The sequence below is a fragment of the Lissotriton helveticus genome, chromosome 12 (assembly GCF_964261635.1).
Source record: "Lissotriton helveticus chromosome 12, aLisHel1.1, whole genome shotgun sequence".
Lineage (NCBI taxonomy): Eukaryota > Metazoa > Chordata > Amphibia > Caudata > Salamandridae > Lissotriton > Lissotriton helveticus.
In genome coordinates, this window is record NC_136073.1 from 65,170,648 (window position 1) to 65,242,736 (window position 72,089).

Here is a 72,089-nt window from a genome sequence, read left to right on the forward strand (position 1 = left end):
GATCATCTGCGGCTTACCCAAGGGATCATCCCTCAGCCCGACACTGTTCAACATCTACACGGCCCCGCTCGCACAAGTCGCCCGACAGCACGACCTCAACATAATCTCCTACGCCGACGACACTCAACTGATCCTCTCCCTTACCAAGGACCCCCTCACCACCAAAGCCAACCTCCACAAAGGCATGAAGGCCATCGCCAACTGGATGAAGATTAGCCGACTGAAGATGAACACGGACAAGACAAAGGGCCTCATCCTCGGCTCCAACCCTTCAGCCTGGGACGACTCCTGGTGGCCCACGGCACTGGGGGCAGTCCCGACACCCACCGACCACGCACGCCACCTGGGAGTCACCCTCGACTCATAACTCTCCATGACCAAGCAAGTCAACGCAGTCTCCTCCCCCTGCTTCAACACCCTCCGCATGCTCCGCAAAATCTACAGGTGGATCCCGACAGATACAAGAAGAACAGTCACCCAGGCACTCGTCAGTAGCAGACTAGACTATGGAAACGCCCTCTACGCCGGAGCCCCGGCCAAGTTCATCAAACGACTGCAACGCATTCAAAACGCTTCGGTACGCCTGATCCTCGACATACCACGCCACAGCCGCATCACTCCCCACCTGAGAAACCTGCACTGGCTCCCCGTCAACAAGAGGATTTCCTTCAAGCTCCTCATCCACGCACACAAGGCACTCCACAAGACCGGCCCAGCCTACCCCAACATACGCCTCCTTTTCTTCTACATCCCAACCGCCAGCTCCGCTCCGCCGACCTCACCCTCGCCACAGTCCCTCGCATCCAATGAACAACGACCGATGGCAGAGCCTTCTCCCATCTCGCCGCCAAGATCTGGAACACCCTCTCACTGAGCCTACGACAGCCCCAAGACCTGCTGACCTTCAGGAGGCTACTCAAGACCTGGCTGTTCGACCAGTAGTGCCCCCCCCCCCGTATCCCCCCAGCTCCTTGAGACCCTCACGGGTAAGTAGAGCGCTCTAAAGTTCTTGATTGGTCATCATCCAGCTTCCCATCTGTCATGAGCAAAGATCGATTTTTGATTCTGCATTATAGTGATAACTCTGCAGCACTACCATAATGCTATCAAGACCATAACAGTTTGTTCCTTAATTTGGCCTTTTGTGGAGTATTGGTCTGCCAAGGCTACTGAGATTTATGCTCCAGGGAACGATATAGCAGTCGACGAGCCTTTGATCCTGTACAATGGGTCGCTGGTGTTTAGACTGTTCATGTTGTGCAAGAGCTGTAGTGGTTCGGTATTCTGCCAAAAAGTATATACTGGAAAGGACTCCAGCATAAATCTTGAAGGCTGATCACATTAGGAATTAGTGAAAAGATTGTGTGGGATTGAGTCAATTGATTCTTATATTAAGGTTACAACCTTTATGTGGCTAATTTTGACAGAGGAGTAAGGCTGTTCAGCGAGCTGTACAAAAGTGATACTGTGGCTTGCGGTACAAATCAAAGGCACCGCTAAGGTTTCCAGGGGTTGCATGTTTGTAAGGTGCGCCAAGGTCAGAGCAGCGTGTTGAGTTGCAATGTACTTATGACTGTGAAATTCTCTGATATTTGGGAAGTGCATGTGCTCATTATAATTTATGATGATAGTGCTTCTACGGTCATGGTTTGAGGTCAATCGGCAAAAGTCCAAAAGCCCTACTGGATACCTGATTATAACAAATACATGAGTGGAGTCTATAAAATCGACCAGCAACTTAAACCTTATGATGTGACTCGCACATGGTACAATTAGCTGGCTGTCCACCTGATCTATTTGGCAATGTAGAAGGCATATACTGTATTTCGTCAGCCTACCACGGGAAGACTAATGTCCTTCCTTGACTTTGAGTTGGCCCACGAGTTTCAGAGGATAAGCTGTCAGATCGCCACTTTGCAGACCTCCTTCCTGCAACAGAGAAGTTGAGTAAACCTTACTGCAGATGTTGTTTCTATTCAGCAAAGAAAGAGGCAGGAGACTTTGTATTATTACTGTTCCCAATGCCCACCTCAGCCAGGCGTATACATTCCAAATTCCTCGACTTTAGACTACACAAAAGCGAAGTTCTGATAAACTGACTGAAGTGGAACAGTCAGTTTAAGTGTTAGTATTTGACTTTAAAAAGGTGAGGTATAGATACATACCTTCAGTGGCCCATAGCCTGTCTTGCCTATGAAGCTTTTCAAATTATGTAATCGAATTTGGAAAATCTTTCTAACAGTTATCACCCAAAGATGTACCATAATACATAAAGGTTTTCTTCCTAAATTAGATTTAAGCCACTATATTTTTAACAACTCTAGTAAATATATATACATTATTTATACTTGTGGCCTGCTTACCACGTTCAGCATCTATCAAAATAAAGCGGACGTTCCCCCTACAGTATTAAAATTGAACGATTGGTCAATGTATTGCACATTACAGTGGATGGAACGTCCACCATATGTGGAGAGAGTGCCCTTTCGGCCAAACCGTAAGGTCTTTATTCTTTCTGGAAATGCCTTTTAGGGAACTTAGGATAGTCCGCCTCAGGACTTTTAGCCCACTTATCAAAAGTAAAAATGCTCACACTGTCTGATGAATGCGTCCACAAAAACCCTTGCACCCCCCAACTTACTACCAGACACTGGAAAGAGTGAGATTTAACACAGTGAATGTGATAAAGGCACATGAAAGACAAGTCCTCCAAGCGTAAGCAAGTGGTCATGGGAAGTTGTTAATAAAAGTTTACCTAGAATTCGCACAGTAATAATCAGGACACCAAGTGGGACAAAGACGTAAAGGATAGCCAAAGCTTAGTTTACATACAGGTGCTACTCACAAGCGTACATTCCATTCTCGATCACTAAGAATTCCCATTAAGCAACAGATGATGAACCACTATGGATCAGCATTTCCCCCCTTGTTACAGAGGGGACCACCCCACTATCCTGTACAGTAGATGTTTACCACATAGAGGCAGTAACTTCTCTCGAAGAGACAGACTACACTTTCCTTTGTTCCAGGGAGGAGGCAGAGAGGAAACTACAGCAGCTCTTTGAAAAGTTGGTCAGAAGCATGTATCTGTTACAGAAGTCTCAAACTGAGGAAAATGTTTAGTAAAAACGGACAGGGACCAGTGGCCTCAAAGAAAACAGCCTCCAATGAAAGACAGGGGCGGGCGCTGGAAACAGGGGTGCCGAAAGGCTGCAGCCCCTCCAAAATAATCATTCTGGAGTCCAGAAGGTGAACATGCAATATGTTTTTATCTTGTCATATTTGGTGTATATTCACAGAACTAGCAAATTACTGCTTCTTCTTTTAAAAGGGTGCTTGGCGTCTACATTCCTTTCTCTGTGAATACATTTCTAATGTGGACCAACAATCTTGCAGGAGTACAGACAGTGCGGAACGAAAGGCTTTCATATGTCAAGTCAATGAAAGGCTGTCAGATGCTAAGGGAAGGTTGTCAAACGTTTCCTAACATTCGACAAACGTTAAATACTTGTAAATGAACTGTACAAATATTAGTTATATTTCAAAATACGTCTTCATCAGGACAAGGACAAATGAAGCTCATTCATTTTTTTGTAATTCTGAAATGTGATGACAAGATTTTAATAGGATCAAAATAATTTGCCACTTTACTTGTGAGATGAGCACATGATAAAGATTTGTTCAAAAGTAATTTCCGCACATTATTATTTGTGCCCCATATACTCTTATCAGTAAAACTGCATTACTAATGCAAACAGAGTGGCCATGTCAGTGGAAAATGATCAGAGTGTGCAACCACACCATGCTTTAGTCACAGGTTTGTGACTGTGTACCCGATAAGGCACCACGGGACACATTCAACACCCTTGCCACTTGTTGAACGGGAGCAGCTCATTTGCTACCCTAGGACTTCAGTGATGTAACGCTGATGGAAGCAACCCCACTCTGAAAATTGTTTCAGCACCAGTAATGAAATGTTTCTACCAATTTTACACCAGAGCCCCAGTTAGCAGCATAATGCACTTTATTTCATAAACATCAGTAACATTGCCCCTCTAATAATGGATCATTTGAGACAGAGGGCTTCCAGTAACGTTTTGAGATGAAGACCCACCTCCACTTTGAGGACGCCTTGCCTATTTCCAACATTCAAATCCATCTGTGCTTAAGACATTATGAAATAATCATTTCTGCTTTGTGCGCAGTTGGTCGAATACAGCCAGAAAGCTTTCTAGTTCAACCTGCCAAATAGGAGTAAAAGAACAATGTGAAGAAGCAGGAGGCTACAGATAGACAAAAAGGTACAACTACGTCCGCAATGTTGCTCCTGCAGCTACCGCCGCATGATGACCAGAGAAGAACACAATCCCATTGCCGAGAGGTAAACACAGCCTGTATTCCTCTTATTTACACGAGTTGGTACAGCAAGACAAGAATAAGTGTCGATTTTTCATTACACTCTCTTTACCTTAACTCCTGCTGCGCATGTGCATTAGCCCAGTACCCACAATAGACATATAAGTTAGAGTGGAATTAAAACTTACCTAATTTGAATTGATTGAGAAAAGAAATATGTAAAAGGATGTAGTTATTGTTAAAATACTATAAGACAGACCTGATCAACCATCCTCAATTCTTAAGTAAGTTTCTTCTCAAAATGCTTTAGACATCAACACGCGCAAGCAGGTAAAAAGTGAGAGCTCAAACAGGCGTAAGTTATGGCGGACTACAATGCAGCCAGGTACTCGCCACCATGTGCAGTGAAGTCTACTGCTAGAGGTAATGGGATTGTTCTAGAGTGCATAATACTGGACTTGAAGTTGCTCTCTTTCATTCCTAACAACTTTTTGGCAAAACTTATAAGATTAAATCTAGTTTTGAAACTTTTTTCTTCTTTTTCAAGGTTTATAACAGCAACACTGTGGAGACCTTGAAGCTAGTAAGAATGTAACATGTACCTAACGGATCTAGTGAGAAATGGAACTGGTCATTTGTTTTTGTGAAAAGTAAAACCAATTTCATCACCGCAGGATCCTTTTGCGTACTTGATATTAGCACCACTATTTAGTAGCAACATGTGATGCATGTCTAATTAAATCTAGGCTACCAGTGATTATTTATTCCCTGTGTGTGCACCCAGGATATACTTGTTCACTGAAGCCCGATCAGAAGAAGAAAACCCTTTTCAAAATGTCCAAGCAAAAGAGCTGGTCACAGATTGTCCCAGGCAACAGCAAGGCATCCTAAACGCCCTTTCAACACAGCTCGGTACACAAATCGCCGATTCCGCAGTGGCCCGCTTGCGTACCAAACTTTTTTTCCATAGATGTAGATTTCCATAAAATAACAGAGGTAAACGCAATTAACTGCAGAATCCTTCGCGGCTGACAAATGCGTGAGGGTGGGAAGTTCCTCTATTTTGGTTTCTTCACCAATTGTACTGTGTAATGAAGCAAAGCCCCAAGTCCAACAATTTCCATCATACTGCGAGGCTATATCCCAAACTAGGCAGTAACAACCAACACCGAGCATACCAAAGGGCTATCTCAAAAGTGGAGTGCGGAATTGTCACAGCTATACAGTCCACTTTAGACATCTGTGAAAGCAAGAGGACAAAAAGAGATCAGTGATTGAATAACAGTGACAGACGGTAAAAATCCATGGTACCACTATCTATCTATCTAAGCTCCATTTCCCAGCACCCTGTAATAGGAGAGTAAACCAAAGAAAGGAACTCAGCTCAAGAACATTTATCTTGTAAATTGAAAGTTTAAGAATAAATTTGACATTTGAGCGGTAGCACAGCAAGGAATTTGAGATCTAAAAGGGATTGGCCAATGCCTACGGATGAGAGTAAAAAACAAACAATCTGGAGAGGACAATGTATATTGGCAGAAAGATGTTTTTTACTATACCTAAGAAGATACAACTATGTCATTTACCGTGCTCATCATTAGAAGTGGCTAACATTTCCCAGCATAAAAACAAGAATAGCATACTTGGACCATTCCCAGACACAATATATTCCATAGCAAACTTGCTTCCACAAGGGGTTTTGGTCTCATAAATCAACAATATTTACAACATTTAAAAAAAAAAACGATTAAAACATTGCAACAGCATACTATTAAATTTCTTTTTTAAGCTTTGCACATTTGTTAAAGATGTTATTTAGCAGTTTTAAAAGGATTGGCGTAGTAAGTGAAAAAGGATAAAAAGTAACTACTTTAAGAACTGCCAAAAGGTGGTGGTATTTGAAAAAGGATATTTATTTCAATATGGTGTAAACGAATGTTACACTTACCTATAGGTATATGTGCTCCTGTAAATGGTGTCCACATATTTCTACCAGTATTTATGTAAAAATGTGTGCACACAGTACGAGATGATACAAAACACAATCAGCTTGTTTTTGATACCCATAATTAACCTTTATTAAAAACATCTCAATTTAAGAGTGTTGGGGATAGACTGTAGGATATCCGATTGTGTTGATTATATTGGTAGGAGAGACAGTATCCTATACCCCGGAACCTCTCTCTCCCCTTCCTGGTCATAGAATTGTATTCTACGATTAGATGTAGGTATCTAGCGGTCTCCTTCCTACATAGGTTGGACACTGAATTTGACCAGTTCAGTCAGTCAATAGTCTTTGTTCGGTCATAACAATGGCCATAAAAAACAGATTTAAAATACATTATACATCATATGATATTTTAGGATACAAAAAATTAAGAAAACAAAACAAACCAATTAGCACAAATTTAAAAACATCATTAAATAGAATTTGCGTATACATTTAGCAAGTGATATATAAGTGCTTTATGAGCACCCGGGGAGACTAACATTTGTTTAAACACTACTGATAATCTCATCAGGGCTAAAAAGAATTAAATATTCTTATGAAGCATACCTGTGCCTCAGTTTTATTGCAGACAAGATATAGTTGAGGACGGAGAAGCAGACTGTAGTAGTTTTTAAGCATTTTAATAAGATCAGCCCTACTTGGTGCGATGTAAAGTGCTTGTTCTTTAAAAGTGGTAGTAAGAAACATCTTCTCAAGCTGCTACATAGTGTGCAAAAAAGCATAAAGTGCACTGTTGTTTGGGGCAAAGAGTTATTGCAAGGGCAGCCTGGAAGGGATTCAAACCAGAAGCCAGAGCGCGGGAAAGCAGCCAGATAATGAACTGAATCTAACCTGGGCCTTGTGAGGAAGATCTTGCAATTCCAATCTCTTCATTCATCCTGAGAAATTTTTCCTCAACTATGGCCTTAGCCTGGGGATCAATACTATCTGGAAAAATCAAAAAGATAGACCAGGCCAATATAATTAAAGCTCTTCCTAACGAATGATAACCAGGGGAAAAAGGATCTATTGTCCAACTTCAGGCAATCGCTCAGAATATCTCTCACATTGCTTGCTTGTGGGGTACTCCAAATTTTAACCCAGAGTGAAAGTGGGGCCATTTTAACTTTGCCTTCTGAATAGCCCATATATAATTCACTGAGGGAGATAAAGCTTTGGGTTGATTTAGGGATGGCCAGTATCCAGCAGAGTAACTTCTTTTTGAAGGCCTGCATTCTAGCTGGTGCTTCATGACCCCATACCCTAGCTCCATGTCTTTCCACTCTCAGACATTTAGATTTATATAGCTGGGTCATTTCTTTGATCTGCCCAATTTGTCTGCGGATCTAAAAATAAATCAGTTATAGGAGGCAGTAAAACCAGTGCATCATTTGCCAAAAATATAAGTGGGGTGGCCCAATTATTTTATAGTAGCTCACATCTGGCACTGTTGTATGCTGGAGTTGCTGAATCCCAGGGGTGTATTGTCTTGGTTCTACTTCATGCCTCTTTCTTTCACCACCTTACACTTGTTGTTTCTTCATCTCACTCTAAGGGGTGCTTTTTATCCAACTCTTCTCCCTATGGCACGGTAGTCACTGTTTTCCTTTCTTACTTCTTTCTCCTTTTTGTGCCATTCCATTTGTTGCTCTGGGTCAAATGCAATGATAAAAAAAATTCCTGGTGCCCCAAAAAACAACTGCTAGTGCCTACCTCTATAAGCTATTGGAACATATTGCAATAAAACTTAGATTATTCAAGTACACACATTTAACTCCCTGGGTATCCTCCTTGAAAACAGGAACACTTGGGCACCTTATTACTTTCGAAAAGACAGGGTCAGCCATGGATTTCAGCACCAAGGTTGGCAGGAAACCAATAAAGGCCCTGCTTCACATCCATAAAGCCAAATGTGCAACTGCTACATGTTATGGTAGTGATATTTTGGGGTATCGGGATTGCAGTCATTCAGGTTGGAGAGAACACGTTTGCTAGGAGCCTGCAAAGTTCTTCAACTCAGGTTTAATTGAGAAGAGAGAATACGGTCCAGGAATCCCTAAGATTGGATATAAATCCCAAATTATGTATTTGTTTGGAGGAAAGTCGGCTCAAGGCTCTGGACCTTTCCAGCCTCTAACGAACAAAGTTAAGCAAGGGCTGTGAGCGTTTAATCCTCCATACCAATATTTGTATTCAATCCCATCAAAGGGCTGATTTTCCTCATTTATTAAAGATACTACAGTGCCAGTTGGTTTATATGAGCGGAGTTCTTTTTATTGATGTCAATACAAGGTTCCATCCACTTTTTGCTCATTTTTCATTTATCCACTATTGCAATTGGTTCGCACAACAAAGGACAGAACAGCCGACACGTGTTTCGCCCTGTTTGGCGAGTCGAGCCAGGGCTTTCTCAAGGCTGTTGATTAAAGAGAGCAAATGTAAATGTAGGATCGGCCATACAGGAAGACCGAAGGAATAAAAAGAGATAGTAGGTGAGCAGTGAAGCCTGATCCCAAATCCAGTGCTATATTGCAACGCATGCTTTCTCGTGTTCCGTGCCCGAATATAGAGAGTCATGAGGATTCGAAGCTTAAGTTCGATATTTGGACGTTGTGACCAAAAATAATTAAAGAAGTCTTATGTAGGAACTGCAGGATGGAATGTAATCAAAAATAGGTACATGTAGTGTATTCAAATGCAAAATCAAGACAGGAGAAAAGAAGAGGAGAAAAAGGGATAGAGTGCTGGCAAGCATCAATGCGCTTTTTGTTTGGAAGTGATTATGAAGAGAAAGTAGAGAGTACTGAGTGCACTCTTGGTTTGAGTACGAAGTATATGCATGCATGGTAAGAATCTCAACATGCAAAACCATGCTATCTTTATTCAAAGCTGTGCAGAGCAGGAGAAAAACAATTACATGTGGGCATAGTATTGCATCAGCCGCTTTTTCCACTTTTCTCCCTTCTATCATACTTCCCAGTCTCTACAGGATTATCTTTGAGTCATGTACACATTGCCGTGCAGTATATTGTCTTTGAATGTCCTTAGCATGACACAACTTCTCGGCATTTATTACAGATCGGCAGTACATCAGCCATCTGTGAGAAGTTGGCCTGATAGGTGATGTTTCCAATTCTGGAACCACCGGTTATCAGACCAAACAATCCCTTATGGTGTCTGGTTGTAAGTCAACCTTATTAGACAAGCTATCCTAGGGGTAGCATGGACTAAGCAGCCTAAAGGCTTAACTTAAGAGGTTGTGTTAAGCGAGATGTTTTACCACATACAATCCTGCAATATCAAATGAAAGGACACCACACAAGTATATATTATAAAAATATATGTATTTATTACTAAAAACAATCCCAAGTATTCTTTATGAATAAAGGGGCACAAGCGTTAAATCAAAAGCACAGTATAACATACAAAGTTGCACAAATATGGATGAGGGCGGGGGGCCACTCAAACCATATACTAAACAAGTGGTATAAGAGATACCAATCGAACAGTGGTTAGGCCTAGGGCCTAGGGAATCGCTGGGAGCAGTCGGGACAAGCAATGCTGAAGTCGGGAAAAGCCCGCGGGATTCGGGTGCAGTGCAGAAAGCGCACGCATGCACCAATGTTAACCAATGGTGCGTAAAAGTTGTAAAGTTAAAGTTTAAGGACACTTCCGCTGAACCTAGAGGAACAAAACTTAAGACACAGACCCTAGAGATGTGTACCAGTGTGGGAACACCGGCGGAGCAAAGTTACCTCACCCACAGGACGCGGGTGCACAGGGTCGAAGTTGAGTCGGGTTTCGTCACGCAGGCTCTTGGTGCTTGAAGCTGAAAGGGCTGCAGGCGGGGTGAAAGAGAAGTGTCCGGTGGAGTCCAAGGGTGGACTCAAGTCGAAAAGTACCTGAAAGCAGAGGGGACAGAGTCTGGGTCACTCAGCAGTGACCAGGGTGGAACCAGGACGGAACCAGGCAATGTCGGGCGCAATCAGGTGGTCGTCGAGGAGCTTCTCTCCGCTGTCACGTGGGCTCTGGGGCATCTACGACGTCCAGGAGCAGGTCACGATCTGTCCCACGCAGGCTCTCGCCGTCGGCGCTGTCGGCTTCAAGATTGGAGCAAACAACACTTGGCAAAAGCAATCCACGCGGAACCGGGAGATTGCTTCTCACTCGAACCAGGAGGGTCAGAGTGGGAGCTCCTTTTCAGGGGAGCTGGTGCAAATCTGGAGCAACCAGAATCGCAGGTCGAATTTCAAGTTTCGTCGGCACAGGGGCCACAAGCCGGCTGGCAAGTGACCGGGCCAACGCGTTGAGCCAAAAGAAGCAGAAGGGCCCCACGCAGCACTCGTCGAGTGTGGAGGGCTGAACTTCGGTGCAAGTGTGGCTCAGGGTTGGGGCTTCTCAAACCCCGGTGTACAGCTTCGAGGGTCACTCGTGGGCTGCTCGGTCAGCGTCTCGTGGTCTTTCCAAGATGGCGTGCCCCACGCTTCCGGTCGCCTCCACGGGTCTCAGCTCTGCAGGGACAGTGGATCGGGCTGTTGGAAGGCAGGCAAGCTTGATCTCGTCGATCTCTGTCGCTCGAGTTCCGGCGGGAACTGCGACAAAGCAGACGTCGATGGCTGGATGGTGCCTGTTTGCACAGGGTGGTCACTCCTTGACCACAAGGGAGATTCTTCGGGCTTCTACGTCGAGTAGGATGTCGAAGGGTCCAGAGTTTCGTTTCTTATGTTTCATCAGGATAATCTGAAGTGCATTGGCACTGCTCCCAGTCTTATACTAATTTTGGGGGCTGGATTACCTGCTAGGTCCCCTCCTATGGGTGGGATCCAGGAAGTGGGTGGATACACCCCCTTCCTTTGATCCAGGCCGCCCTGGCACGAGGGCTGGAGTGCCCCAGAACCGGTTTGGCCGGATTATGCAAGGGGCAGCCTTGTGCTCCCCATGCAGTGTCTGGTTTCTTTCAAACCTCCCTGCTACAATCCACTATCTCCTGTCTGGGGGTTTGTAACACCTCCCTGCGACAGGAAACCCTTTGTCCAGGCCCCATTTGGCTGAGTTTCGGTCAGCTTCAGGGGGTCAGACTCGTGTCTGTGGCAGAGGCATCCATTTTGTGGATCCAAGGTCCTTTTAGAAATTAACCGCATTTAAGTAAAGTAACATGTCTTACCCCTCTAGAGGGGTGGAATGCTATCCCCGTCGCCAGAACTGGCGAGGGGATAGTATTCCAAATCGTATGACACCTTACACGACATGTTTTGATAAAGCCAAACCAAAGTTGCTATATAACCGCGAGGATTATAATGCACTTAAGAGTATATGGTATGGCATTATCCTGAAACAGCTTAGGGAGTTGTTCCCGACGGCTGCAGACAGGCTCAGCTCATGCTAGAGCTCCATCTCACATTAAACCACGCACTCTGCCTCCAGGATTGATAAGGCCTTCCATAGGAGTGGCTCACAGGTTTATATGTGTCCAGATATAGGTTTAGATATAGGTATACTATATCTAAGCAAGGGGTGATTACACCACCTTACCCCAGCTGAGTGATCAGCCAGTTGTGTCAATTTAAGAACCAGCCAGGGGTGGCAAAAGATATGCTGCAGCCCCTGGTAGGCCTTGGTGGCACCTATGCCCTGGGCACCTATAGTGCATGGTACAGGGGCTGACAAGGAGTCCATTTCCAATTGTGGTATGTACCTAGGGTACATGGAATCCATTTTACAGAGAGAGCAGATGGCCTGGGGCCCTGATTAGCAGGGAACCAGGTCAACTAAGTCAAAAACCAGCTAAACACAAGGCAACAAATCTGGGGTAACCATAGTCAGGTAGCCACCTTCCTACACCATCTCTTTCAATAATTCTGTAGGAATAAACAAAATAACTCATCCAACTTCCCGCCCCCCTCCCTCCACCCCCCACCCACGTACTAACCCCTCCCGTCTCCTGGTGGGCACTGGATCCCTTTGATCTGACCCTGATCGTCTCTATCTCATGTGTACCTGATCGTGTGCTGAAACCTTTGTACGTCGTGCCGGCACTTGGGAGCTACCGATCCTCCCAGACTGACCCCCACACTGTTCACTGCCCCTGTGATCCATGCTCTGGTGCCGAGACTAGGTCTATTTCTTCCAGTGTCAATAGCATGACCTCCCAGTCCTGTGATATAGGATATTTCTGTTCGCCCCGCGCCTCCTCCCGTCGGAGAGCTAATCCCTCTGCTCGTCCCCATTTCACTACCTCCGCCTGCTATAAAGGTGTCCCCGGCGGCCTAGGGGATTTCCACCTCATCGTTAGCGCTCTGACCGCCAGTAGAAGTGCCAGATCAAGCAGTTTCAGCTGGACCTTCAGTGACTTAGATCGCCTACGGAACCCCAGTAGACAGGGCAATGCTTCGTCTGGCACTGGCAACTGCGTGACTATCCGTAGTGTCTGGCACACCTTTGACCAATACCCTCGTATTCGTGTACAGGACCAGACTATATGGAGGAACCCAGCCTCTTCTTCTCCACAATGTGGACAACAGTGAGGGGAGTTCGGAAACATTTTATGTAGTCGTTTGGGGGTCAGATATGCTCTGTGTAGGACCATCATCTGAATAAATATGAACTTAACATTCCGTGAAACCCTCTTGGGGTGTTCCAGGATCATCTGCCACTCTTTCTCTGTCAGTATCGTGTCTGTGTCTTGGACCCAGGTATTCTTAAGTGTCGTGAGTGAGACTGCAGCATGCGTTCTAACCCCCGTATATAACCAGCGGACCAGATGTCCTCCTGCTCCCATGTAGTATAATAAATGAACTAATTCATGTTGTGCAGGTTGGAGGCGTTGTGGCGCCCAGGTGGTTCTGATGTAATGCGTGACAGAGGCATGTAACAAGTAGAGTCGGGGGGGGCGCCTGTGACCTGCAAGAAGGTGTCATGATCAAGTAGGGTATTGTCACCAAAGAAGGCACCCACACCCGCTATTCCAGCTGTTTCCCAGGGGCGCAGTACTCTGTCCGTGATGCTACCCTGCGGTGTTGGGATTCCCAGCAGGGGGATATTAGCCGCGTATGCTGTAACCGACGAGGTGTATGTCAGGGCTTTCCGCGAACACGTCAAAGCCGTGCGCAGAAGCGGATGGCCGTCTGTGGGGATTCGGCTTCTCGGGATTAGGAGGGCGTGAAGTTCTCCCCGGCTTAGCTTCTCCGGTGTGTAGTCAATTTCGTAGAGATTCCGACCCGCCGTCCAGTAGGACAACCACTGGAGCTGGCTAGCATAATAATAAGCTCGGAAATCGGGGGCCCCCAATCCTCCTGTTCTAGTCCCCAGCTGTAATTTGCGGAGGCTAATCCGTCTCCTACCAGCACCCCAGATTAAGCCAACTATGAGTGTGTTAAGGGTATCAAATATTTGTTGAGGTAGGATTACAGGGAGGTTAACAAAGAAATACAGCATTCAGGGAAGCATTACCATCTTGGATATTGCAATTCTGCCCATTACAGATAAGGGCAGGGCAGTCCAGAAGCCCACAGAGCTACGAAGACGTGCAATGGCTAGTTTAATGTTCCCATCAATTTGATCATCATGTGACCTATACACCTGGATCCCCAAGTACTTAAATGTAGTCTGAGCCACCGGGATGAGGTAAGCTCCGAAGGGGATGGAGGCCGGGCTTGGTGTGTCCCTGAAGTAGAAGCCATTCGATTTGTCTGGGTTAATGGCCAAACCAGAGATCCTCTCAAAGCGGTCAAAAATCTCATATATAGCAGTGTGGTCCGCCTCCAGGTTTTTGAAGTATAATAAAATATCGTCCGCGTAGATCGATATCAGGTTATTCGTACCTCTAATCGGGATTCCCAACTGCTCTCCCCGGACCAGGACAGCGAGTCAAATGCCTGTCTGAGATCTAACGCTATACAACCTGCCCTGGGGAGATCCCGTGGCGTAGTCGTCATGAGTGCGAGCAACCGCCGTGTGTTCAGAGAGGTGCTCCGTCCTGAGAGGAACCCACACTGATCCCGATGGACTAAGGTAGGAAGATACGTTTGCAATCTCAAGGCGATTGCCTTGCTAAGTATTTTATACTCCGTGGAGAGCATCGACAGAGGCCTATAATTTGACATATCCAAGGTATCCCTACCAGGTTTCGGTATAGAGACGACCAGTGCCTGCATCGTCGATTCAGGCAGGTGTCCCTCCACGAGCGCCGTCTGGTATACTTTTTCCAAGACCGGCACCAGGGTGTCAGAGTAGGTCGCGTAGAACTCCACCGGGAGCCCATCCATACCCGGCGTTTTATTGCGATTGAGGGATTTAATGGCAATCCGTATTTCGTGCTGTGTGATAGGCCCTTCTAGTTCCTGCCGGGCGTCAGCCGACAAAGTCGGGAAGGGGAGGTCGTTGAGGAATTCGGACACTCGGTCTAGGTCTTCCCCATCAGAGTGGGCATACAGCGCGGTCAGATGGTCGTGGAACACTCTGTTGACCTCCATTTGCGTACGAACCAAGTCGCCTGCTAGCGTACGTATTTGGGTTATCACCGGGGGGTCAGGTTTGTCCCGCACAGGCGTGCCAGTAACGCCCCTGATCTGTCCGCCTCCGTATGTTGTCGGCGTAGGTATTCTCTATGGTCTATGACTCGCAATGTTTCCAACGTATCGGCATGTTCTACATTCTCTTTTTGTAGCTCCCGCCTCTTCTCAGGGTCTACGCTCACTTCCCTTTCAAGTATCTTTAACCGATCTTCTATCCTACAGAGTTTCTGGCGAATTTCCTGTTGGGCTCCCACCAGTTGGCCTATTGCCGCCCCTCGCACCACAACCTTCATGGCGTCCCACACCACTACATTAGAGGTGGCGGAGTCCCAGTTTTCTATAAAATACTTACTCAGGGTATCGGACAAGGACGCCCTGAAGGGGTCGTCTTCTAGGAGGAGCGGGTTTAAGCGCCAAGTAGGAACCGGGGTCGGAACTTGGCCCCATAGGAGGGTGAACGACAAAGGTCTGTGATCCGAAAAGGTTTTGGCTAAATACTCTGGATACCCCACCCTCAAGATCAGTGACGCGGAGCACAAGAACCTGTCAATCCTAGTGTGTAACATGTATATATGTGAGTAATAAGAATATTCCTTTGTCTCTGGGTGAAGTGCACGCCAGATGTCTGCCAGTCCCCACCCTGCCGTCCACAACAACTCCATCAGTCGGGATACCCCAGCTATTTGTAGGGGGGGTGCGATCTGTCCCGGTCTAAATCCAGGACCATGTTCCAGTCACCTCCTAAGACCCAGGGAATGCCCGCCCAGTCCACAAGCGCCAGATCAATTGTCGTCAAACATTTGTCCTGACCAAAGTTTGGGGCATAAATACAGCCAAGCCCTATCAGGGTACCATCTAAGGTGCCCTTCACCAACACGAAGCGGCCCTGCTCATCCACCTTTCGCTCCAGCTCTTCGAACGGTGTTCCGTGCCTGACCCAAATTGTCGCCCCTCTGGAAAAGGCAGAGTATGTCGTAGAGTAAATAGTGCCTCTCCATTTTTTTCGCAATTTTAGAGCTTCCGAAGCAGTAAGGTGGGATTCCTGAAGGAAAGCGATCTGCGTGTGTTGTCTTAGTAGGAAGGAATGTATTCTGCGTTGCTTCTGCACCGCCCCAAGTCCCCGCACATTCCAAGTAATCAGTTAATAGGATCCTACAGTGTCAGCCATACTCATTCGTGTTCCAACTCAGGAGCGTACTGAGGCCCCTAACATGATCCCTATGTACTAACCACCAGGAGACTACCCGCCCCGATTCCCACTTAAAGAAATGAACTGAAACGGCGCAGCATATTAACAGTGCTGGGCCCAACAACCAAACAGCACAACAAGCGACACCCCACACTGTGAAGCCTTCTCTGCCTTCTTTAAGCTAAAGACTGACAACATAAGAAATGACCTCATCATGGATGTGAGCCGACTCCCCAACCACACCAGAATATCTAACACTCAGCCTAAAAACAAGGCATCCTGGCAGTACTTCGATACCTACTCGGAAGAAGCAATACACAAACTGCTCTGCACCTTGAAGCCCTCTAATCACCTCACAGACCCTCTACCTGCTAATGCTGTAAAAGACTTCATCCCCTTGCTCCTCCCTCTCTGGACCAAAATCATCAACAGCTCCCTACAACAAGGCCTCATTCCAGACTCCCTCAAGGTAGGGCAAGTCACACCTATACTCCAGAAACCTACAGCAGATCCGTCTGACCTAAACAATTACCGGCCCATCACCAATATCCCCACCCTGGCCAAACTGCTGGAGAAATGTGTCCAACTCCAACTAACAAAACACATTGACCATTTTGACCTCCTCAACCCTCATCAATCAGGCTTCCGAGCGAAACATAGCACGGAAACAGCTATGACACACATAATTGATGACGCCCTCCAAATTCTTGATCACAATGAGTCCTGCCTCCTCATCCTTCTCGACCTCTCGTCAGCATTTGACACGGTCAAACATGAGAACTTACTGGAGCTGCTAAGCACTAGAATGGGTCTATCGGGAACTGTTCTCAAGTGGTTCTCGTCCTTCCTCCACAACCGGTCTCAGAAGTTCAAGATCGACAATGTGCTATCTACACCTGTGCCTGCAGACCTAGGTGTTCCACAAGGATCCTCCCTCTCCCCCACACTGTTCAACCTCGTCATGGAACCGCTCGCCACCTTGCTCCAAGCTTCCAATGTCCAATTCCATATGTACGCTGACGACACACAACTTTACCTAAAGCTACAATCCCCGGAAGATATCAAACATCTGAATTCCACGCTTATTAACACTCAATCTTGGTTGGCCGATAATCACCTCAAACTAAATGCTCTGAAAACTGAGTTCCTACTCATCTCACCCCCGGCGAAAATCTCCACCACCCAAACCTGGCTCAATAACCTAACAGCATTCAATGTCCAACCGACCATCGTGGACTCGGCGAAATCCCTAGGCATTACACTCGACGCCAAGCTCAACATGCAGCAGCACGTTAGCAAAGCCACAAAAGGAGCTAATTTCCAAATCAACACACTGAGGAAAATTAAACCCTTCCTCCCGGCCGAAGACTTCCAAACTGCCGTACAAGCCCTAGTCATCCCTAGAATAGACTACGGAATTGTGGCCCTCAGCGGACTCCCGCTATCCACAACAGCACCCTTAAGAGCCTCCCTGAACGCTGCCGCGAGACTCATTACTGGCTCAAGAAAACATTCGCATATAACCCCAGACTTAAAGTCTCTGAAATGGCTGCCTTTTGAAGCCAGAATACAACTAAAAATTGCAGTTATGACACACACGGCCGTGCACCACAATGCACCCAACTACCTCACTCAAAAGTTATCTATATCAAGAGGTTCTAGAGCCAACAGAAGTACAAAAAATCTACTCCTGAAACCTTCTAGATTTCGGAAAGAGAAAACATACAAGCGCTCCTTCTCAGGAATGGCTCCCAGGATCTGGAATGCGCTCCCTCCTGAAACTAGGCTTATCTCCTCCACTGCACTCTTCAAGAAAGAGGTGAAAACCATCCTTCTGGCCAAGATCTCCTGAACCTAATAGGTGCTGGATCAGAGACTCTGCACTGCTTTGTATCACTGTTCACCTGTCCTTTGGCACTATATTTCTACCTGATGGGTACACTCCCACCCTACTCTCTTACTACAGACCAATATATGATACACTCTGTTTTACTGATTCGCTCTCCTGATACTACTTGTTTACCTGATTGTATATTGATATATGTCCTATGTATGTTATTATTATTACTGTTGACCTGATTGTATATTGATATGTTCTATGTATGTTATTATTATCCTACCATGTTAGCGACTATTATACTGCTCCCATTCTCTCTGTTATTTCCTATTGCCCCTACCCTGTCCTTGTAAAGCGCTCTGATATCTGTAAGGATCTTGTTCGCGCTATATAAAACTTTGAATAAATAAATAAATTAAATAAACATTAAAACAAACATCAAAAGTTCTCGAACTCGGGGGAGGAGCCTAGCTCGCGGCCGTAATGGTCGCCCTTTAGCTCGGCTCCCGCAGCCCTCCGTCCTGATTGCCTATCCTATCTTCTATCCTGTTCGGGGACGACACATTTTTGGGGCATTGGAAACATAACGGCTTGTTTGTACTTACCATCCGACCCCGGGGTCTCGGGGTGCAGTGGCTCCGGAGTTGTGGCCTCCGAGGGATCGGGGCCTCGGCGAGACTTGGACCGGGACCTGGCCGGTGGGATCCGACGGCTCTCGGCCCCGGCCGAGAGCGAGAACTAGTGTTTGGAGCCGATGTGCGAAGATCCCGGCGATCCTGACCCGGGCCTGCCCTGGTGGCCGCGCGGCCGACGTGGGTGAGAGGCCTGGGGACCTGATTCTGTGAAGGGGTCTCTCCCCGCCGCTGCTTTGTCCGGCGGCCCTGGTCCTCGGGGCCCAGACTCCGCTTGTTTGGGGCACCGGTGCTGGTGCTGGCGGAGACCCGTTTGGGGCGGACATCCTTTTGGCATCGAGGCCGCCCTTGCTGGGACCCCCGGAACTTGTAAAGTCCTACATTTGCGAACTGTTCTTTCCGGGGGTCTTGGTGAGCGGCGATTGGGCTGATTCACGAAATGGCGGCCGACCCTCTGAAACGAGAATCACCCTGTGGCGGCGGGGGCCCGTGTTGCCTATTGGTGTGGGGAGCGGATCTGGTGGACGTGAGCCGACGGTCAGAGATATCCTGGAAGCCCTGAGATCCCTACACGCTTCCCTGGCCCTGGGCGTCTCGGTGGGTCCGCCACGATCTGCCGCCATTTTGGGCGGCCATTTCTTCTTGTCGCCCTCTTGTTTCGAAGACTTCATTGCCTCGCCCCCCACGATTGACTTGAGTGTCTCCGCCACTGATCGAAGATCGTGTAGTGTGTCGGTGACTTTGGGGCGCCCTGCTTTTCAAGGTTCAGACCCCGGGGACCCGGATGCTGTACTGCGACCCTGTTCGACATTGTTGCCTGAAACTATTGGTGGACTGCCTCCTGTGCCTGCTTCGATGACTTTGCCTGTGTCTATAATTGGGGCCACCTCGCCCGCTCCAGTGGCGCAACTGAACTCCTGTTTTTCATTGCTCGTGCTGCGATATTTGATGCATCTATATTTTCTGTTTGGACTATTGCTCCCTTGTGGATCTATCTACCCCCCACGTAACTATGCTAGTCACCATTCCACTCGATTATATGCTGATTTCGTATTTAGTATGTGGTTTTACATTGCCATGTGGTGGGTGGGGTTTATCGCTCGAAAAGGTTGGGGGTGAAATGTACGACTTCTGTTTGATTCCCGGTATACGATTTAGTAGCATAATTGTTTTTAATCGTAGAAAGGTGGGAGGTCCCCTTCTCCTCATGCTTTGTGGCGCGTGATGGGGTGTCGTCCTGGTCTGTTTTTGACTGTGCTTGTCTGGTTGGGCGGAGGGCTGCGGCCGCCCGTTCGGATTATAGTTATTCTGCTCCTCCCTCCTGTCTTCTTTTCTCCGCTTTGGTTGCCTTTTTGTCTCTTTCTTCTTTCTTACTTCTCGCTATATTTCGGGTTCCGGTTTAGGGCGACAGGCACGCTGTTTGAAGGGTGGGCCATAGCCTTCTACAGGGGTGCAGGGTGGGACGGGTGGGTTGGGCTCTATTTTTTGTTTGTCTTCTGGTTCTATGGCCCTTTTGTATCTCTTTTTCGTGAGGCCGCGTCTGTCCCGACCTCCTATGATGTGTTTCGGGTGGGGGGTGTGGCGTCGTTAATCCTCCTGTTATGTTTCGGCTGTCTTTCTCCCCGATCGCCATACCCCCACTTGGGCCGCTCCTCCTTTTGTCTCCTGTCTTCCCGCCACGGGGGGCCTGTGTCGGCGTGTCCTCTTCCTTTCGTTTTTCATATTTTCTTATTCTCCTTTTATTGTTTTATTTTGTCTTCCCTCCATTTTCCTTTCCCTTCCTCTTCCCCTTCCCCACTTCGTCCCCCCCCTTTTTTCCTTCCTGTGTCCCAGAGGTTACTATGACGGGCTGGTTTTGATGCATTGTCTTTCCGAACCCTCTGTTCTGGCTTGGTAGTGTCTTGGGTGGCGGGCATGTTACGAGGATAATGCTCAGGGGCTGATTGTGTCTCACATATCCTGATTTTCTTGAATGCATTGTATTGTCCCCCTGATATTTTGCCCCCATGCCCCCTTATTAATGTTGAGGTTGGTTTGGATATCGGATGCCTCCGTATTGAAAGTGAGCCTGTCATACGTCTTCTCCCCATTTTATCAAATTAAGCCTTATTTACTCCTGTGTTTTAGCCCTTTGGTTTCTGTATCTTTTCTCCCCTTCTACGATTGTACGGCCTCTGCTTTGTACTGATTGATTATGTGATATTTGCCTGGTGACTCCTGATTATTTTGCACATTGCGGCCGGCCGGCTTGGTTGTAGGCCTCGACTTGTCTCTCCTTTTGATGTCAATAAAGGTTTTTAAAAAAAAAAAAAAAAGTTCTCGAACTCCGGTGCATTTGCCTTTGGGGGGGTGGCCTAGCACCTTTCCAGCTTTCACGTCTTCTCCACTTGGCTCTGCTTGCTCAACGGCTCACTGTCCTTAGGGACAAAATTACATGAGAGAAAAATGTGGCTCTCCTTCGCCGCATACGGACCCCGCGGCATGTCTTTACCCCGTCCCCCATGCAGTTGTGCTCTCCCAGAAGGAAGAAAATAGGGGATGGGGGAAAAAGCATTGAGTGGGGGGAGCCCCCGTCATTCACACCAGAAGAAATGCTAAGTGAATCAAATAAAGAAATCCAGGCTATCCATTAATAAATAGCAATAAGTATACAATTCAAGGAACATCCACCCCCCTCAGCATGTCAAAGACCTTATGTCAGAGAAAAGGGGTCAAGGAAGCAAAGGATACAGTATGATTGACTTGCAGTTTGTCCGTTCCCAACGTGGCTCTTCTCTCACTCAATTGTCCATCAGGTCATCCGCCGCTCGCGGCGTAACAGTCGGGAATAGGATTACACTATGGTCCGAATCCGAATGGACAGTGCTGTCCTCCGAGTCTGTCGCAATCTTTCCAGAGTCTTCCCGAAAAGTGCCTACCATCGCCAGAGCGTCCATTTGGTCTTCCTTTTGTTGTTCCCGCGTAGGGCCTTGTCTCCTCGCCTCCCGTCTCGGTTTCGGGGACCCCGCTCCGTCCTGGGTCTGGCTACCCCTCGATTCGTCGTTGGTCGACTCCTGGGTGACTTCCTGGCTCCCGTCAACACCCATGACCTCTAGCCATTCCTCGACGTCCGAAGGGCCCTCGAAGAAGTGTGTCTTCCCGCCATGTATGATTTTCAGACGAGCAGGGAAGAGAAGTGCGTACTTAAGCTTGGCCTTTCGTAACTTCCTTTTCACTTCCATGTACGAGGAGCGTTGTTTCTGGACTGAGTTGGTGTAGTCCGAATAAAGGGAAATCCTCTTATTGTCATATTGGATGATGGATTTCTCCCGCGCTTTCTGCAGCAGGACATCTCTATCGCGGTAATTAAGTATCCGCACGATGAGGGGGCGCGGGGGAAGACCCGGTCTGGGCCGACCCGTCGGGATCCTGTGCGCCCTGTGAGAGGCCGTCCTCTGCGACGTGGTCTCGGAACCATTGTTTCATATAATCCGCGGCCTGGGCACCCTCACAACGTTCCGGAAGGCCTATAACGCTGATATTATTGCGGCGGTTACGGCCTTCCGCGTCCTCCACCCGTTCCATGAGGGAGGTGACTTGTTGTTGGAGCTGTTGGATGGAGTTAGTATGGTCTGCCACTGCTGGCGTAGGGTCCGTCAGAGCTAGGCCCTGGTCCCTGACTTTATCCGCCAACTTGTTGTGGTCTGCTTTCAACAGGGATACATTCGTAGTCAGGGTACCCATCTGCTGTTCCAGCACCGTCCTAGATTCCCTTATTTCTCGCAGGATAATGTCCAGTTTGTCCATAGGTTGCCCATCTCCCTGGTGCTGAACAGAGGACGCCGAAAGAGCCCCCTCCTCTCCAGCAGACTGCTCTGTGCGGGCTGTCGTGGGGCCCCCCCCGAGCCATCTGTCACCTTTACTCCCTTGCGAACCATGGTGAACACAATTCGTGGCTCCCTCGTGGCCAGCCCTGCAGGACACCCCGGGAATCAGGCGTGCGCCCGGAAATCACCCCAGGAAGTGCTCCACGGTAGTTCCTGGGCCTTCAGGGCCAGAGAGTTCAAACAGGATACACAGCCCCCACACAGGTTAAAACATCTCAGGAGCCTTGCTCCCAGCCTCCAATGTTAGTCCTAGCGTGTGACTCACTAGGGTGTAGGTCCCTCTTTTTCAACGCTCCGCATTCCCATTCAGAAGGAGGGGACTCCCGGGGCCCCCACGGCCCGAGACCCGGTTCTTCGCGGCGTCGTATGCGTCACAGGCCCTGGGGCCCTTTACTCTATTATGCGATGTGCTACGCTGGGCTATGGGGAGGCCCAAAGCGTGGTCACATCAAGGAAGGGGGAGGGGGCTCTTCACGCCCAGTCGGCACTCCCACAGCTCCATTCCAGACAGCGGGCACCCAAGTCGAGGGGGGGGCGACCACATCCACCGCCGCTCACCTCCACCTCTGTTCGTCCACCTCCCGCCCGCCGGCAGCAGCAATCTGGAAGGTCCCGCGTCCTCAGCAGGTCTCGGTCCCGCACTCCTCCCTCAAGGCTCGGCGATGTCAGGCCACAAAATCCTCACCAGCCCTTGGTGGCAGCACGTAAATCCCTCCGCTCTGCATCCGAACGTAGCCGGGCGCTCCCACTGTCCCTGCCGCGTTCCAAGTTTTTTGACCCGGGCACTTCCGGTCCCTCCCCTCCCGGGGATGTCGGCCGCACCCTCTACTGTGTCTCCCGGCCGTGGCCTAGTCACATCCACGGCAGGCCCGCCCTCGCAGCCCCAGTTCTCTCGGGACCTCTCTCTCCCGCAGACGGCCACAGAGCCACAGGCGTTCTCCGACTGTATTCCGCCAGTCGTTGCCTCAACCCCGGGGTGTTTTGTCAGGATAATGCCCCAAATAGAGCCAGAGCTCTAGCAGTGCCCCACTGCCATCATGGTCGGCTAGCCATGCCCCCTCCTATCTCTTGTGCTTAAGGCAATAAGTATCAAAGAGTTACCTAATTTGCTGTCTTTTTTCTGTTTAACCAGGCAGCAAAGTATTATATACATTCATAGTCACGTGGTGATGTATGCATCATCAATAATCTTATTTGAGATTTCCCAACAAAAACACATTGTATCAGCCTATTTACATACCATTTTCAAGCAACAATAATGCTTTATATAATTGAAATCTAAGAAACCCTCTATTTTTGTGAAGTTGTCAGATGTCAATAAAGGAACAAATACAATCTCCTACGCGGGTTTGTGCGAACATTTTTAGGATCATTCTCATTGTTATATTGCCTTTGTCCTACTATTCAAAGATTCTAGCCATTTCTGATTTGCATATGATCAGCACTATAAACATGATTATCCAAGCGTGGAAGTTTTTCTTTAAGATACCCTATGTATTAAAACTCCTAAGGATGGCCCAGAGTTTATAAGGCGATAGCCTAATGCCTAATATCAATCATATTGTTTAAACAATTTTTGGTCTAAAAAAGCCCCAGACGGACCGGGGTCACGGGAAGGCAGGGCAGGACCCCTTTCAAAATAACATACAACTGAACCATACAGAACGATTTATACGGCATTTCTCAATTCTATCAAACATTATGCCAGTCAGCGCAACGCATTCTCAAAGTTTCTCATGCGCAGAGCGGTCTCTCATACAAGTGCTAGAAGCGACCCGTACGTCGCAAAAAGGAGGGGAAATTAAGCGTTACAAGGCTACCGTCGTGATTTAAAAACAATGCCCTCATAGTCGGCCATGCATCCCTGACTAAGTCTGCTAGCAGTGTCACTTACTGTGAAAACCCGTAATCGTCAGGTCAGGAGTCTCAGGTTAAATCTGTGGTATATGGTGTCTCTGTTAAATCTCGTACACGGTATTAACCCGGAAGTAAAATGTCAGCACGTGATCGGGATGTATCCCCCAACGTCATAGACGTGCACATAGAATTAAATATAGTTAGTGTTGACATTTCCTGAGTTGAAAGTGTAATTCAGAACACCTTCCTTATTACAGTTAGCCACTACTAAGGGTCAAAGATGTGAACGTGTTTGGTCTGTTTAGCCCGGAAGGGAGCCATATATGCCAGCGAGACATATTACGCTTTGCGCACGGTTGTAAAAAAGGATTATCTACTAGTATACTAGAATCTAATTGGCCGAACCAAATTTACTGATATTTACGTGAAGGTCCTTGAGAAAGCATATATGTCCTTGGGCTGGGCGCATTATTATATAGGCAGACAGTCCCCACTCCATGGTGCACATATATCAACGGATCCTTGGGGGTTTGAGTCCACTGAAGGACAAATATGTCGGGCCACTTATGATTATCTACACACTATTTATCAGCGTTTAGATCAAATTATGATTTTGAAAAAGTTAAATATGCTCTTAATTATTAGCCGGAGATTTTTTTGGAAAAAAAGTTAATAAAGTTATTTCTGATTACTAAGTAATTTATTCAATAGGATGTATTAATATTCACAAAGGAAAGGGGATCTCCTGAGAGGTGGTCGCTAATGCGATCATCTTAAGATATTTAGCTATCTTTAAAGGTAATCCAAACTATATACGCTATTGTAGTTTTTGTATAGTTTGTAGAGGACAGCGACTGGTGCCCTGTATAATATGACGGACCCCCATATTTTGACGAGGGAAAACTCAAAACATCGAGTGCAATATTCTGATAATAGTTGTCATTAAAAGTAGGTGCAAGGGCCCTGGAATTCAAAAGAGTTTAGTACACACAAGATTTTTGCTTTCGAAAACAGTTTGATTTCCTAACACAAATTAACCTATTACTTTTGATAGGGTTACTCAAACATATACATTCCAGAGACATTTGTGTCATAATTAAGGCAAAACAAAAATAGAGTAGTAGAACGAATGCTGCATTTTAAAGCCAGTGGTGCCATTCATGCTCGATATTGAGTCCTTTTCCACTGTTTCATAGCCTCTAATTAGTGCACTCTCTTCTTGTCGGAGGCGTGTTTCCAATTTCCCACCTCGTTTATATTGTTTTAGTTTCTTCAGACCTACAAAGGTGAAGTTACGTTGGTGCTCATGATACCATCGAAAATGTTCCACCATTGGTTGTCGAGTGTCAGATTTGTGGATATTGCGATAATGTTCTTGGATGCAAATTTTTAAAGGTCTTATAGTACTCCCAATATAATGCAGATTACATGGACAAGAGACGAGATAAACTGTATTTGTGCTCTCACAATTAATACATTCCTTGATTTTATGCTTTTGATTGCTTATATCCATTTCCTTTGTCTTTGATTTCCCCAATTTGCATACCGAGCAATTTGAACAGGTGTAGAAGCCCTGTGGTTGGGTCAGAAACGTATTTGATTCAGTTTCGATATCCAAAAAGGATTTCTCTTAAGTTTCTACTTCTTGAGAAACTAAGTTGAGGTTTGTCATTAAGTACTTCTGATATAGTTGAATTTTTTTTAGCAAATGCCAGTTTTTGTTTAGTGTTTTACGAATATACTGATGACCATTGTTGTATTCTGTGCAGAACCGAACCACTGTTTTTCTTTCTTCAGGGCGACTGTTATGCAGTAATTGTTGTCGTTCAATATCTGCATATCTTTTTTGAGTTGTATGGAGGGCTTGTGTATTGTGGCCACAAGTTTTCAAATGGTTAGTTATCTCATTTGAGTTGACAATGTAGTCTTTGGTCGAGCTGCAGTTCAGTCGTGCTCTCCGATATTCTCCTGTTGGAATGTTATTAATGGTATGTTTGGGGTGCCTGCTGGAGGCATGGAGTATTGAATTCACACTCGTCGGTTTTCTGTGTATTTTTGTTTGCAGTTTGCTATTTTCGATATAAATGGTGAGGTCTAGAAATTCAATTTCAGTTGTAGAGATGGTGTATGTTATTTCAATTACCCTTCTGTTGGGGGTATGTGAACCAATGAATTGTTTCAGGAGGCTTTTGGATCCTTGCCACACAAGCAGAATATCATCAATATATCTGCCCCACACTATGATGTTACTAGTGTAGTCAGACATGGTTTCACCCCATAGCCAGTTTCTCTCCACTTCTCCCATCAGAAGGCAGGCATATGGTGGGGCAAATTTAGCCCCCATTGATGTGCCCTGGTGTTGGATATAAAACTCTCCATTGAAAAGAAAATAGTTATTGTGAAGGCAGAACTCGAGTAAGTCTAGTATCATGGTATTCCTCCATGTTAAGTGAATAGATCTTGTTTGTAAGAATTTTCTGGTGGCTGCAATCCCATCTGTGTGCTTTATTGAATTGTAAAGGCTGGTTACATCAATGGATGACAAAACATAGGAGGATTAAACGCTCACAACCCTTGCTTAACTTCTTCAACTCTTTGTTCATGAGGAGTTGGACCTTAAAAGTATCTCGGACACTATCAAACTTAGGCCATTGTTACACCAGATCTCTATTTGGCACAAGAGTGAGTCAACCCTGAATAGACTGATTATCACTCAGCCAGGGAATTGCTCCCTAGATAATCTGGGAGTGATTCCCTAGCTGAGTAATATCAAGTCCAAACTCACAGCTTTGGGTCACCCCAGTTTGTTTTCCTGTCCTGAAAGAATTGTCAAAGTAGAAAATGCATGGGTCGAACTGAATTTTTTTAACTTGCATTACTGTTGTCGGGGAAGGAACTGAATTAAAGAAATCTGCTGTTCGTGCCCATTGTCTGACCAAAAATGTTCCCTTAATTGAGACGTATTTGACATGGGTCAGCTTCTAACCAGGTTCAGAATGTACCTTTTCTTGCCATTAATGAGGTTCCTTAAGGACTGTGAGGCTCAGGGTACCCTTAGTTCCTGTGAATGCGACAAAATTTCGGCAACAGCAAGGCATCCTAAATGCCCATTCAACACAGCTCGGTACACACAGCACTGATTCAGCAGTGGCGTGCTTGTGGTCCAGACATGTTTTTACAGAGGTCCATTTGCACATTCCGTTTTGTACTTTGTATACTTTTCCTAGGAGAAAATGTTTAATACCCAACCTAAAGGCTCTAAAATGTAATCAAGTAATGCCTGCCATGCTACTTCTTTTTATGCTTTGGGTTGTCCGAACTTGTACTAATGTAGGGTTCTTTTTAAGCAGCATTGTTAAGTTACGGGAGGCTTGGCCTTAACTCAGCCTTTGTTTGGGTGGGCTACCTGAGGTTTTTACTGGTTGTAATTTATCTGTATTTTTGATTGGAAAGATCTATCTGTTACCCAGGATGATTAGCTGTGTACCAATGCTCATCGCACTAGGACTATTTAGGTTGTTGATAACTCTTTGTAACTCAGATTGGAGAGACATCTGTCTCCCAAGCAGGGAGACTGTTTCCCAATCTTTATTGCACTTATTCTTTTTCTCCTATCTTCGCTGAATATTGTATAATACTAATGTGATGTATTGATTGTTTTATTTAATTTATGTCTCTTTTATGATTAGACCGATTTTAACCAAATAAAGAATTCTACTACTGCCATTGGCACATAATAAACATTGGCTGTTACTCTATCAATCACTTGTGATGGCTTAAATAGCCCTGGCATAAAAGCCCAGATGTACGAAGCCAATAACCATCACAAAGTCTGCAATTCACTAAATCACAAGGTTTGCAAATGTTAAATGGCTTTTAAAATGTACTAAACCCATTTTGTCAATCTAGAACATATTGCCAAATTGCAAAATGGGCTTATAAAGGCATAACCAATCACTATTTGGAAGTGGTGAGTTTAGGTCATCCCTTCAAAATAGCGATTTGTTAAAGTATGTGTCAGTATTTTGTGTGTCCCACGTTGAAGTGGTAACATAGTCCCAAAAGAAAAGGGATCCCCCAGGACTCCTTACCTTTGTAAATGTAAAAAAAAAAAAAAAAAAAAAAAAAAAAAAGAAGAGGTTTGTTGAGTAGGCACTGGTCAAAAGGTGCCACTGCCAACTCCCCAACAAGCTTACATTTTTTTTAAAAAGAAGATCCAATTATTTTAAGGAAAATTGGCTGGATGCCAAAAACTGGTTTACATGGGTTCACAGACTTAGTGATCTATGCTGATGGATAGTGATGAGGTAAATCGGGGTGCAACTAACTACTTCATCTACGCCCATGATCTTCAAGAATGGCCACCAAGAAAACCTACAATGGGTAGGGTAGGGTGACCTCAGGTAAATGTAGAAATTACTTATGTAAAGAAGCACTAGCCATTTTAAAGGATTTCTCCCCCTGGTGGAATTGCTGATGTTTATTTGGTGGAAGCAACTCAACTAACCCACCCCCCTTTGTGGTGTTAGACCCCAGAAAGGTTATTGCATGGAATTTCCTGGCTGCAAAGTTATGAGGATCTGCATATTAATCTCTACCTACTTGGCTTAATCTGTAGGAAGCCCACATTTCTCCTCTACTGACATGAAAACCATGTTGACCGCCTTCATCTTTGCTCACTTCGACATTTTGTTGAGGTCCTTTTCTTGATTTGTCCTGTTTTTATGATCCTTATTTAATCTCTGTCTTGGTTTCTCCAATATTGTTTTAGCAAACGGAGCTGATCAGCCATATGTACATTTTACACTGCTTCTGAAATGGGATGGAATGTATTATTGCTTTTTGCGGCAAGGGACCCAACTGCAATGTTGGAATTTGATTGGGCAGGTGGCTGCAAAAATCCCATGGGATGGCACTAAAACGTTTCACTCGTGATTGCAGTAATATCAATTTTCTGACTATGTACATCTCGCCTTAACTTTACCAGCAAAATAACAATAAAAGATGTATTTTTGTAATCGCTCTTTTTGCATGCAAAACCGAATTGCAATAGAATGAAGCAAACATTTGCATCAGCCTTATTTTATGCTTTGACCAGACCACCATAAAAGGGGGAAACTGGAGTACCAAAGGTGTCGGAAATAGGGTAAATACAATGACCGATTTTAAAGGATGGGAGCTTGAGAACAAACCCAGACAAAAAAAAGAATAGGTGTAAAAAAATAGAGGTCTGTCAATTTCAATACATGCGAGATGCGGACTGGGCATGTAATCCAGACAGCAAATTACTACAATCGTAAGCCTGTGTGTCTCATTCAGTTGCACACTTCCTAAAAGACTTCTAAAGGTATTTGCAAAAGTTGTCTGGTTTGGAAGAGAGGTCATTAAGGCCAGCTGCCTTGCTCTTTTCTACCATCATATTTTCCAACAGAACTTGCTTTCGTGTGGTTGGGTGAGCATAGAAGGTGTGTGTACTTTATTGCCTGGACAAAGAAATCCATCTAGGGATTCTTTGTGCGGAAGGGTACAGACGATGAAGGCTTACATGAGACAGCCCAGGCACCTTTGTTTGACCTTAGCAGTAGACCCTGCAAGATTCCTGAACTTTCCTTCAGAAGTGATTACTGAAGCTTGGTACTGGTGGATGACTAATCCTTTCCTATGTCTCGCTTGGTAGTGAGTACTAGAACCTTCCTTTCATTGCGCCACTTTAGTTAGTTTTAATTAGCAAAGGGCTAAAGAAGCCTTTTCCTTCCCTTTGAAGTTTAGCCTTTCTGTTCCCTTTAAGTGCACTCCGAGTACCACTTCCCCATCCTGCTGGTTTTGGTGACAAAGGGTTTGGCTGGACCAGTAAGGATCTAATAAATAAAACATCAGGAACTCCCCGACACCAGATTCAGAGGAGCTTCCTAGAAATCACATCAACTTCTGAAAGACCACGGAGAAGCCTCCAAACAAGAACATTGCAAAGACATTATTGATAAAATTGTGAATAAATACTGGACTAGCACTCTGCTCACTAAGCCAGGGAATTACATGACCAGGCATAGGAGCTACATAGCATTGTAACTTGCGAAGACAGCTGTGTGCCAAAGCCTGGACTCATGATTGCTGCCTTCCATTTTAGATTGGGGATACACCTAAGACAAGGCCTTGCCAGAAGAGTTGTCAATTGCCTGGAGATGGGGAACTAGCTGCTGGAAAAAGAAGATTACTGGCCAGCATTCCCCAAAGGAGAACCTGCCTCATGTAGTCATCTGCTCAGCTGCCTGGTGATCGAGTTGTGCAAAGGACAAGGGCCTTGTTAAAAGTCTTGCATTTGCCTTGACAGACAAAGGCAGCAATGACTGAAAGTGGTCTGGAAGTGTGCTCCTGCAAGATGACACTATAAAAAGACCACAGCTGTGTGAGGAGTAAGATCAGAGATCAACTCTGCTTGTTGTCCAAGTGGAGGAACAGCTCTACAGGATCCTGACCACAATATGCTTCTGGTGACGCCCAACAGGGCCTTGAGCTGGCTCTTGTCTTTTTTCCTGGCCTGGAAGTGGTTGGTAGGTTGGACCAGAGGAGGCAATCCTAAGCAGATCCCTACAAACGGGTTGAAAATGTGTCTGAAAATCTGGCCAGCAGCTGCAGAGATAGTGGAGTTTAAAGCCACACCTTGGAGGAATCTATGTGTGCCCGCTGGGTTTCTTTTAGGGTAGTGCGGGGCTCTGAAGCAGAAACCTTTGACCTCATACAGCTCTTTGAGAAAAAAAGCACTTGGAAGTGTGCTGCACTGAAAATCGGTTTCATACATATGGTCATTTGTAGTGTAGTGGCTTTAAAATATCTTAGCAACGTTACAAAATAAAATGATGGACAGAATTCACCCTCCAGTCACAGATCTGGGTTTAATCCATTGTTAATTTGCTCGCCAAGTCACCCCAGTTTGGACCCAGCCATATACAAATCAGTCTTGACCCTGTTCCCCATGGGGGACTTATTTGCATATGGCTTGGCCCAAACTGGGGTGACGTGGAAAGCAAAAGCATTATCCTTTGAAAATACGAGGCTTTTCAAGCGTGATGGCTTTTGAAAATCATACTCACACCCACATTTAGTGGTCTTCTTAATATTGCCTTTCAAAGCTACCCCCTTTGTCAATCATGGACTTGGGGATTCCAATACATGGGTAGTAAACCCAACGTGCAGTACCCCACATCACAGACTCGTGAAACCACTTCTGCATCATTGTGCTAGATGCCATCTTCGTGCTGCAGGGGGGGTTCTTCAATTTGTTCCTCAGGTCCAGGATCCTAACCCAAACACTGGGGAATCAGCTCCAGCAGTGGCTTGTAAACTGAACTTGTAGGTGAGGAATGGATGCCACACCCTCCCAGCTAATTTTAGAGAGGCACCTGTAGGATCCTCCCTTTCCACAGCTGCGATCTCCACCTGGGTCTCCAGGTCCCAGTCCGATCAGGATCTGCGCATGTGTGTACAGTACCAAGCGATGTTTCGGTCTAGAGTGGCACAGTGGATAAAAACAACAGGCTGGAGATAGTGGCTGAGATTAATTCAAATATTCATTTTTTCACATTGTGGTTTGTGTGCCGACAAGCTTTATGTCATTCTATTTAACCTCGTTTTTTAAGGTTAGGAAAAAATTGCTGTTTAAAAAAAAAAAACACCTGTATCAACTACCAAAATTTCAAGCAAAAATGCAGTTACCTCAAGTTCAGACATAATCTTATTCCCAGTGGACAGTTTCTAAAATCAGCTAATGCCCACTTTCAATGTCATCTTTTATTCATTGGAACTGAAGAAGCCGCAAACACAAAGAAATTACGTTCTCCTCACCTGGTTTCCTGATGTGTTCCCAAACACTTGACACAACAATATCGAGCTCCACAGGACACGCAGGTGTAGGTGGATGGACAGCCACAGACGGCACAGAAATGACGCTGTGGGAATTTGGATGGCGGTGCACAGGCTGTCAGGTAGTTGGGTCCCTCTGTTGCACTCAGGTTCTGCAAAGAAACCAAGGTGGAATTTCATGCAGTAAGTTATTTTACTACATTAAGAGAGGTTTATAAATTCACCATTTGAAAAACTGTCATAGGAAGATTTAAGAAAAATGCCTTGGAAAGACTGTGAGGCATCAGTCAAAGAGCAGGACTTGGGTCACACCAGGCTTAAGCAAGCACAGGTATAGTGTGGGTGTAGTGTCTACACTCAGGACTTGTCCATCTGGTATAACTGATGTAAATGACGGCGGGAAGCCCTGTGCCTGGTGCTGGGTTAAATGCATTGCTGTGGTGAGTCTTTGTGATTGTGCCTGAGTTTTTAGATTTAATGTTGTGGTGGTTGCTCCATTACTGCATCATAAGTAAATGTCATTTCTTTTTTACAGGGCATGTAGTGGTAAGATTCGTTACTAGCCTTGGTACACGTCCCAGCAACACTTGGAGACTATTTAATGGCTTTTTAAGTGTACTTCTGCATTAGCTGTAGTAACGCTACGAGGAAAGTGTTTGAGTTGTGTGCTCTGATAGTGTAATCGCTACGGTATTCGGATTCAAATATACAAGGGTATCAGTTCCAAACTCTCGATTTAAAAATACATACATATGGACAATGGAGAGTGTGTGTGGTATTTTCAATTTATTACCATCACAGATAGTTGTGGGGCCCTCTAGTGAGGCACCCTCAGCTTAAATACAATATTTACCTGCTCCTCAAGAAGTGCATGGAAATTCTTCCGGAACCTCAACTTGAAATGGTCGCCTCTGGTTTTCTTCTTCTTTTTTCCTGAAAGTTGAACTAATAATGATTATGTAAAAAAGAAAAAGAAATCAAAATTACAACTTTGGGCGTGGCAATGTTGATACCCCAGGTAGGTTAAAGGAAATTTAAAAGCACGCTGGTCTATTTCAGACTGGTTCAACAAATGAAGCTGCCTTTTTGTGAGGAGAGCGTGTGATCTCATGATCTGACCAAGATAGTAGACAGAAGCACTCAACACACACTTGGGGTACCTAATGCAGTGAAAGAGGAATATAAATTATTTGAAAAATCTCATCCGCTCTGTTATTGGAGTACAAACATTTTGCTTTTAAAATGATCACTGGTGGAACAGGATGTAGGTAAAACTTTACATTTACATCTAGAAAACGCCCAGCCTGATTTCGATGTGGATGGCAATGTAAAATCCTCCACTTCTTTGCAGGTAAATTAAATCTGCCATTGTTGGGAATATCAAAGATGGAACTACCGCTGAATGATTTAATGCTGACAGTTGTAGTTAGGCTGCCAGTAATTCCACCTGTGTGAATAATGCCAACAGAAATACCACAAATCGCAGATTTATAGCATCAGCCTGGAATCAGCTGATTTTACTCTACCGCAAATCTCAAAATCGGAGCCCAAGGAGGCACACAGCAAGCAGATTAGAGACAGTCTTGATTCAGATGACCAAAAGGCAGCATGTTTTAAACCACGAGACCCAAGATCATAAGCTCCAGGATTTCAGCAAAGATATTCTGGGACATGAAGGTAGAGGAGAAAATGAGCGATAAAAAAAATTAACTAGTGAGGTGCAAGGAATGGCATTCAGGAAAGTAAGAGTACCAATAAAACGTGTGACAAAGTATGAGACTGCAGTGGCTTGGAAGGGACATGGAAATATGTGTAGAGGAAAAGACAGGGATAGACATAGAAGGAAACAGTTAAAACTGCCTCTGGTGGACAAGATGGGAAAGAGAAGGAGAAAACTAACAGAAAAAAATAAGAAATATGCATATTGGAGGGATAGCATGAAGTAACAAATGGTAAAACTGCAGACTATATGTGACAAGCAAAGGCAGGCTACAGGTACAAAGAGGTCAGAATCCCACAGATCCTTACAAGAACTAATATTCAAACTGACCAACTAAGCAAATCTTATCCTAATAAAGGAATTCAGGTTTCATAACTACTTATGATTTTGCGAAAATTGCATCTATGAAAGACTCCCCCAAATTCTCAAGACATCGGCATGGAAAGTGATTAACTCTTCTCCACACCGTTTATCCCTTCATAAGCCCCAGTCGGTCTGTCAAATTTCCACATTGTCCCGCAAGAAAGCCTGATTCTAGAGTGCCTCTCAAACCTCACCTGTCTCAGGGTCGTCATCAAATTGGGGCAGGCGCTTCATCTGTGGCAGGTTGGCATGGGGGTCATCCTGGAAGTTGTCTTTCTCCAGTGCCTCGAGTTGGCGGTTGACGCGCCGCTGACGGGTAGCAGAGTCTAGGACCCGCCTCTGAGATGGGTCTGAAGACCGTGCTGAGGAAACAAATTCAACATGAAAAAATTCACTCCTGGAAACTTGAAAGATCCATAAGTATTAGGAAACCTTGAGAACAGGAAAAGCCACATGAACGTGAAGTGACTCTCACACTGACTCCATACTTCTTGTACCCCTGTCAGATTCTTTTCCCCCAAAACCGGTAAGAAGGAAACAATTCTTTAGGATAGTAGCTAATGGGAACAACTGCAGAGCTTCATAAAGTGAACATATTGCTTGCTTTATATAAAAAAACTTTGCATTGTCTCACCACTACTAGACCCACTGCAACTCTCAAGACAAAAACTGGAATAAATTCTAACAAAATCTAATCGTCTGCCACCTCTTCAACATAACCTTCAAACACAGGCTTCTTTGACCAAAAGAGCTCTCCTAAGCTCACCTACTCCCTTGCTAGCTTCAAAATCTCGTGCAATGGGCAAAATCATGTGTAGCAGAACACATGACCACACTATGGACTCTAATGTGTAATGGAATTTCATTAGTTATCTAGTTGGGTCATCTTCATTAGCCTCTCCCAAATACTGCATTTTGGTGAATAACCACCGTTAGGTTCCAATGTCCTATACGGAGCAGCTACTCTATGGGCCAGATGTAGGTAATTCCGATTTACCGACTCTTTAATACCGACTCATACCGAATCGATATTTAAGAGTCGGTAAATTGGAAGGAGGCAGATGTAGGTAAAAAATTACCGATTCTGTAAGAGTCGGTATTTACCAATTCTGTAAATACCGAATCGGTATTTCCCATTGATTCCTATGGGCCTTGAATACCATAGGAATCAATGGGAAATACAGATTTGGTATTTACAGAATCGGTAAATACCGAATCCTGGCAGGGGGAACGGGGTGTCACTTTGACACCCTGTAGCACCCCAAATGCAGGCTTGTGTGCCATGTGGCACACGGGCATGTCTGTGTGTCACATGACATAGGTGTACATGCCCAGATGTGCATGTACACTGGAATTCGGTATTTTACCACCCAACAGGATTGGGTGGTAAAATAAGAAATCCTAAGGGCCTGTGGCACTGCAAACTGTGCCACCTACATATGGATTTACAGAATCGGCATATTTACCGATTTGGAAAAATACCGAAGTGGTAAATTTACCGAATCGGTAAATATACCGATTCTGTAAATTCCGATCCACCTACATCTCAATAGCCAAATACCGGTCGGTAACGGCCGAAATCGGCCGTTACCGACCGGTATTTGGCTACCTACATCTGGCCCTGTATCTTTTCTGTTGGAGATTCCCAGTAAATAAATAAATGCAAGACAAATAAACGAAGTTAACACATTTACTCTTCTATGCGTCCACTACATGGTGGAAATGTGAACGTGTAGGTAGGCGTAGCTTAGAGACAAGGCTGAGAATTTCCAGCTCTGACTGATGGTCAGTGTAATCAATAAAATACCATACTGCTTTAATTACATGACTGAGCATAGCAGTTTTGCAAAAATGTGCTTGCACTATTTCTTTGCTATATTCTTGTAATAACCAATCATTTTTTTAGTCTAAAATATGTGATATGTAACTTATAGAAATTATGTAATGTTTGAAAATGTTCTGGTCATGCCAATGTTAGACCCTCATCTAGGTCTCTGGGTTTCTGGTAGCCTTATATATTCGAATGTCGCTACGTATTTGGGTAGGTTTAGCTCACATAGCCAGATTTGCAACTTTTGTTATTCATTCAATTTTTTTTAAAGTGTTTGAATTTTCCTTCAAAATGCCTAAAATTTCCCTCACTGGGCACAGTGGAAAAGGACATGAATGTAATCATTTACACAATCCACTGTTGCATTGCTAATACATCCTGCCTTTTTCCAGTTTGCTCATCTGTCTTTCTATGCTTACTTATCCTGTATACAATCATTACTAAACAGTGTTTAGTGTTTTTAGTCCAAGTATTCTACAATGCTATGGCACCTGTTTAATAAAGTGTTCAATGTCATATTGTGTTGTGTGATTATTTGATTTTCAAATTGTTTTTATAGAAGTCCATCCACTTTATTTAAACCAGTGAATGTAACCTTTACGTCATTTTTAGGTGTTATTTTCAGAGTAGGTCACCGCACTTTCCTAACAATTAAGAAAATTGGCTTCATAAAGTGAAAAAACTGAAACCCTAATTTCACAGATAGGTTCATGGGGCTGCATTTTGGATGTGTCATTGTAAAATGTGCACATTAGTCTTTGCTGGAGGGATTTTGTATCTTGCTTGAAGTTTCACGGGACACTAAAAATTATGCAGAGACAGGTGTAGCTCGCTATGTGTTCCAGGTGCGCATTTCGAAACCGAAACTGTGTAGGTTGTTATTTTATTTTAAAGAGCATTATTTTCTATTTCCTTTATTTTAATACTGCCCACAAAACGTGCAGGAAATCCAGGCTTTGCTTCAAATATTCTTTAGTAGGCGAACGAAATACTGAAATCATCACTAGCATTAAATGTATCTACATTTCCCAGTCTACCCCTCAGGAACATGTATAATGATCTTCTTGTGCCGGGTATCCCTTACACAAGAAGGCACGACGATACTCCCTGGGGTGATAAGCCACGCTCTACAAATCCTGCTTATATGATATGTGAGGGGCGGTTTTTGCTGTGTTTGGTTCAGTTCTTGCTTGCGCTCAGAGACTATTTATTTGGGGATTGCATGAAAGCTCAATTAATAGAACAGACAACATGGCTTGTGTTTTAATCCATTCTATCTTTACTCTTTATGCTACCGAGTTTCCCAGTACCTGGAGTCAGGGATACAGGTGCTCAGTGGCGAGATACCACATGATGGATGTAGCAGCAAGTATGTAGGAGCCTGGATTTGTTAGCTCTTTTGCGGAGACAGATGTTGATCAGGCTTGGAAGTAAATCATTGGACCTGTCTTTTACCTCTCAACCACTGGGTTTCTTGAACTGAGGCTTATCTATTCCTTGTTTATGTGTAGAAACCAGGCTAGGTGCTGGGCAGGGCCGGTCTGTGCTTAAATCATGCCATGGGCAAAACCAATTTCTGGACCCCTCTTACCTACCCTTCCTAAAGTCCCCCCACCATCTTTCTTTCCTAAACGCAGTTTATAATAACCATCACTAAAACACACAACTTAATAGTGATGCTTCTGTGCTATGCTCTGTGATGGAACAAGAAATGTTTGCGCTGCGGTCTGACACTTTTGTGCGTTATACACACTATTTGCCTAGGGCCACAATGCCCTCCTGAGAGGAACTGTGTGCTTTTACAAAGATTACTCATTGATGAGTAAAATATTAATTGTTTCTTTTCAGCTCAGATTAACTTTATCAAAAGATCCATAGCAAAGAATGTTGCAGAAAGAGCCACATGGAGAAAAGGGGCAATATTGCTACTGACCTTCTCTTCTCCCTAATCTTCCTCCTTCCTACTGCTGATGATTATCTTAGTGGGGAGGGGCCTTTTTTGTTTAAAGGTCAGGTCCTGGATGACTGACCTATGAACACAAGTGTGCGCACCACCCGTTACCCAAAACACCTATTTCGACAGTAAATTGGTAGTGAGAGGTGGCGTGGGTAAGAACTGGGCGTGGAGAAAGACAATTCTAGGGAGATTAATGAAGATTCATAGAAAAGATGAACAGGCACTGTAAGCCTGAAATTTAAAAATAAAACCATTTTTTTACCTGGTTCGGCTCATAGTGCGTCCCTCTAAATCTAGGCGACCTGGGCCCTGCTCAACCATACCCAAGGCCAGGTGGTCAACACTAAGGACTTGAAGACATTCAAAAAGTGCTTGGCAGTGTCTATAATTGTGAGATATTGGAGCTAAAACGTAGGGTCTAATTAAAAGGCAGGCCACAGGGTGACAGGGAGCAGCCTTGTAGCGTGACAGCTAACAGACGTGGGTTAACGCGATGTTCAAGGATCACCAGTGCTACAGACCAGGTTCCTCATTCTCATTGATGGGAAACCCAGTAGAATCATGCATAGGCAATATCTACATGTTATAATGGAAGTCATCACATTTTTTAACCTATACTGCAATGATTAGAATGAAGAAAGTAAGGCCACAACAGTACTGAGCTTGTTTTAATAAAGGAAAATAAGCATGTTTCCCAGTGCCGAAACATAACAATGCTACACTCTAATTCCGAAGCCCGTTTCCTCTAACTCAGGTGTATTTCGAAAAGATCTTGTCATAACATTGGATGAGTATGGAACCCATGCATGCACAATATAAAACTGATGAGGAATAACTGTGAACAGAGGGAGTGTTTTTCACCTTGAGGTTCTGAGTGACATTATAGATAGCTAGGGCTTCACTCTAATTGCCTATTTTTTGTCACTCACTCAGAACCCAACGGTTAAAAACATCCGTTATTTACAGTTACCTGTCTATAATTCTATACATTAACTTTAAAATACGGTATCCATTGTGTTGTTAATCAATTAAACAGGTAGTAACGAAATATAGATGCGTTTTTATTACCCTAATTCCGTTGTTTAAATGGTGAAATGTATTTATAAGTAATCAGTGCAATGACGTTTTACTTTTTTTTTCCAGAAGTAAAACAAAACCGACTCTATTCACAACCTGCTATCCAAATTGGCAACAATTTCTATGGTCTCCAGATCCTTTCTATCACCCGCCTCCAAAAACACACAACACTAAGTCAAACATCTTCCCAAAATATGCATACCTTTTCCCTCGGCTAAGGTCGTCTATTTCATTCATAGCGGTCTTTCTGCATTTAAGTCAACTGTTCCACAGCCACAACACCTTTTGCTATCAGAATCCCCACTCCCCTGCCCGCGTCCTTTTGTCACCAGACCCCAGCAACAAGGCTCCAAGTCCACAGTCCTCCGTTCCCATTAACAGCCCCTTTCCGCCATTTGCGCCCATCCACGGCCCGTTTTCGTACCAACAGTCCCTGTCCGCATTCACAAAACCCTTTCCCTCGCCCGTGTTTCCGCAGAGAGCCCACTTACCTGAACTCTTCCTGTCCCCCATGCCTGCTCTGTTTACAGCCGAAAGAGAAACTAGGCGCATGCGCTGTGGAGAAGACTGGAGGCGCCACTCTAACAACAAGCCCAAAGTCCTGTAAAGGAAATCCCCTAAACACGCCCCGCCTAGATAAGGACAATGAGCGACTATTAAAACGCAGAGAAACACGAATTCTAAATTACCCATGGAGAGTTAGGGAGATGTGGGGCTTTTGTCTTTTCTGTTGCTAATCACTGGTCTGTTTTGCAGTGGGAAGCTTTCTCTGAAATCCACAGGGACAGATACAAAGCCAGACTAAACATGTCCAAAACAGCCCTATTCACCACGGTAAACGAGGGCGCTCATAGCTGCCAAGTTTTAGATTGCTTATATGACATTCCCGTTGTTTATGTGTGACATTCCATGCTAGATGTGTGTGACACTATGTGTGAATCTTAATTGTGATTAGTACCATGCAAAAAAAATCCCTGTAAAGATAAATATCATAAATTGCCTCAGTTGGTGCTATATGAGAAACTTTAGAAGTAAGTGCTACTTTTTGTTCAAATTTACTACAGTATGTGTGTACAGACTCCTGCCCCCCCCCCCAATCCCCGGAGCACTACATGCTCAAACCCCCTCCCACCCCCCCCCCCCACCCCCCACACACACACACACACACACACACGTTCCTTTCAAATAGTGAAGCCCAGGACGGAACCCGAAACTGCAGTCTCCCATATCAAATATTTAACAAGCATTGGAAATGCAATAGGTCTCGCATTAGGAAAGTTTGAGTGATTGGTATTGTAAATGACACTTTTTTTATTTATGTGTTGGTTTTGAAAATAGTAAAATTAATAGCTTTGTCAGTTACAATGTCAATAGTTTTAACTTTCGCAAATGTGACACCTATAGCATTTGTAATGCAATGTGTGTTGTATTTACGTGACTTAGATGTATTGATATTACAAATAACAATGGCTTTTAATTTTGTAAATAATGTGGTGGTGGATGCGGTGGTGGTGCATGTGGTGGATGTGGTGGTGGATGTGGTGGTGGTGGATGCGGTGGATGTGGTGGTGGTGGGTGTGGTGGATGTGGTGGTGGTGGGTGTGGTGGATGCGGTGGTGGTGCATGTGATGGATGTGGTGGTGGTGGATGTGGTGGTGGATGTGGCGGTGGATGTGGCGGTGGATGTGGAGGTGATGGTGGATGTGGTGGTGGATGTGGTGGTGGATTCGGTGGATGTGGTGGTGGTGGATGTGGTGGTGGATGTGGTGGTGGATGTGGTGGTGGATGTGGTGGTGGATGTGGATGCGGTGGATGTGGTGGGATGTGGTGGTGGATGTGGTGGATGTGTTGGTGGTGGATGTGGTGGTGGATGTGGTGGTGGATGTGGTGGTGGATGCGGAGGTGGTGGATGTGGTGGATGTGGTGGTGGTGGATGCGGTGGATGTGGTGGTGGATGTGGTGGATGTGGTGGTGGATGTGGTGGTGGTGGGTGTGGTTGATGTGGTGGTGGATGCGGTGGATGTGGTGGTGGTGGATGTGGTGGTGGATGCAGTGGTGGATGCGGTGGTGAATGTGGCGGTGGATGTCATGGTGGATGTGGAGGTGGTGGTGGATGTGGTGGTGGATGTGGTGGTGGATGTGGTGGTGATGGTGGATGTGGTGGTGGATGCGGTGGATGTGTTGATGGTGGATGTGGTGGTGGTGGTGGATGCGGTGGTGGTGGTGGATGGGGTGGTGGTGGTGGATGGGGTGGTGGATGTAGTGGTGGTGGATGTGGTGGATGTGGCGGTGGATGTGGTGGTGGCGGTGGATGTGCCGTCCCAGAGTGATGTGGCGCCGTCCCAGAGTGATATGGTGGTGTTGTGCGGCGTGCAGCAGTGTGCGGGGTGCAGCAGTGTGAGGCGTGCAGCAGTGTGAGGCATGCAGCAGTGTGAGGCGTGCAGCAGTGTGAGGCGTGCAGCAGTGTGAGGCGTGCAGGGGTGAGAGGCGTGCAGGGGTGAGAGGCGTGCAGGGGTGAGAGGCGTGCAGGGGTGAGGGAGGGTGAGGGTGTGTGAGGGTGTGTGAGGGTGTGTGAGGGTGTGTGAGGGGGTGTGAGGGTGAGGGGGTGTGAGGGTGAGGGGGTCTGAGGGGGTGTGGGGGTGTGAGGGTGAGGGGGTGTGAGGGTGTGAGGGTGAGGGGGTGTGAGTGAGGGGGTGTGTGGGTGAGGGGGTGTGAGGGTGAGGGGGTGTGTGGGTGAGGGGGTGTGTGGGTGAGGAGGTGTGTGGGTGAGGGGGTGTGTGGGTGAGGGGGAGGGTGTGTGAGGGTGAGGGGGTGTGAGGGTGAGGGGTGTGAGGGTGAGGGGGTGTGTGGGTGAGGGGGGTGAGGGTGAGGGGAGTGAGGGTGAGGGGGAGTGAGAGTGAGGGGGAGTGAGAGTGAGGGGGAGTGAGAGTGAGGGGGAGTGAGAGTGAGGGGTGTGAGAGCGAGGGGGTGTGAGAGTGAGGGGGTGTGAGGGGGTGTGGCGGTGTGAGGGAGAGGGTGAGGAGTGTGAGGGTGAGGGGGAGTGAGGGGGTGTGTGAGGGTGAGGGGGTGTGCATTCTGAGGGTGTGTGGCGGTGTGAGGGGGTGAGGGCGTGTGAGGGTGAGGGGGTGTGCATTCTGAGGGTGTGTGGCGGTGTGAGGGGGTGAGGGCGTGTGAGGGTGTGTGTAAGGGTGAGAGGGTGGGTGTGTGTGAGGGTGAGAGGGTGGGTGAGAGGGTGGGTGAGGGTGAGGGGGTGAGTGAGGGGGTGAGGGAGGGGGTGAGTGAGGGGGTGAGTGAGGGTGAGGGGGTGAGTGAGGGGGTGAGAGTGAGTCAGGTGAGTGAGGGTGTGAGAGTGAGTGAGGGTGAGAGGGTTGTGAGAGTGAGTGAGGGTGAGAGGGTTGTGAGGGTGAGTGAGGGTGAGTGAGGGTGAGTGAGTGAGGGTGAGGGGTGAGTGAGTGAGGGTGAGTGAGAGTGAGGGCTCTGAGGGGGTGTGGCGGTGTGAGGGAGAGGGTGAGGGGGAGTGAGGGGGTGGGTGAGGGGGTGTGCATTCTAAGGGAGTGTGGCGGTGTGAGTGGGTGAGGGCGTGTGAGGGTGAGGGGGTGTGCATTCTGAGTGGGGGGGTGGCGGTGTGAGGGGGTGAGGGCGTGTGAGGGGGTGGGTGAGAGGGTGGGTGAGAGGGTGGGTGAGAGGGTGAGTGAGGGTGAGGGGGTGAGTGAGGGGGTGAGGGGGTGAGGGGGTGAGGGGGTGAGGGGGGTGAGTGAGGGGGTGAGGGGGTGAGTGAGGGGGTGAGTGAAGGTGAGGGGGTGAGTGAGGGGTGAGAGTGAGTGAGGTGAGTGAGGGGGTGAGAGTGAGTGAGGGTGAGAGGGTTGTGAGAGTGAGTGAGGGTGAGAGGGTTGTGAGGGTGAGTGAGGGTGAGTGAGGGTGAGTGAGGGTCCGAAGTAAATGGTGGCAGGGCAGACATCATTGCAGCTAGCAAGTCGATCTTGACATTTGTATACTCTCTACTCCGACCAAGGCTGGAATTAGTCACTAGTTACAGACCTGAAGACTGGATGTGCTCTCTCTGAACACACTGCAGCGGCAGAGCTGTGAACATCGGCCCGATCAGATCTGCACACAATTTGTCATAGATAGACAATAAGCACATTGCATGGAGAGCAAATGTTCCTTCTGCTGGACTACGAAGCAGTCCGTAAGACATAGACACACACTACATGCTCTACTGCACAACCTCATGAACACACTACAAAGTCCGCAAGAGCTAAAGATAGAGCTAGGCAAACCCAAAGCGCAGCATACATATATCTACGGAAATCTAAGATGAAGCAAAATTAAACTCAAGGCTCACGGTGCCCTCAAGCCACAGTCTAGAACACCATGACTGGGAATCCATTTTAGACGGAGCCATAATGAGCGAGTGGCCAACAGACCCTGTAAGTCCCAGTGGGGTACACGTGTTACTATGGTAATCCCTAAACTAAAGCCACAATAAACATGTGGTAAATGGAGACTATAAACAACAAGCTCTCGGCATTGCTGTGGGGGAGGCGGGGGAGCGGAGCGCATTCCTTTGAAGTGTGATGATATGGGGGGGGGCAGGGGAGAGGAGCGGCCACATCAATGGAGAGCTGATGAAGTGCTAGGATTCCCCACGGCCAGACTGACTTTTGCGTGGCGCGCAGCGTACTTGGGAACACAGCGACATATAGCATGGGACAGAGTAGCAGCGTGAGAGGGACAGAAATGCATATTTTTAGCGCACAGCATGGGCGGGGGCAGTATGTGACAGAGGCAGAGCGTGGGCAGAGTGGGACGCAGCAAGAATGTGGGGTCAGAGGGGCACATAGTATGGACGGGGGTGGGGGATCAGAGGCAATATGTGAAAGGAGCAGAGCGTGCCATGGGGCGGACAGAGTGGTGCACAGCATGGACGGTGTTGGGGGAACGGAGAAGGCAGCATGTGACTGAGAGGCAGAGCGTGGGCAGGAGACAGCGTGGCGCGCAGAGTACTTGGGTTGAGAGGGACACTTAGCATGGGGCAGACTATCAGTGCGAGAAGGGCAGAAATGTTGATTTTTAGCGCACAGCATGGGCGGGGGGCAGTATGTGACAGAGGCAGAGCGTGGAATGTTTTTAAGACAAACTTAAAGAGAGGGCTAAGCGTCCCAGCAGACCGCGCCCTAATTTAAGCTCGGACAATTTTATAGAAGCAGCCGAGGGCAAGAGACTGCCCGCTGGTAAAAAAAACAAGCCTTTCACCGTAACACGGCGGGCAGGGGAGGGGGCGGAGAGGGGAGAGGTGCGAGGTGCGACACGGCAGGCAGGCAGGGGAGGAGAGTAGGAGGAGGAGGGGGGAGGAGAGTAGGGGAGGCACGGCCTAGCGGCCGTGCAATCAAGTAGTGAGGGGGCGGAGCTGGGGGAGGCTGTGAGAGAGAGTAGGCAAGGCAGGCGGCTGGGGGCATGTGCACGCGCATTTAAGCTCAATGCGCATGCGCATTGAGCTTAAATTTCTCGTGCACTGCAAGGAATCGCCACGATTCCTTGCAGTGTGGATAAAGAGCGGATAAGTGCCAATACTCTCGCCTTGCTCGATGCGCATGCGCATCGACAGGCGAGACCTAAAAACCTCAAAGAATCGAGGTTTGCACATGTTCATTTGTGGTTTAGTAAGGCCATGGTTACATTTATCGAAAATAGTGTTTAGCATTTTGGTAGTGCTTCATCTGATTTTAATTGGTTTATGAGTATGGGTGGATGATGCTAGGGTTCACGGCAAAAGAAGTCAAGACCCAATATTGTAGTTGGCACGTGACTCACAATTGGCTACTCCCAAGAGCCACTCGTTATGTGAGAATGATTTAGGCTTGGAGAGAGTGTTGTGGTTTTATTTGGTATTTCATAATGCAATCTATTAATGCTACATGTAGACGGAGATCATGCTTCCACTTAGTGCAGTTAAATTGTGTTGGTGCGTTGTATGTGCTGCTTAGTTATAGACTATAAACGTTTGAAAACAACTATGAGAAGCTGACCTGGTATATGATGTACACTTATGTAAGTGGTCACCTTGCACCAGTCCAGACAACCCTTATGGTGATTTAAGATGTCTTAGACAACCTTAGAGAGCTCTCTAAGTGGTAGCTGTGGAGAACAGCCTTCAGGCTTAGTCCAGAAGGAGTGCAAAGCAGCTTATTTTACCAGAATGTAATCTTATAGTTATAGTATAGATTAAGTGAAAAAGAACCACCCAAAGTATTTATAAAAATATATATTTATTATATAATACTCTCTAACACACAGAAAAATCTCCTACCCGGAGATAGGCACACAATACTTCAGCAAAGAAACACAATAAATAGCACGAAATACACAGTGGACCCCAGGGGGACCAAACCATATACTAAGAAAGTGGTTTAAGAACCACGACTCAGGTCAAGACAATGTTAAGAGGACGTAGAAGTGCTGGGGATCTAAGAAACCACACTAGATGTGCAGATAGGGACCTCACGGAGAGAGTGTGCAGTGTGGGCACACAACCGCATGCTCCGTACAACTCTACGTGTAAATCGCGGTTGGATTTTTAAAGATTAAGGACCCTTCCCAGTGGACCCTGAAGAAACCCTGTGGAAGACAGAAGGTTGGAGAGCCACCCCACCCGTGGATACCCTAGTACCCACATTACCTACACCAGGGAAGCAGGGCGGCGTGTGACATTTGCAAGTGGTGGGGCGTAAAATTATAATCGTACTACACCGTAGCGAGGGAGCGCAGCGAGCGAGCCCGAACCCTCTAAGGAGGGTTCGGGGGGATTTCCCCCCGAGAAAATTTTGAAAAAAGCGTGGACAAATGGTGCATTTTCATGCAAATTTGAGAAAGCAGGAAGGGTAATAAAGCAATTGTGAAAGTGCAGTTCTTACATTAATAGATGTCATAAAATAGGTAGCTGCTGATTCAGTATAACCACAGAACTTCATACATAACACTCCAATTTTATCCTTGCAGTTTGCATGCAGCTCTTAGATGACGTTATTAGCTTGCAGTTGCATGTTAGGATTTTAACTTACAAACTGCAAGTAACAAAAGGATCTCTCTGACAAAAACAGTGACTCACTGACCTATTTACATAATGTGCATTTTGTGATATGCATCAAGTACATGTTCTTTGCAGCAGGCACATTAACCTTCTGTGCTACCTTTCCATGAGTCAAAACTTCCATTAGACAAAACTCTGATCTCTCTCTAGGAAAAACATTAACAATATCCTTGGTGCAACAACACCTTTAGGAACTTGATATGGGCTGTGATCTATGCTGCCTAGCCTTGGCTCTTCTTGTCTGCAATTAACCAGTGGGAGCCCGAGGTGCCTGAAGCCCTTAGCTGGTGACTGGGGCTCTTCTAAGGCATCCTTCATGCTTACGACTGCTTCTTCACCCTGCCTTCACTTGGAATCCTACATTATGGCTTTTCCACTGAAAAAACAAGGACCAAACGTTTGGGGTAAAATGTATCTTTTCATTCCTTATTGGGCAACACCTCATGATTGCTTTCCCCCTGTTTTCAGTTTGCTCTCCCATGCCCTCCCACCTGCCCTCTGTCATCATCTGGCTTCCCCAAAGGGGAATGGAAAGGTGGGGGGATTGAGCAGTGCTCAGTTAGCAACAACAATACTGTAAAAATAAGGACAATGTGCAACGTAAAGGTGTAAAAACAAGAGGCGCAGCCTTACAAGTAGTGCTGTATAGAGCCTCCAGAGATAAGCCATTAGTGCACTGTGTGTTGGTTCTGGAAAGGCAGGCCTAGAAGAAACAGCGGCAGCGGGTGCAGTAAGTTGGGGTGTGCAGGGGCAGTCGTTTGTGGATGTCCACAGTTGGCCATAGATCAGAAGGGGGCCGCCAGACCAGAACCATATATGTGGACAGGTGGGTTTTCGCCGCAATACCAGTCCTGGAGGAAGGCTTGGAGCGGCAGTGCTGCAGTGCTCGGAAAGGAGTGCCTCAAAATCTAGGGTTAAGACACACCAACTCAGGGAAAAAATAAGTTCTGACAAGGCCAACAAATCTAGCAAGTACTACAGAGACAAAGAATCAAAAAACTTCACTGTCATCTGCAACAAATCTTAAGGCATATGTCGAAAGGCACACATTCTACAAGTCTGAAATGTGTTTAGTTTCCTTTTTCGCTCCTTATGTCACATTTCCCCTCATTGTTTGAAGCCTCCCTGCCTTCCCTGCCTCTCCCTCCCTGTCGCTTCATCGTCCTCTGTTTTTTTCTTCAAGTTTCTTTCTCTCCCTTTTTTCAGCTGTCTGTTTGTCTTGTGCTGTCTCTCTCTCTTTCCCTATTTCCCTATTCTCTCCTCATCTTATATTTCTCTTCTTTCTCTCCATCTTTTCTTCTGACTTTCACACTCCCCATTCATTTCTCCTGTTCTCTGGCTTTCTCGCCTTCTTTTCTCCTGCTTTTTCTTTTTTCTTGCTGTCACTAAATCTTCCTCTCTGTCAAACTGTGTCTTTCCCAATTTAATCCCGAATTATGTCTCTCCGCATCTTTCTATTTATTCTGTCTCTCCCTTTCTCTGCCTCTCTCCCTATCTGCCATTCCACTTTCTCTCTTCCTCTCTTTGCATGTCCTACTGCTCTCTCTGTTCCTGTCTGGGATTCACCCAGGCTATGAGTGCCTTTGTATTCTCTGCCTCAGTTTGGCTGTCTCAGAGTCCCTGTCTAATGTCTTCCTCTTTCTTTCAGTGTCTGTCTTGGTGTCACACTGGCTGTTAAAGTCTTTATCTTTTCCTCTCTCAGTCATTCCCCATCTTTATCCGCCCCTCCCTTACTTTGACTCCCCCTCTCCTGTCTCTTTCTTTGTGTCTGAAAAAAGCTGTTACTGGGAAAATAAAGAAACATAAGTAAACATCTCGAAAGGAAACAGTATTCCTGTGATCCTTTTCTGTTCCTTCGCTCGGCTCAAAGACACCTAGTAGTGGCCCCTAACTATGAGTGAGTATATTTTTATTATTCGTAAATCGCATATCTTAGTGAAGAAATGCTGTTTGATACACTATTCAGTCAATAGAAATTAAACTTGCACACTCTCAGTGCTGACACATGCTACCTGTAAGACAGCAACTGCATCTTCCAATGTCTTATCGTAATGTAACCTCACACTAAGTACAACAGAAAGGATGCCACTGCACACTTAATTCACCTTGTCCAAACATGTTAAAATTCAACACTCGGTCAGCTCCTGAATGCACATCTATGATAAGGCCACACTAGTGCTATGATACATGACAACAAGATCAACTGCCACACCTTCCCAGAGAATGCACTAATAACCACTGAGTAGGGTTTCTTTCCAAGTGCCAGACTCTGCCGGAGCTGACGACGGCAGAGCCGGTCTCGCTCCCAGCGTCCGCTCATCACCTGCTGGGTTTGGGCAAGGCTATCCCCTGGCACCAAGAGTTGGGCCTGCCCAGGTGTAGAGGGGTGCGGGGGGGTTGGCGATATGTAGAACTGCGCCGGGTCGGCGCGAGGGGTTTATAGTTAAGGGCATGGCAGGGGTGACTGACATGGGGGGGCCGTGAGGCGCGGACCCTTCCGGTAACATATTGGGTGCAGGGAATGAGGGGGCCACCCTGGCCTGGCATCATGGGAGTTGAGCTGCAGTGTCCGGCAAACAGTCGGTGCGCAGCCCAGGAGTTACTGCCTGGGGAGGCTGAGTTAATTCTTCCTCCACTGCGCCGGGCTTTGCAGGCCGGGGTTGTGCCAATAGGAACTTTGCACACTGATGCATGTGGACTGTAAGCAGTCATGTAAAGAAACATTTATGTATTTTTTCATTGGTTTTAGGCATGATTTTGCGTTCTGTTCTGGTCACAAAGGATACAACTATTGATTCATGTGCATCGAAGCATCTCCGACACCATCAGTACTTCTAATTGCAGTGCAACATCTCTTCACTGCAGTCCGGCACTTCACTCAAAGTGCTGTCAGTAGCAGCACTTTCTATTGGTCAGACCACGCTGGGCACCTTTCATAAACCAATGACGGAAGACATGCGCACGCATTGCTGTTTACACTTGGTGACAGCCATGACACCAGTAGTGAGTGGGTTACTTCATTACTCTAATCAACCACGCACAGCTTCTGGTTGATATTGTGCCAATAGACATTGATGACAATCATACATGTAATGCACACTGCTGTCCACACGCCAAGTCCAACTCCGCCACAAACAGGGACGCTGCAAGCACTTTAACCTCTTCGATGCCAGGGTGTTTGGCAATTCCATTCACGATGTTTACTGAGTTCTAAACAGCTTAAATGTGGAGTTGGTGACTATGCAAGGGAGCTTATTTGTTCAGATGTTCCTGCCATTGTGTGCACTGGGTGCTTTCAAACTCTGTTTGTCATATGGTATGTCCGCTTGAGTGCGTGTATGTGTCGTCCGTGTGAAGTGAACGCATGTCAGAATCACCACCTCAGATGGTCCGATCACGGTCCTAGGTCGCTGCGAGAATGGATATGGAAGGGGCCACGAGCTCCTCTCACGGGACAGCAGAGCGAGAACCAACCACCCTCTGGTGCCCTGGGAATGATTACCGTGTGACCTATGAAGAGAGTGCTGTCAGTTATCAGTTAAACGAGCATTTGAAGGTGAAAGACTATAAGTTATAGAACATCTTTTTTCTCTGTTTGTTGCCTGGTCCCGCTTATGCTGAAACACTGATTGTGAGATGTCACTATCATATCGAACACGGAGAGACCAATCACAGGGAGGTAATGCTCTTACCCAAGCCTCCTAAATGCAGCCCTGTCACACACAGTGTAAAAAGCTTACATTGACTGTACTGTTGTTGTCTTAGTGAGTACAAACAGCGGCGAGCAAAGCACGAGGTGAGGGACACGACGACTGGACACTCTCTCGTGACTCGTGGCACAACAGGCACTAGCGCGCCTGGCGCGGTGACGTACCAACATCACTAGAGGAAATGGCCAATCCACTGCATGGCTTTGCATACGCCATGGTGTGATTGGCCATGCAGTGCGGCATGAGCATCCACCACCACTCCACGCGCGGCGGCGGCGGCACCATCTGTAGTCAGCGCGGTGACTCCAGCCAATGATGGCGCAGCATTAGCAGAGCTACTGCGCCAGGATTGGCTAAGAGCAGCGTTATTCCTGCCCATAATGAGACCCGGGGGCCCGGGTCCCTGCCAATGTTCGAGTTACAATTTAGGGAGGAAAGAAGCAGTACTTCGAGTGTGCATGCTTGGGTCAGTACTAAAAATTACTAGGCCTTACTTTGACATGCGCACACTCACTGCTGCAGCTGCTGGCTAAATCTCTATTCTGCTGCGCTGTCACTCACTGCCGCAGCCCCGCCCCCACAGTCCTTTAACAGTGCGATGTCCACGGTTCAGTCGGGCTTGTCCCGGCAGAGCTCTCTCCAGGCAAGTCACGAGAGAGTGCGCTCTCAGAAATAATGTAAAAAATTAAATAAGCGTGTATGAGCAGCATCAGCATGATGGTCGTCCACATGGCTAGTGGAGCAACGCCCCAACGCCCCCAATGGACGCACCGCCGCTGGTCATAGCCCAACCAGTAAGAAGTATTGACACCATTCAAAGCGCATTTTCCTGATATTTGCATGTAATAAATGAAAAATATTAAACATAAAACAATCTTTGCATGTGACTTTAGTATCTGGTGCCACTTTATAGTGTTAATCAACCAGGAAACTGTTCATACAAATTGTCTATACTTGAAAAGATATAGATTGAAAAACAAAATAATTAAATAGGCCTCAGACTCAAAACAGGACAGTGAAAAATGGAAAGTACTGTCAAACTGATTACTCAACCACCAAAAAGTGTACTGTCATCTTTACAGAAAAATGCAATAAGACATAGGTTTGTGACCTGTCCTCGTATTCATCTATGTCTATCAAACATCAGGTTCCAGAAGCAGCTGGACTGTGAGGGCAGCTGCAGAGCACAGGCCCTTTGCCAGCACAAATACCCTAGTATTAACCAGTCACCGACCCAGCGGTCACAAATTACTGTGCAAACAAAATATAATTATATGATAAATTGAAAATAGCTGTACAGAATAGAGGAAATATGTATTAGCAAAAACAAAATTGATGCGCGAGTTCCAGATTTTGCCAACAGCATTCAATGCATGGCACGAATACCAGCATGAAGTACTTCAATTTCCATCGTCCGGATGAGGGTAAATTAATACCATTACATTTGGCAGTGAAGCATGCAGTTTTTTTTAAATAGAGACCATTTAGGCAGCATTTCATTCCCTCTGTTGTAAAAAGCATATCTTCCTTTTTAAACTTATACACATTATACAAATCCTGCAAAACTACTAGTGAACATTCCATCATTACAGATGTTGTGTCCCAGTAGCATGCCATTCCCTTAAAACATTTCAACAAAGGTGTTCTGAAATACAATTACGACGTGAACAAAAACAGAAAAATACTTCTATTTCAAATTAAATCAAATGTATTCACTGCCAAACTTTCCCATGGCGCTTACCTTCCTGAGGGCTTGTTATAGAATGCCAGTGTGAGTGACCCTGATATGTTCCAGGGGAGTTGTCCTGTCAGCACGGCTTCTGTCTCCTCTCTGACTACAGGCACGAAATAATCCATTCAGACCTGTCTTCGAGTCCAGAGTTCAAGCGCTGGAGATCAAATTGCAGCCTCAATAAAGTCCCGCAGTTAGCAGCACAGGAAACCGGCACCTCCTCGAGGCTGCAAAGTGTCTTTTCAGAAGTAATTACGGCAAACTGCGCACAATCGACATTTGCGCTTCCCGCCTGCTTGCAGCCTCTACCCCTAACCCCACCCCTTCTCAACTCGTCATAGGGCAGGTACCACCCCCTGTGACGAATCTGGAAAGGGTGGGGTAACCATCATCTCCTCTCCCTGACTGACGTGGATTCCCGGTGCTTCAGGGCTTCAACCTGAGCGCCCGTGCCAAACTTTACCCACACGTCATCAACGGGTGGAGACTGGAGCTCAAGTCTAGTCTTTGCCGAGCTGATGACCTCACAGACCCCAGGGATGTGAGCTCAGCCGCCCGGCAAATACATTAGACTCAGTCTCCAGGGCTCGCCGAGAGACAGAAAGTTTAGGAATGCATCGGACTGGCTGGCAGTGTGTCAGCACATCAACTGCCTTGCCCCCAACAAACGTGTGTAATTTTTTTTTATAACAGTCTTCCCTTAAAGAGTATTTTTACTTTAGCAATGCCCGACGCTGGGGGATGAAAATAAAGGGGGCGGAGCCCCGACGCCCTTAACCAGAAACCGCCGCTGTGCATACGTGTGAAGTGGTGTTGGAGACTGCAGTCAAACCCAGTGGAGGAATTCAGGAAAGTGCCGCTGCTGATGAAGGAAAAAATGTCTGGTGAAATTCAAAGGTGGATTCTAGATGAGAGGTACCTGCAAGCAAAGGGGACAGAGTCTATGTCACTCAGGGATGACCAGGAGACTTGGAAGACGAATGCCCTCCGATGTCGGGTGTTGCAGGGTGGATGACAATGACCTTAAATCTGCAGCTGTGAGAACCAGGTAATGCTGAGGAGGACCAGGTGTCCTGCACAAGCTGTCCCACGAAGGATGTTGAGTGCTGAGGGGTCGGTATCTGGCAGGAGCACCGACAAGCCTTGGCAAATGTAACCAACACAGGAATTGAAGAAGGAGCAACATCGGGACCAGCAAGGTCCAGGGGACTCACCAAATGCAGGGAAGTCCGGCAGGCCCTGAGCAATCAGGGGAGCCGAACATTAACAAGTGTGACCCTCAAGTGGACTCACAGGCTGGAGGCACAGGAGTCACGAGAAGACCTCAAGAACCTCACCAAAATATGCAGTCCACGATACACATGATACAGTGTGACCCAAGATTCTGGGCACAGGAGATGCTCGAGTTTGGGGCTACTTAGTGCCCGAATATCTTCCTGGAAAGATGTCAACAAGCCTTTGCAACTGCAAGTTGACATAGTGCACAGGGGTTCGGTTATTGCAACCCCCAAGAGGGATACTGGTCTCAAACTTGGTGAGAGGACTAGGCAGGCCTTGGGAGCTGTAGAAAATCACCACCTGTGATGCAGAGCCTTTGGAGTCCGGAGGAGCTCAGGATCAGCAGACCGGTCATCTTAGTTGCTTTCCTGCGGATGCAGGGAAGTGACTCCTTCACTTCAAGGTTATTCCTTCAGGTGTCTTTGATTCTTTACAGGCCTTAGATGGTTACTGTATGATGCACAGGCACAGATGATGCAGTAGACTGGAAGGGAGACAAAGTCAGGCCCAAATGAAGTCCAGCGAAGTGCAGAGTACCCAGACGGTAGAAGAGAAGTGGTGTCTGATCTGAATCTTATCCCACAACGAATCTAGGGACCTACACCCAGGTAAGCCCTTAAGTACCCTAGAGAAAGGGTTGGGAAGATTCAGGGGACCCTTCCAGGGGAGGGTCTGGACAGGGGGGAGGTTAGTTCCATGTCCTTTGTCCAACTTTGTGCCAGAGCTGGAGCCAACGGCTCCAAGGACTGGTTTGAACTGGACTATGCGCAGGGACACAAAATGTGCCCCTCGTGCAGACCCACCCACCCCACCCCAATACACTAAATCTGTCTGGCAGGTGGTCACACCTCCCTGTGACAGGATGCCTATTGTTCTGCTTTCCCCTGCTCAAGCTTGCCTCAGCAGCAGGAGAGCAGAATTGTGTCTCTGGTTGGCTGCAACCATTTTTTGCTGTTGGGAGGAGCTGGCTTGGCAGTTCTGGCTGGAATGTTCCCACAAGGTGGAGGACCTGGTGGGCAGTTTGGGCTGGACTGTTCCCACAAGACAGAAACCAGTCCCAGGATGCTTGTTTCTGGTCCAGGGAGGACCAGGCTTGGCAGTTCTGGCTGGAATGTTCCCACAAGGAACCGGGTCAAGACTGATTTTCATATGGCTGGGTCCAAACTGGGCTGGTGTGGTGAGCAAAAGAATGATGGAGTTAACCCAGATCCTTGTGACTGGGGTTGAATGTTTGCATTGTCTAGCCTTCCGTCCATTAATTGTTTCTTTTGCATATGTCGCCCTAAGTGGGAAGGGTATGCCCAGACGTGGGTCCCGTGCTCACTACACCACTGGATTCAAGCTAGCCTGGCTGATGAAGGGTGATGCCCAGAAACCGGTCCCAGGATGCTTGTTTCTGGTCCAGGGAGGACCTGGCTTGGCAGTTGGGGCTGGACTGTTCCCACAAGGAACAGGGTCAAGACTGATTTGCATATGGCTGGGTGCAAACTGGGGTGGTGTGGTGAGCAAAAGAACGATGAATTTAACCCAGATGCTTGTGACTGGGGGTGAATGTTTGCATTGTCCAGCATTCCGTCCATCAATTGTTTCTTTTACATAGTCCGGGTCAAGAAGGCTGGTACTGGGAACACTGAGAGCCTAACGGAGGGCTCTTCCAGTGCTTGGAATCATACCTCCCACACCGTGTACATTGTGGAAAGTCTGATTCCAACATGTTTGATACCAAACATGATAGGATTTGTTGCACCCATTTTTGAGATGGTCATCACGTAATTATGCGGTGCTCCTCTATATAGTATAAGGCTGCTTCACTGACAACCCGGGAGAATGGACTCTGTAGGCTGCAGGAGTGTCCTGCTCATGCAGGGGCACCCTCTAACTTAGAACCAAGCTCCCTGCCTTCAGGATTGTAAAGGCCTGCAATAGGGGTGACTTATAGGTTTTAAGTGCAGAGACCATAGATATAGGAAACCTATATCTTTAGTAAGTCTTGCTAGCACCAACTTCCGCAGGTTGCAATGGCAGGGTGTAGTTCCATTTTGAATGGTCTCTCTCTGTGGTACTCATGTCCTAGGTACATGGGTACCATATACTAGGGACTTATAGGGTACCTCAGTATTCAATCTGGGGTGTACCTAAGTACTGAACATACTAATGTAGGGAAAAAGCAGATAGGCTGGGCTCCTGATAAGTAGGATCCCAGTTAGACTAGTCAAATACAGCTTCGCACCAGGCAAAAAGTGGGGGTAACCATAGAATCAGAACCTACTTTCCTACACAGACAATTCCAATTTAACTTGAAATGAAGTTATCTTGGACCTTAAAGTCCTTTGGATGAGAATGGCCAACTAACGTGTGCCAGTGTTGACAGATTATAGCCATGTTGTGCTACTGTCTTGTTAACGGCATTTTCTTAAGTCTACAACAAGTGAAGCAATGCAAGGACCAATGACATCTCGGAATATTAGAATCCCTGAAAATGGTAGAAGATCGAGTCTCCATAATTGGTGTTAAAATTAGCAATAAAGCAGAAGTGTGTGGGGTCCTAAGTGAACTGGGCCACTGACGTCACTCGACGCTTGATGACAGGGACAGGCAGGGTCACCTGGCATGCAAGTAAACTTCAGTCTCACTAGCCTTTCCGAGGTACCCAGCAGTCAGAAAAAATCTCACATTTTCTCTAAGGGTTAATGTAAGACTACACCTTAGGCCCAGTTGTCATAGCACTTGTGGTGTTTGAACAAAAGCGAGGCATTACATAGCAGCGTTGGCAAGTTTAGCACCGGGGATTTTCAAATGTCCATCTTGAGCTACAGAAACAATGCTGTCTTATGCCATTCTTTTTAAGCATGCTTTCCCTACATGCTTACAACTTTGTACTGCTGAGAAACTGCAAAGTTGAGTGGCGTATAGTGTGGAGAGTATGGGTGACTAGCTGGGGGCTGGCTAGCAGAAGAGATGTTTAAGAGCTGCCAGCTCAGTGGGAGCTGAGTACTGGCCTGGCCAAAGCAGGCCCATTAGGAGATTCCAGGAGTATGAGGAGAGTCCTGGGCCAGAGAACCCGGGTGTATGAGGAGAGTCCTGGGCCAGGTGGATACAGGCTGGGGAGGGGCTGAAGATGGACTAAGCCAACCGGGCCATTGGAAAGCTGAGCTCAATAAAAGGAGACACGGTGAGGAGAGAGGAGACTCCCTGCCTGCTGCCCATGTGTCTTCCTGACGTGTTAGGGAAAGCATAGGAAATAAAATGTTACACAAAGGGGTATCGTGTTATTCACGCCTTAGCACTCAATGACTTCTGGGAAAAAGACTAGAACTCCTTTATCTTTGTCGATTCATGTTGTTGGTTAATGAAGTAAAACACCCAGAAGACCAAAATGAAAGTCCCCATTACTTTGGTGGACTGCAGTTACAATGCACTGACCGAGGCACAAAGCGCTATATTATCAAAAGCAAAGAAAGTCACGCTCACTTTTTTTAACTTCTTGTTGCTGACTTGAGCTGCTTTCCATTGATAGCACTGTGCAGTGTATCACTTCACCCTCCTCCACTGTACAGAGAGCACTGCAAAGGCCTAAAGAAGGACAGAGGCACCAGTTGTCTGCTCATGAGTTTAACTGCAACACTGTTAGAAAAAGATAAAACTGCCACCTCTGTGTCTACCTGGGTATTAATCTTCTTACTCCGTAACTCCGTTACTCCTAACCCCAATGACCAGAACACTGCATCCCTCCGGGAGAACGTTGCTTATGTAGGACTCAGGCAGCTAGTCAACTCTCCAACACATGCAGCAGGACACATGCTTGACCCCATCTTCTCTGCCATCGAAAACATCACCTACAGCCACAGCTTCGATCTCCTTTGGACCGACCACCACTGTGTGCATTTCGCCTTCACAAAACCAATCGTACAAAACCGCCCTCACCACACCCCTTGCTGGAGCAAGTTCACCATAGAACATCTCACCGCCTCCCTCGGTGTCCCCACCAACGCTAATACCTCAGCACGCAACCTCCACTGATGTATCTCCACTGCTCCGACACTGGCACCCTCGAGAAGGCACCCGGCAAGCAACACTCCAAGAAAGCCAGCTGGTCACTAGTCCAGAGCACCTGTAGATGACTCAAGAAGAGATGGATGAACAACAAAACCCTGAAAACTCTTGCAACCATAAATGATGCCATCACCGCACACCTTATCCTCAAAACCACAAAGAAAATGGCCCTTCAAGACAGAATCAACGGCAACGCACACAACAGCAATGAACTCTTCGCCATTGTCAAGGAGTTCGCCAGGCCCAAGTGAGACCACCCTTCCGCCCCACCCTTTCAAGACCACTGCAAGAAACTCGGCACCTTCTTCCACCACAAGATCAGGAACATCTACAACAGCTTCAACACACAAGATCCTCCAACCATGCCCAACACCGCCGCACCCCAACAAATCTTGCTCAACTGGATCCCGCTCAATACATACTACACATTCTAGACCTTTAAGAGCATCCACTCTGGAGCCCACTGGGAGCAATGCCACACCACATCTTCAGAGAGCAGTCACCTCCATCGCCCCTGAACTTCGTCACACCATCAACTGCTCCATCAAGATTGTCATCTTCCCCGATGGCTGGAAAAACCGTGAGATCAACCCCCTGCTGTTGAAGCCATCCGCAGACCCGACAGACCTTAAGAACTTCAGACCCATCTCCCTACTTGCCTTCCCAGCCAAGGTCATAGAGAAGGCTCTCCAAGTTCATCGAAGCAACCCACTTCCTGGACAGCTCCCAATCCGGGTTGAGAAGCAACCACAACACCGAGACTGCACTCCTCGCCCCCACCAATGACATCCGCTCCATCCTCGACTAGACGAAACCGCAGCCCTCATTCTCCTGGACCTCTCGTCTGCCTTTGACACTGTCTCCCACTGTACCCTAATCACGAGACTCCACAACCCTGGCATCCCCAACAAGGCCTGGGACTGACTCCACTCCTTCCTCACCGGTCGAACACGGTGAGTCAGACTACCACAGAGATCAGCTGCGGAGCACCCCTGGTCTGTTCCCTGAGCACCACCCTCTTCAATGTCTACATGGCTCCACTCGCAGCCATCTTCCGGAACCACAGACTTAACATTGTCTCCTATGAGCTGATCCTCTCCCTCATCACCAAACCCACAACTGCCAGAAACAACTTCTACAGTGGAATGAAGGCCGTTGCCACCTGGATGAAAGACAGATGCCTCAAACTCAACTCGTACAAGACCGAAGTCCTCATCCTGGGACCCACCCCCTCAGCTGGGGAAGACTCCTGGTGGCCAGCCGCATTGGGAACTCCCTCACTTCCCGGGACCACTCACAAAACCTCGGCATGATACTGAACTCCTCGCTCACAATGACCCGCCAGATCAACGAGGTATCCTCATCTTACTTCCACATGCTTCATCTACTTCGTAAGACATTCAGATGGATCCCACTGAACCCAGAAAGACGGCCACCCACGCTCTCATCAGCAGCAGACTCGACTATGGCAATGCACTCTATGCCAGCGTCACCCAAAAACTCCTCAGAAAACTACAGAATGTTCAAAATGCCGCAGCCAGACTGGTCCTCAACCTCTCCTGCAGCAGTCACATCACCGAACACCTTTGAGAACTCCACTGGCTCCCAGTCAACAAAAGAATCACTTTCAAGCTCCTCACACATGCCTACAAAGACCTCCATGATGCAGGATCAGCATATCTGAACCATCACCTCTCATTCCATGTGCCCACCAGACTCCTCCGCTCTGCCCAACTGGCCTTGCCCTCCGTCCTACGGATCCACTAGACCAGAACCGAAGGAAGATCCTTCTCCTACCTCGCCGCCAAGACCTGGAACCCCCAGCCTCTCCACCTCAGGCAATCCCTGTCGCGGACCCAATTTAGGAAGGATGGCAAGACCTGGCTCTTCAACAGCCTTACCCTCTAGTGCCTCGAAACCCTCATGGGAGAGGATCCCTGCTTTACAAACCCAATTTATTGATTGACTTCCTGCCATCACCACTGGGGTGGTGCCTGCTGCTGGAAAACAAGGCAATTAGCTGCCTTAATTGACATGCTTAAGTATTCTGAAACTATCTTCCAATAGCTGTGAGTTGTGTATCTTCCACCACGTGGTCCAGGTCTGCCCGAGAGACTCAGGCTTCGGTTTGATTGGTCTGAAGCCCGGCAGCTCGTTTAATTGTCAGTGGTGGAAACAAAACAGAAAGGCATTTAATGCAGTACAAATTATTTTTATAACAGGGAGACCATTATGTAAGAGATATGCTCTGGTTATCAGCAGGAATAGAAGACAATTTTACTGCGCTGACTACCTGATAATTATTGCAGCTCTGAAGTTAAAGCACCTCGTCGTGGGGTGGTCTCAAAGGTGCCATAATGCGTGACTATTACATTTTAGTGCGGTGATGCGGATACCAGCACTAAAATGTGTTAGTCTAACCCCTGATGCATGGTACTTGGCAGGGCTTGGCACTTCAATCTAAATCTGGATGGGTGGCAACCCAACAAGAGCAGTAATAAATACCCTGATGCGATCTGGGTTTTGCAGTATATATGCCAACACTCCAGATTCAGGCAGGAGACTACCGATTTCAAACCAAGTCAACCGCCTTCTTTATTTTTATTTATTTATTTTTATTTAAAAGGTTTTATATAGAGCTAACTGGACCCAAGAATATCAGAGCACTTTACAGGATTTGGTAACACAGAGTAACAGACCAACTTAGTACACTTGAGAAAATGAGGCATGGCAAATAGAACTTTTAAGAACGTTTTAAATTGGGAAGATCCAAAACAAATATCAGACCGGAGATAGTAGAACAGGAAGACAGTGAAGAATAATAAAGTGAGTCAAGAGATGGAGCGGCAAGAGAGTGACGGACAGTTGTGGAGGGTGAGGGGTAGGTGGAAAGTAGGAGGCAGGAGGTGGGTAGTCCGAGAGGGGACAAAGGGGGATGGCGGAGGGTGTATGAATAGAAAGAGAGAATTAGGGTGGGGAGTAGGAAGGAGGTGAAAACTATAAGTAAAGGTGGGCCAGAATAGACAATGTAAAGGGGGGTTGAGGGGGGGGGAGTTTGTGGCCAGAAGGTAAATTAAATTAAGAACCCCAGTATTTATTAAGAAGGAGCAGCTTGAGATCTTTTTTAAAGCAGGGGTAGGAGGGGTTGCAACGTAGATCTTTGGGAAGGGCATTTCAGACGGAAGGAGCATTGCCAGAGAAAGAGAGAGACTGTTGATTATTTTTTTTAACAGAGGAGGGACAAGGACAAGAGCGTTAGTGCTCCTCATTGTTCTAGTACATCCCGCTTTTTGAAGTATTGTCAGAAAGGTAAGATGAAGGGCTTTGTGCGTGATGCAGGCGATCTTGTAGGTGAATCTGCCTTCGATCGGAAGCCATTTAAGGTTGTTGAGAACAGGGGAGATGTGGTCATAGCGCTTACAGTCAGTAATAAGCCTGGCAGTGAGGTTAAGAATGGATTTGATAGGGGCTAGGTGGACTTTAGGGGTACCAGCAAGAGTGGCATTACCATAATCAATTCTAGACAGGACTAATGATTGTACGACTAATTTGAAGTCATCTGCTCGAATGAAGGGTTTAATTATTATTATTATTTTTTTTTTTTCAAAAAAATGTTATTGGAAATTTCAGGGTTTAGTAGCATACAAATCAGAAGTAGCAATGTACATATAACCATTACATGTCATTATACAGTAATCAAAGAGGATATAGCTTGAATATTCGCATAGAAAGGCTGTAGGTCCCTCGATGGTGTTCATGTCGTTGGGACCGGTCTCGAAGGTATTGTGGTAATCAGCCGTGAAGCCTTTCTAGGCAGGGCTCCTAAGAGGATAGAGTTCCATAGGAAATGGAAGGAAACGAAGTAGGTAGGAGGAAGAAGAACAGAGTGTAGAGAGAGAGCAAAGGATAGGTGTAAGAGTTAAGAGGGAAAATACACGATATAAGATGAGAGAAGTAAGGTGGGACACCACGATGCGGCATAGTAGTACAGGGTATGGGTAATCACGGAGGTTTATGGGATTTGAAGTATATATCCAGTGAGTTCCAAAGTTTCCTTTGTGAAGGGCGTCCTGGTGTGTTTTGTAGAGAGATGTTATCAGCCCCTCGTAGGTTAATCACCCAGTTTAGCCAACAGGCAAAGCTTGCCTTTTTGGTGTCTTTCCAATTGTTTAGAATGACTTTCACAGCCGCCGTGAGGAGGAGGTCTAGGAGGGCCCTTTCAGTTTCTGGGATTTGGGTTTCCTTTGTAAAGCCGAAAACAAGATAGGGGAGTTCTTTGGGAGGTGATATATTAAATACTTTGTGGATGAAGTCAAATACCATATACCAAAACGTTGCGACGCAGTCGCATTGGAGGATGAGGTGGTCCAGGTCTCCTTCAGCCCTCTTGCAATTCCAGCAAAATGCGTCAGTGCTGAGTTTGTGTGTGTATAGGCGGGACGGTGTCCAGAAGACTTTATGCATGAGCCAGAATTTGGCTTGTGATAATGTAGGGCTTATTTTATGGCTCGTGCAAGATTTCCACGCCGTGGACCACTCCAGCTCTGAGATGGAGAAGGAGGCGATTGACGACCAGAACTGTGTTGTTTTGGTATTTAGCATGGATGATTGCGGGCTCAACAATTTGTACAGCCTCGAGACCTGGTGACCGATTTTATTTAGGGAGGAGAGGAGTGATGGAAGAGCCGGTTGTTTGGAAGTCAATCCCGCTTTTGTAAGAGCAGTTTTGATGTTAAGGAATATGTAAAAGTCGGAACTATCTATCCCAAAGTTCGATTGGATTTTTGTAAAGGGCAGAGGGTAGCCATTATCATAGAGTTGGTGGGGGAAAATAATTCCTTTCTCAGTCCAGGTTGGGTTGAATAATGGTTTACCTTTGTAAGTGATTGAGGGGTTTTTCCACATCACTTCCCACCTAGATTTTCTTATCGATGATTCTAGCAGTTTATCTATTCTTAGTAAAGCTATTTTGGTGTTAGTGAATATGGGTTTAGAACACAGGAGTTGATTCGCATTCATTGATAAGATCGAGATGGGAGGAATGCCATCCAGGAGCGCTTTTTCGATGTCTAACCACACCGGTGTATAGTCAACTGGGGGGGACAGCCAATAGGATCCCTGTTTCGCTAGAAAGGCTATTTGATATCTCTTAAAATCTGGGAGATTGACTCCACCGATAGATTTATCTCAGTTTTTGCAGGCTGATACGTGCTTTTTTCCCTTTCCAAATAAAATTGTTAATCATTTTGTCCAACCTATTATGAAAGTCTTGGGATAGCATCAAGGGGAGCATGGTAATTAGGTAATTTACTAGTGGTGTAATCATCATCTTGATGGTCTCTAGTCTGCCCCACCAAGTGATGAAGCGGGGTGACCATCCGTCTAGGTGAGTTTTTATTTTTTCTATAGTGAGTTTTTCATTGTGTTGAAGGGTCTCTAAGATGGAACTTCCAAATTCTATACCTAGGTATTTAATGTGATTGGTTTGCCAGACTAATCCTGATGTGCCTAAAGATTCCTTATTAGTGAATATGTTGAGGGTTTTACTTCGGATTTATCGCGATTCAATTTATAGCCTGACTGCTTAGCATAGTATTCTATCGAATTCATCAGTGCGGCTATAGAGGTTTCAGGATTCTCAGTGACTATCAGGATATCGTCTGCGTAAGCAGCAATTTTAATATTTTTATCTCCGAAGGTGATGCCACTAATATCTGCATTCTGTTGTATGTCGCGGAGGAGAGGTTCCAGTGCTAGAAGAAATAGAGCGGGAGATAAGGGACAACCCTGTCTGGTTCCTTGTTCAAGAAGGAATGGTTCTGAAAGCGAACTGTTAATGGCAATTCTAGCCGAAGGGGAGGCATACAATGACATGACCATGTCGATAAAAGTGTCACCCATGTTGAATATGTGCATGCATTGACGGAGGAAGAGCCACAACACCCTATCAAATGCCTTCTCCGCGTCCAGGGTGATTGCTACTGCGGGGGCATTCGAGATTTTCGACTTCTCCAGAACATGGCAGAGGAGTCTCGTATTGTCGTTAGAAAGACGGTGTTTCAGGAACCCCACCTGTGAGTTATTTATTAAGGATGGTAGAACGGAGTTTAGTCTGCCTGCTAAGGCTTTCGCGTAGATCTTGCAGTCCAAATTTATGAGGGTTATTGGCCTATAGTTCTTAGGGAGTAAAGGGTCCTTCCCCTCCTTAGGTATCACTATTATTGTTGCTTCACTCATTGTGGGGGTGGTTCTGTTAGATATTGAAAAGGATTGGAACAATTTGAGGAGACGTGGGTTAAGTTGTTCCTCAAAAGTCTTATAAAAGTTGGCCGTGAAGCCGTCAGGCCCCGGAGCTTTATTGTTTTTCAATGTTTTAACGGCGTTCGAAATTTCTGATATGGTCAATGGTGCCCCAAGTTTTGCTTCGTCAGGGTCGAATAAGCGTGGGAGTTGGATTGAGTTTAGATAATTGTTACATTCTTCCATGTTGAACTGGTTGTTATTCTTGTAAAGATCCTCGTAAAAGGACTGGAAAGTATGGAGAATGTCCTTCTGTTTGGTTTTGGTGGTATTGGACTGGTCTCTAATAGATGTTATATGGAATTGCTTCCTTTTGTGTTTAAGATAGGAAGCGAGGAGTTTCCCTGCTTTGTTACCCGCACATAGCCTTAAGGCCTTGAATTTATTAATCCATACTCCTGCCCTTTTACTAAGGATGGCATTGTATTTATATTTCAAATTGGTCAGACGGTCGATGGTAGCTTTATTATTCAGATCAAGGCAGTGGTGCAACTCTAGCTGCTTGATTATTTTCTCTAAAGAGTCTAGTTCGGAATTTAATTCTTTATTCATACGAGCCCTGATACCTATCAGCGTACCCCTTAATGTGGCCTTAAACGCGTCCCATACTAAGGTGGGATCTGTTTCCGACTGTGAGTTTATCTGGAAGTATTCTTCTATGCATTGTTCTATGCTTTTCTTGTTCTCTGGCACTGATAATATCTCATCGTTGAAGCGCCACCGTCTGGGAGGGATAAATGAATGTGAGCCTGCCAATTTCATATGGATACCTGCATGATCCGACACCAATATGGGGGATATGTCCGTTTCTTCGATGAGGTGTGTATGTGAGTCAGATATTAATAAACAATCTATTCTTGAATAAGAGTTGTGGGGATGGGAGTAGAAAGTATAGTCACGGCCATCCGGGTGTTGGAGGCGCCATGAGTCATGAAGGTGGAACTTGGAACACATTCGCTTCAATGCCTCATGTGCGCGTGGGGGGTGGTATGTACTCTTGGATTGCCTGTCTAGCAAGGGATCTAATGGTAGATTAAGATCTCCCCCAACCACTAGGAGCTCATCTTGTGGAATATTTTCAAGTTCTTTTGATACATATTCCCAAAATTCAGGCAGGTCAGTATTAGGGCCATAGATATTTGCTACATAGATATGGTCCTCGTCTCTTTGCAGATGTGCAATACTCAGTCTACCTTCGGAGTCTGTTGAGTGTGATATCAGGGCTAAGTTGGATTTTTTAGCAATCAGGGTGATCACCCCTCTTTTCTTTTGGGTTGAAGGGGAGCAAAGTGTCATCGAGATCCAGTTTTGTTTAAGGTTGTCAGCATCAGTCTGGGATAATTTGGTTTCCTGCATGAGAATTATGTCCCCTTTAGTCTTGGCCAAGTAATCCAAAAGTTTTTTGCGCTTGACTGGGTGATTAAGCCCCTTAACGTTTAGAGAAACAATATGTAGAGAAGTTGCTACGTTTTTATCTGAAGCCATGGGAATAGGTTCAGTTTAACGTGGTCCTGGGTCGTAGCGTGCATTTCCGCACACACAGATACATTGCATTTTATAAATACTGTAATTGTCAACGATGGGCGCCGAGGAACGACCTGGAATACGTGGCACGCATCGTGGTGGTGGAGAGTAATTAGTGAGTAAGAGGTATCTATGAAGGTATGAGATGAAAAAAGAAAGAAAGAAAGGAAAGAAAGAAAGAAGAGTTAAGAATAGATCAGATATAGTACATAGCTGAGGTGAACCTGAAACACCCGTTTTTACAACCCTACTGTCCCCCCCCCTCCCAACAGAGACAGCCCCTCTACGTCCCCCCCTCCCCTATCGGAAGCTCCCCCCCTGCCCTCCCTCCCTCCCCAAAACTCGAACTGAAGAGCTGCTACGGCAGTGCTGTCGACGCTCACACAGGGACATATATGATAACATTTTGATAACAATTGTGTGAAAAACATTTCGGTAACGTTTTGATCAACATTAATAGGTGAAGCAACTTTTATGTAACGTCACTATATCAATATCTTAGAACATTAGACTTTGCCCAATGAAAGGCGACGTAATAACTAAATTGAAGAAAATTAAGTAAGAATCAATGAGCTCCTTAATTAAAGAAACCCTCATGTTTGCGTACGGCAAATATAACTGATGTAAGCAGTTCCGGTCCTGTAGAGGTACCTTTAGGTAATTAGGAAACTTGTAGAGGCTAGAGATTTTTATATGTAGACAATTTAGCGTAAGTCTGTGTACAACAGCATAGTGTAAGACGTTTGCCTAAGGAAAGTGAAACAAGTACACAGTAAGTTAACCTCATAGTAATTTAACCTCACAACACATTTAGTAGTGGGAAGCACGAGCCAACTGAGCACTGCAGGTAGACCAGAGTAGAGAAGGGACCCACTCGCAAAAGGAGTAGGGCAATAGACTCTAAACATATTACCTGGGCATAGCGTGAGTGAGGTGTAGGATTGTTCCAGACCATAATTACAGCGTTCGATCACTGAGGCTAAGTCCAGCCTCTGAAAGTTAGTGAGATACTTAGGTCAGGATGTTAAAGCTGGAGTAGTAGTCCGCCTGTGTACACATAACATAGATCACTAGTTAGGCGTGCCTATTGAAAGATTTCGAATGATGGCGGCTAGGGATAGACCTAACTGCCTTTTTCTTGTGCATCTGTTTTCCTTTTATTAGATTGAACCCCAGACGTGTCCATTTCATGTTGTGGTTTGACACTGAGGTAGTGTGATAAGTCATGCGGGTTAGTGAAGAGGTGCGAACGACCATGGTCTGAGATCTTGAATTTCGCAGGTCCTGCAAATGAGAACTGAATATCCTTCGCCCGTAGTTTTTCTCGAAGCGATAGAAAGCCTTTCCGTATCTCCACAGTTTCTCTGGAGTAATCCTGGGTAAACGTGATTCTGTTCCCTTCCCATACGATGTCGTGGTGTTTCCTAGCATATCTTAGTATATCTTCCGTGTGCTGGAATCTGAGTGGTTTGCATATGAGTGGACGAGGGCCTCTCGACGAGCGTTGTGGGAAGGTCGGCACTCTATGGGCTCTGTCCAGCTCCAAACCATGTTGGAACTGTATCCCCGTAACAGATGGGATCCATGCTTCCAGGAAAGATATACACGAGTCAGCGTCCTTTTCTGCATTTTCTGGGACCCCAAAGATTCGCACGTTTCCCCTCCTGTTGCGATCTTCCAATTCTGAGACTTGGCGTCTGAGATCGGTGGTGGTAGTTTGAAGTTGCTGTGTGATTTTAGCGCTGTTTGTAGATTTGTCTTCGATATCGCTAATTCTCTGCTCTGCTTCGTCTTGGCGGAGTGATAAGGAGTTCATGTCAGCTCTGATCGCGGTTAGTTCAAGTTGCATCGCGTCGGTGTTACTTTTCGTTGACTTGGCCAGGTCATGAACGTCCGCCAATTTCTTCAGGATCATGTCTAGAGTGCTAGCAACGTCACCCCTGTTCTTAATAGGTGAGTCCGAGGCGAAAGTTTCTGGTCGCACCTTCTTAGGGTTTTTGGATTCTCTATCCGCCATTGTTTTGAAGTTTATGTGGCAACCGGTTGATGGATCGGGTTTGAATTCACCGGCTGGGAATACTCTACTAGTCGCCTCGTTGTTCACAGCACGCAGTGCTGATCCCACAAGGCAATGTTGGACTGGTTCCTATGTTGTAGTAGGCCGCTGGTATTAGTGGATAGCGTTAAGGGAGCAGGTGTGTAGGTGTGTTTGATGCCAGGTAACACGTGTTGGTGTTGGTGTCATTGAGAGGGTAGCAGACGGCGCAGCAGCAGTCGGCACATGCCATTCAGAGTACGCTGGGCTCATGTAGAGAAGGACTTGGGTTTCCTTTGTAAAGCCGAAGAACTTGCTGTGCCAGATAGGTCATATGGCCTGTTCCACTGTGTTGCAGTGCAGGGAGAAAAACGAGTCTTGAGCGGATGCCATTTTTAGGTTTTGCCTGGCGAAAACGATGCGAAAGCATCGTTTCGCTAGGCGAAAACCTAATGAGTATAGTATAGGGCTGGGAATCCGCCCCTGTCTTCCATTGGCTAGCTCCATAAATGGAGGCTAGCCATTGGAAGACGGCTCTGTCCGTCAATCCCGGACCAGATTCGGGGGCGTTCCCGAGAATTTTTGGCTTTTGGCGACGTCACGCTACGTCAGCCGAAAGCCAATTCTCGGGAACGCCCCCGAATCTGGTCCGGCATTGACGGCACCCAGAAGACGTCCATTGCTTTTCGTTTTAGGGCTGACTTCTGTGCAGTATTGCTTTTGGCCACTGGGTGGCACTGCAGCGCTTCGGTTTGGCAAGTCCCGGCAGGAAAGAGCAAGATGCATGAACGTATGAGGCTGTCATGTTAAATGTGAGACCTAGGCTGGAAACATGCTTTCTTCCGAACATGATGTCGAGCCCAGCTAGATCGGTTCTCTGTAATGCAACATGTGACAAGCTGCTTCATGGCGCTTTTGTGTGCTCGTCGGAGTTATTTATCGTGTCTTATCAGCATGTTTATAGCACTTTCTGCCACTTGTATGACTGCATAGTGCTTACTCCATGTGCCTCTTTGCAGACAGCTTCAATGTGCTTTTCTCTGGTAGAGGAGTTGTTTGGTGTACCTTACGCTCCCGGAAGGCAGCTGCTTCAAGGCGCTTGCCACTTGTGTTGGACTGGTGCTGAGTGCCATATATGTGAGAATGGCTGAGTGAACATAGCAGGGAAAGATGCAGCAGAAGAGGGTTGGGGCAGCAGGGTGAAAGGTACAGGATTGGGCGGGGGCACGCACAGGATAGCGCGGAGAGGAGTTACAGGCAGCGCGAGGAAAGCTGCGTGATGTGAGAAAGGGAGAAGGCGTGCGTTTTCAGAAATGGATGGGGCTGCTGTTGAGTCCTGAACATTTCTCGATCGTTTCCCCCTCCACTGTTCCTCTTTTGAAAGCCTATCGAAGATCTCTTGTACAGCACCTAGAAGCCACGGGCGTTGCTATGCTTCTAAGAAGTGGTACCTCTGGGCGCTATAAATACCACGAGCAAAACGAATAGAAATAAAGTGCTGTGAGGCGGTCGTGAGGTGACGCGCCACGCTGTGCAAGAAGCAGTGACTAAATGAATGCTGGCCAGCCTGGGTGGTATGGGGTGAACTGGGGTTAACACTGCCCCTCTCAAAGTAGTGCCAAGCAGCTCTCGTGGTGCATAAAATCGTGCTCGCCAAAATCACTGTTATGGGCTCGTTCCGCGGCGAACACTGTTCCTGGCTAGACTCGAACTATTGTGTGGCGCGCAGACAGATTAGGCGGCCATTTCCCCGCCCTTCGGGTTGCAGTTATCGAGCGTGAGCGTGAGCTTCCCAGTGTAGACACTAAGGCGGGTATGGCTCTGTGCATCGAGGTCTGTGATTATGAGGGATCCACAATGAACTAGGTGCTGCTGCTTGTCTCCTTTCTGGTGAAGAATTGGCTTGGTAGTTTGGTCTGCCCTGTTCCCATGATGCACTGGGCCAGGGACAGACTAATTTGCATATAGCCAGGTTCTGAGCTGGGATGGGGCAGTGAGATAAATAACGGTGATGGATCAAGCCCTGATCTTTGGACTGGGTAAGAGTGGTCTGCTTAATTCAGACACTCTGTTCATCACCACCCCCTTTTCTGTATCGTTTTTGGCCACTATAGGTGTGGCAGGGTATACTCAGACATGAGTCCCTTTCTCACTGCTCCATCAGGATTCAAGCAAGCCGGGCCGAAGAGGCTGAAATGCCAGAAACCGGTCCCCGGTAGCTTGTCTCCTTTCTGGTGAAGAATTGGCTTGGTAGTTTGGTCTGCCCTGTTCCCATGATGCACTGGGCCAGGGACAGACTAATTTGCATATAGCCAGGTTCTGAGCTGGGATGGGGCAGTGAGATAAATAACGGTGATGGATCAAGCCCTGATCTTTGGACTGGGTAAGAGTGGTCTGCTTAATTCAGACACTCTGTTCATCACCACCCCCTTTTCTGTATCGTTTTTGGCCACTATAGGTGTGGCAGGGTATACTCAGACATGAGTCCCTTTCTCACTGCTCCATCAGGATTCAAGCAAGCCGGGCCGAAGAGGCTGAAATGCCAGAAACCGGTCCCCGGTAGCTTGTCTCCTTTCTGGTGAAGAATTGGCTTGGTAGTTTGGTCTGCCCTGTTCCCATGATGCACTGGGCCAGGGACAGACTAATTTGCATATAGCCAGGTTCTGAGCTGGGATGGGGCAGTGAGATAAATAACGGTGATGGATCAAGCCCTGATCTTTGGACTGGGTAAGAGTGGTCTGCTTAATTCAGACACTCTGTTCATCACCACCCCCTTTTCTGTATCGTTTTTGGCCACTATAGGTGTGGCAGGGTATACTCAGACATGAGTCCCTTTCTCACTGCTCCATCAGGATTCAAGCAAGCCGGGCCGAAGAGGCTGAAATGCCAGAAACCGGTCCCCGGTAGCTTGTCTCCTTTCTGGTGAAGAATTGGCTTGGTAGTTTGGTCTGCCCTGTTCCCATGATGCACTGGGCCAGGGACAGACTAATTTGCATATAGCCAGGTTCTGAGCTGGGATGGGGCAGTGAGATAAATAACGGTGATGGATCAAGCCCTGATCTTTGGACTGGGTAAGAGTGGTCTGCTTAATTCAGACACTCTGTTCATCACCACCCCCTTTTCTGTATCGTTTTTGGCCACTATAGGTGTGGCAGGGTATACTCAGACATGAGTCTCTTTCTCACTGCTCCATCAGGATTCAAGCAAGCCGGGCCGAAGAGGCTGAAATGCCAGAAACCGGTCCCCGGTAGCTTGTCTCCTTTCTGGTGAAGAATTGGCTTGGTAGTTTGGTCTGCCCTGTTCCCATGATGCACTGGGCCAGGGACAGACTAATTTGCATATAGCCAGGTTCTGAGCTGGGATGGGGCAGTGAGATAAATAACGGTGATGGATCAAGCCCTGATCTTTGGACTGGGTAAGAGTGGTCTGCTTAATTCAGACACTCTGTTCATCACCACCCCCTTTTCTGTATCGTTTTTGGCCACTATAGGTGTGGCAGGGTATACTCAGACATGAGTCCCTTTCTCACTGCTCCATCAGGATTCAAGCAAGCCGGGCCGAAGAGGCTGAAATGCCAGAAACCGGTCCCCGGTAGCTTGTCTCCTTTCTGGTGAAGAATTGGCTTGGTAGTTTGGTCTGCCCTGTTCCCATGATGCACTGGGCCAGGGACAGACTAATTTGCATATAGCCAGGTTCTGAGCTGGGATGGGGCAGTGAGATAAATAACGGTGATGGATCAAGCCCTGATCTTTGGACTGGGTAAGAGTGGTCTGCTTAATTCAGACACTCTGTTCATCACCACCCCCTTTTCTGTATCGTTTTTGGCCACTATAGGTGTGGCAGGGTATACTCAGACATGAGTCCCTTTCTCACTGCTCCATCAGGATTCAAGCAAGCCGGGCCGAAGAGGCTGAAATGCCAGAAACCGGTCCCCGGTAGCTTGTCTCCTTTCTGGTGAAGAATTGGCTTGGTAGTTTGGTCTGCCCTGTTCCCATGATGCACTGGGCCAGGGACAGACTAATTTGCATATAGCCAGGTTCTGAGCTGGGATGGGGCAGTGAGATAAATAACGGTGATGGATCAAGCCCTGATCTTTGGACTGGGTAAGAGTGGTCTGCTTAATTCAGACACTCTGTTCATCACCACCCCCTTTTCTGTATCGTTTTTGGCCACTATAGGTGTGGCAGGGTATACTCAGACATGAGTCCCTTTCTCACTGCTCCATCAGGATTCAAGCAAGCCGGGCCGAAGAGGCTGAAATGCCAGAAACCGGTCCCCGGTAGCTTGTCTCCTTTCTGGTGAAGAATTGGCTTGGTAGTTTGGTCTGCCCTGTTCCCATGATGCACTGGGCCAGGGACAGACTAATTTGCATATAGCCAGGTTCTGAGCTGGGATGGGGCAGTGAGATAAATAACGGTGATGGATCAAGCCCTGATCTTTGGACTGGGTAAGAGTGGTCTGCTTAATTCAGACACTCTGTTCATCACCACCCCCTTTTCTGTATCGTTTTTGGCCACTATAGGTGTGGCAGGGTATACTCAGACATGAGTCCCTTTCTCACTGCTCCATCAGGATTCAAGCAAGCCGGGCCGAAGAGGCTGAAATGCCAGAAACCGGTCCCCGGTAGCTTGTCTCCTTTCTGGTGAAGAATTGGCTTGGTAGTTTGGTCTGCCCTGTTCCCATGATGCACTGGGCCAGGGACAGACTAATTTGCATATAGCCAGGTTCTGAGCTGGGATGGGGCAGTGAGATAAATAACGGTGATGGATCAAGCCCTGATCTTTGGACTGGGTAAGAGTGGTCTGCTTAATTCAGACACTCTGTTCATCACCACCCCCTTTTCTGTATCGTTTTTGGCCACTATAGGTGTGGCAGGGTATACTCAGACATGAGTCCCTTTCTCACTGCTCCATCAGGATTCAAGCAAGCCGGGCCGAAGAGGCTGAAATGCCAGAAACCGGTCCCCGGTAGCTTGTCTCCTTTCTGGTGAAGAATTGGCTTGGTAGTTTGGTCTGCCCTGTTCCCATGATGCACTGGGCCAGGGACAGACTAATTTGCATATAGCCAGGTTCTGAGCTGGGATGGGGCAGTGAGATAAATAACGGTGATGGATCAAGCCCTGATCTTTGGACTGGGTAAGAGTGGTCTGCTTAATTCAGACACTCTGTTCATCACCACCCCCTTTTCTGTATCGTTTTTGGCCACTATAGGTGTGGCAGGGTATACTCAGACATAAGTCCCTTTCTCACTGCTCCATCAGGATTCAAGCAAGCCGGGCCGAAGAGGCTGAAATGCCAGAAACCGGTCCCCGGTAGCTTG

At 46.7% G+C, this 72,089-nt stretch overlaps 1 protein-coding gene across 2 annotated transcripts; it reads right to left on the reverse strand.

The window, feature by feature from the left end:
• Positions 1-4,006: 4,006 nt before the first annotated feature.
• ZNHIT1 (zinc finger HIT-type containing 1) lies at positions 4,007-39,617 on the reverse strand. 2 transcript variants are annotated; one of them, XM_078669459.1, is made up of 5 exons: positions 39,540-39,617; positions 34,378-34,545; positions 32,954-33,033; positions 32,083-32,252; positions 4,007-5,596 (listed from the first exon to the last, which is right to left on the reverse strand). In XM_078669459.1, exons 1-5 carry the CDS (start codon positions 39,598-39,600, stop codon positions 5,575-5,577), a joined length of 501 nt encoding a protein of 166 aa, XP_078525585.1. In that variant the 5' UTR covers positions 39,601-39,617; the 3' UTR covers positions 4,007-5,574. The 2 variants fall into 2 exon arrangements, with proteins under 2 accessions (XP_078525585.1, XP_078525584.1); XM_078669458.1 differs by having other exon boundaries at positions 32,954-33,045; positions 39,540-39,615.
• Positions 39,618-72,089: the final 32,472 nt, after the last annotated feature.

Bases quoted from the DNA above. Each gene is read 5' to 3' on its own strand.
- ZNHIT1 (XM_078669458.1), bottom strand. From the start codon at position 39,600: ATGCGCCTAGTTTCTCTTTCGGCTGTAAACAGAGCAGGCATGGGGGAC. The intron at 34,546-39,539 runs GTAAGTGGGCTC...TTGTTTCCTCAG, and splicing joins GGGGGACAGGAAGAGTTCAG to CACGGTCTTCAGACCCATCT. The intron at 33,046-34,377 runs GTGAGGTTTGAG...AATCATTATTAG, and splicing joins TGATGACGACCCTGAGACAG to TTCAACTTTCAGGAAAAAAG.